The following is a 58,724-nucleotide window of genomic DNA, read 5'->3' as shown; positions in this document are numbered from 1 at the left end:
GTGAAAAACAGCTTAACTTGTCTTTTCAGAAATTAAACAATATCATGATTAATAAATGGAATACCAAATATAGTCTGATGCTGTGTTGGAATGTAAACAGTGTGTACTCAAAAATATGGACTGAAATATTGTTAATAATGCTATTACTAGTATGACCACATATACTATGAAAATACCTACAAAGGAATAAGTTTGACACTTCTGTTTCACAGAACAAATGACACAAACTACATAGTGTACTACTTTAAAAGGTAGGTTTAAAGTTTTCAAAGGCAGACAAACTATAGAGACCTCCAAGTGGACGGCAATACTGCTGTGTCAAATGTGTCAAGTGTCTTGATGTTGTTCAGTATTGATGTTGTTCAGTTGCTCACAATTTAGACCTAGCTTCTCGATTTCAAACTAAACATATATTGTCTTAGCCAGAGGCCTTGAAAATACCATCAACTTCCTGATCTGACATTTTAAAATAACACATACTGGTGGTTTCAGCATAGAGGAAATGATAACACTTTACCTTATAGTTAATGTATTAACTACCATGAACTAACAATGAGCAATACATTTGTTACAGTATTTATAAATCTTCGTTAATGCTAGTTTATGTTAGTTGTTTCTAATCACGTCTACCATTCAAACCTTCACAAAATAACTCCTAAAAACAATGAGAACACAGTTTTTTATAGCACACAAGAATATGTCAGTGCTAAGAAATCCCAACATCTGACAACGGCTTGTGCCCCCAAGAACACACAAAAAGAAGCCAGAAGCTGCAGAAAGAATTCAGAAAAACAACCATGTGTTTAGCACTTTATGAAGTCTGCCTTTTTTCATTGTACCCACGTGGCCACAGTCGAGACAAATCCCTTCCGCCCTGCCATCACATCTCAGACAGACATTCACCCTGAATCAGAGCAGCCACACATGAAGTGGTTATGAGACACTTCGAACTGTTATGTAAAACTCTGAGCTCTGTGTCAATGCAGGAGTTCTCAGAATGTGTCCACGTGTCTTCCCACATTATTACACAAGTACAAGCCTCCTAACGCCTTTTTGCCAGCATGTAAACAGTAGGTAAACATCCCTCCTGACCTTTTCTTATACTTTAATGGTTGCTGAAGCAAACAAGTCCATTCTTTCCATTTGAGCTCAAAACACTTCAAACTAGAAAGTTTCTTTGACCTCATTTTTTTCTCACATTTCTATACAGACCACTTCTTATGAAGTTTTCCTTGCTTAAGAAAAAAAATGTACAGGGGCAAAAAAAACTACAACTAAGAAAAAGTGCACGCACCCATCTCATAAGGCTTCCTGTCAATGCTGTCCATCTTTTCCAGTGTAATCCACGTTCAACCGTAGAGCCATAGGTGCAGAGGGAGCCACGGAGGGTGGGAGCCAAACAGACACAGAAGAGTATAACACAAGAGTCAGCGCCGTAACTTGCCCTCCCTCCAGTTCAAATTTAGGGGCTGGATTTTGTGGGAGCCGTGCGTGCCTCAGTGAGCATGCTCTGAAAGGAAAGGCACACTTTTATAGGCACATGACAAGTGATTTCCAGTCCCTCCTCCCCTCGACATCCTCCCTCCCTTCTGCCTCCGAGCTGAACAGAACCCAGGAATGCGGCTCAGACCAAAGTCCAGCCTCCATCAGGAGTGGAGGAGCAAGAGAGCCTGCCCCCACTGGATCAATAACACGTCCAGCTGCCTGAGGCAAACGCTGAATTTTACCGGCCGCTTGCTTTTCTTTATTGGAGGCAGGTGGCTAAATGGCAAGAGGTCTGTACCACAAATAGGAGGGTCCCAGTTCCCAGTGAAACCACTGATGGGAGAAAGGCACCTAACTAACCCCCTGACCCTTCACCTGCCCCAGGGGCATCCCAAAATGACTGGATTTCCCAACAAAGTGCGGTTTCTACTAAGAATAGGAATGTGTGAGGTAAAAAGATACCTGAGCAAAAGCGTTCAACTGGTTAAGTAAGTTGCGAAATACCCTCTTATTTTAATGCTCTCAAGTTCTCAAAAATCACAGCTGACACGCCTCCCTCAGTCAACCCCCTAACCTCTACTGAAACTTAAACAGGTCTTAAATTATTTCTTTATTCAATACCATTCAAAAGTTTGGGACCAGTAAGATTTTTCATTAGTTTTTTTATATTTCTGGCGGAAGTCTCTTATGTTTAAAGGCTGCATTTATTTGATCAAAAATGGAGGTTTTCAATTAAATGGTCATTAAATAGTAATATTAAAACTTAAAATAACTGTTTTCTATTTAAATATATTTTAAACTAATGTATTCCTGTGTCACATGATCCTTCAGAAATCATCCTGATTTACTGCTCAAGAAAAATGTCTTATTATCAAAGTTTACTGTCACTTTTAATCAATTTAATATGAATAAAATGCTGAATAAAATGATCAATTTCTTTAAAAAAAAAACCTTACTAACCACAAACGTATGAATGGTAGTGTATATTTATACTTTAATCATACTTATTTAACTATTATACTACTTAATACAATAATAACATCATATTATACACTATAATCTTGAATACTTAATTCTGATTAGTCAAAAAGCTTTCTGCATTTTTTTTAATGGCCACTAACCTGTACATTTGACTGTGGGCAACCAGTCTCCTACACTGTGCTAGTTTCATATTTCTTGTAACACACTGCAACTTTTTTTTTTTTTTAACACATGCTGATTAAAGTAACTGCCATCAATATTTTAGGTCTCTGTATTTATTTATTTGCCAAGTAGCCATGTAATAAATTGTATAATATCATTAACTAAAAAATAACTTAAAATATAGGATGATACAAGATTTGTTCAACCTAACAGAGATTATATTTTGTGTCAATTACCGGCTTCTTGTACATAACCACACAGCTGAAAAGGACTGAATTATAAGTTGTGTGTAATTATGCTATGTTAAGTTACGCACACTATGTTAAGTTACAATAAAAACACTAAAACGCCACAAAATAAATAACAAGAACACAAAATATGAACTCATGAAACAGAATTAAAAGTCAACAAATGTATTATAGATAACTGTTCCCCATGTCATCCACCAGCACTGTTATCATTTACAGTATGCCGTTTCATATGCATATCCACCCAAGGGAAGAATGAGACACGCCTCCAATGGTGTTTTTCAATGTGTGCACGTCTGTTTTCACGCTTCTATCTGTGTGCCGCTGTCTGGATAGCTCTGATAAGCGCCTTTGTGCCTATTTGCCATTTCACTGATCAGCCGGATGAAACTTTTGTTCACCAAGTGTAGCAAAACAAACCACTGCTGTTTTCACACATACATGCATACTTATCACATACCGCTCTATCTATCGCAGACAAAAACACACACGACCCATGGAATCACTGCTCGTATTCTCCAGCTCTCACAAACACACGCTGAGCTGATAAGACTGAAGAGCAAACAGACTCATTCTAGAAAACGTGATTCTGCTGGAACAAGCTTCTATTCAGAGAACATTACAAAACAAATCAAAGGTGTTTCTCATTTTTAATTCATCAAAACAAACAAATAAAAGGCTGACTGAAACATTCATCTGCTAAAATTACTGCTAAAATCTAAATGTAGTCTAATACACATTAAGTAATGAATTGTTTTTTGACACCAGATATATTATATCAGAAAAGTGTGAGTCTCTCTGTGCAGGGTGTTTCTGCTGCGCTCCGGCGATTCTCTCTCCTGCCCTAATTTCTCAGAGAATCTGTCTGCATTCAAACCAGGTTGTACAATGAGGACATTAGTCCTTTGAGACATTCTCTCAGCCTCCCTCTAGCTCTCTCCACTTTCACACACTCTCACTTTCTGTCTTTCCCTGATTGCCACCCTACAATGAGAACCCTACCCCGTTCTCTGTATTTCCCTCCCCTCTTAATACCTGTCCATCATACCATGTCCCTGTAGGCACCAAACAAATGCCAAGTTAACGTCTTACCTCAAATGGTTTCTATTCATTTTATCTAGAAAAGGGGTTTTCAAAATGGTTGCAACAAGACGGTCTGGGGCAAAGTGTAAATTTTGCAATGTAAAACGTGCTATACAAGTAATTCTGAATTGAATTAAAAATATTTGTTTCCTTCAATACAAATAATATCTTGCAGATAATATTTTATTTCTTTAGCTTTAGTATACTGTAAACACTAACGCTCAAAATATTTAATTGGTTTGAGTAGGACAAACTTAAATTAAACAAATTAGTTCAGTTAAATTAACTGTTATGAGTATTTAGAACTTTCTTTTTCTTTCAAGTTCACAGAATTTACATAATTCAAGTAAACTGAGCTGTTTCATTGTTTTGAGTTGTATGAACTCATTTCTTTTAATTTAGACTAACTTAAAGGATTAGTTCACTTTCAAATAACATTTTCCTGATAATTTACTCACCCCCATGTCATCCAAGATGTTCATGTCTTTCTTTCGTCAGTCGAAAAGAAATTATTGTTTTTGATGAAAACATTCCAGGATTGTTCTCCTTATAGTGGACTTCAATGGCCTCCAAACGGTTGAAGGTCAAAATTATAGTTTCAGTGCAGCTTCAAAGGGCTTTAAACGATACCAGACGAGGAATAAGGGTCTTATCTAGCGAAACGATTGGTCATTTTTGAAAAAAAAAAAGTAAATGTATATGCTTTATATAAACAAATGATCGCCTTCCAAGTGCTTCCGCCAAAACCGCACTTTCGTATTCTTCAAAAAGATTACGCTGTATGTCCTACACCTTCCCTATTCTACTTACGGAAGGAACGCAGCACCAGTTCTGTTTTTTTCCATAAGTAGAATAGGGAAGGCGTAGGACATACAGCGTAAGCTTTTTGAAGAATACAAAAGTGCGGTTTTGGCAGAAGCACGTGCAAGGCGATCATTTGTTTATATAAAGCATATACATTTACATTTTTTTTTAGAAAATGACCAATCGTTTCTCTAGATAAGACCCTTATTCCTCGTCTGGTATCATTTAAAGCCCTTTGAAGCTGCACTGAAACTGTAATTTTGACCTTCAACCGTTTGGGCTCCATTGAAGTCCACTATAAGGAGAATAATCCTGGAATATTTTTCATCAAAATTTCTTTTCGACTGAATAAAGAAAGACATGAACATCTTGGATGACATGGGGGTGAGTAAATTATCAGGAAAATTTTATTTGAAAGTGAACTAATCCTTTAAGTTAACTGAAACTGGACTAGGATTTCTATTTCCCAGCATGCTTTGCCCATGGCACTCGAAAGGGAGAGTAAATGCTAAAATTAAGTGTTATATAATGTTTTTTTCTGCAAGATTAATGGTAAGGGAGAATGTTTTGTTATGCAAATAGAAGAGTTTCTGTTAATGTGGGTTTTTGGAGAATTACCATAATAGTGACAAGTGGGGTTTACATTTGGTTATTAGGGTTTACAGTGAACTAAATAATTCATTTGATTTGCAAGAACTCAACATAAAAAAAAAGCTAATCAACATTTTTTTTTAATGTTAATTGCTGTTAAAATGTATGAGTTAGCTAACTCAGTACTTCAAGTTAGGAGCAATTAACATGCATGAGTACTACAAACTCAAAACTTGGCAGTTCTGCTTGCTTGGGGTTTACAGTACACAATAAAGACATAAATAGCAATTATTTAATTTTTAAACAAAAAATATAAATATTCGCTCACACTGTATAAATTGATCTTTTAATACATGACAATCTTCATAATTTAAGAAGGTCCATTGCTTCTTGGCTCTAAAAAAAGAAAAAGTTTGAAAACCCCTGATGCAGAGCTTTACCCTTCTGTGTTCATTAACTTTCTCACAACATCATAACGTACCTCGCAAATTTAGAGCATTCCTGAAAAAAAGTATCCTAAATGGTTTATTCTGTTTAAGACAAGTTCATTTAAATATTAAATTAATTAGCTAATATTATTTAAACAGTTTACACAAAGCGTCAATGTTTGGTGTAAACAAATCGCCCGATTAGTTTTGGCAGGTGTCAGAGTGACTACTAGAAAGAGAATTAAACAGGGGATGACTGCTCTAGATGATTGCAGATCAGTCCATAAGGTCAAAGGTTATGGGAAAAAAGGAGGTAAAAAGAGCACTCGTGCTGAGGTGAAGGTGGTTGTCTGACTGGGCAAGAACAAAACAGTGAGGTGCAGAAGTGGGGGAGGAAGATTGTCATTACGGTGGCCACAATAAAAGGTTTAAGCCTGTGACCCTTCAAAGCCAAAATAATGCCAATTAAGCTTTAAGAGACCCTAGCGTGGGTTCAGCCAGTGGCTCTTAGTCCCTAGTCCTATTTGTCAGCTTTAATGACCACTTCAGCCAGACAAACAGCTCACATTGTCTGTACATAAGAACTACATCAAGAACAAAGGCGGTACATTTACTGCCTTTCTCGGGTCACGCCTTACCATAACACAGCAGCAATGACCGGCAAGCCACTACACTGACCCTATGACTTTACGAAGTGAAAACAAATAAGAATCTGGTTTAAATCTGAGTTTCAAAGCCAGCTGCTGCCTGCTGAATAGCATGTGGTTATCTGTGTTTCCTCTTCAAAATAATAATTTAAAAAAAGAGGACGCATTTAAAACAACAAATAATGTGTGGACTATTTTCATTTATTATGGTAAGTAAATCAGACCATAATCTCTCCCAGTTGTGTGCATTATTAAAGCTACTAACCTCAAGCGTGCAAACAGCAGCAGCTACGGTGCAGGTCATTTGTTCTACAAGCAAACAAACGATATGTATATCACACTTTACATATTTGCCTATTCTTTCTGCCACAAATATATAATGAAACCAGGCTGCTCATTTAAAACAAAACAGAGACAGCAGATGGCAGTATTTGACACCTTTGCTATTGAAAACTTGGAACATTTGTAGTGATTTTTTAAATATTTATAACATTTTTATTTTTTTATTTTTTATTATAATAGGTTATCAGTGTAAACTATAAAACAGCAAATTCACTGCAACATTTCTTTACCGTTTTCTTCTTAACAGACTAGAAACACCTGCACATCCTCACAATGGACCTTTTGTGTGCATGCCTTTGTGCAGGCCTTGAAATAAAAGGGCTTAACAACAAGAAAAAGTAGAAAACTCACGGGTCTTACACTGTTGCTGCTTGAAGCAATGGACCGGCAGCTTGCGTCGAACCATATGAAGCTCTATTGCCTCCTTTTGGAAATAAATGGAAGTTCCTGAGGACTTAATTTCAGTCAGACAGCTTGAGTCGTGTTGTAGTAGGCTGCATTTTGCAGTTTGTTTCATTCCCTAAGGCATATATTTTTAATGTTTTTTTAATATCTAAATTTTAAACACAAAGACCCAAGGCCCATATATTAGGATGTGTGAATGCAACAAAAATACATTTTTCTTTTGTCTTTTAGATGAAAGTTTTTCCTTTATTTGCTCAATAATACCCTGTTTCCTTAACAAAAAAGTCTATAGTATAGCCTAAATACAAACATAAAAAAATGATATCTTACCTGAAATGTTCTGGTTGGGATAAAAATTAATCATCTGTCCAAAATTTGTAGAAACAGAAGTTTCTCTTGAAAGATTCAGACCTCTTCATTTCCACATTCTGTGACAACACAAACAACAAGCTACAAAACTCACTTATTCTGTCTCTGAATGCAAAGTGAACAAGCAAAAACTATAATATCAACACAGAAAAGCAAACGTTATTCCGGTGAGACGTCTGCGGAAGAGCCAGGGCTCAGTGTCTTTACACCCTCTTGTGTGTGCGCGCGTCTATGTGTGTGTGCTCCTTTCACTCGACATATACGTGCCTTTGCCATCGGCATTACACTAATATATGTCTTGTCTTTAAGGCGGCACTTCCCTTTTTTCTCTCTTTTTGACTGGAACTGAAATCAATGGTCACGCAATTACAGAATGTGGATTTGTCAACCGACTTCTGGCTGCTAAAGAGCGTGTGGGGAGCACTATACAAATACCCAATAAGGAGTTCAATAAGATCAGCAGCACTGCTGATTGCCGACTACGGTCCCATCAAAACCAGACGGCCAGTTCCAGGTGTTTTATTCTGTCGAGAGGCAATATTGCATATTGGCAAAGAACATCAATGTTCACTCAAACGTCTCAAGGCGGTCTATTGACTCTCCACCAGGGAGCAGAGTCAACCATTTGGAAGTTATAGCTCCTTTCAAACTGTTTTAAGATAGGAACAAATGTTCTGAGCTGGAAAGTGCTGTCTCGAGAGGCTCCGTCACCGATAATTAGTGATCAATCACGAATTAGTTTAAAAGCTTGAAAAGAACACTGAGAGCATTATTAGATTGCAGAGATTCACTGCTCTCCAATAATGACTTGGATTTTTAAAGGAATGAAACCCTCCAATCGTTTGTCAGTCTCCTCTATTGCCAATCAGGCCCATTAATCAGGGGAAGGTCCGACCGGTCCACATCTGAAAGATCGCAGGTGCCAAACAGAAAGGAAGAAGGTAAAAAGGCGGCTTTACAGCTTGTGTAATTAGAGGATGTTAACACAGATGGAGACAACTACTTCAGGTTCATCACTATGTGGGGTAAGTATGCTTTAAGCATTTAATAAGTTTAATAACTAGGTCTTAAAATGCTAATCAGAGAGTCATTTTTGTTAATTCTGCCACCAAGATCTAAACTGAATACCTAAACTGAAAGGTATTTGCCGAAATTGTTTTCATATCACATTTTAATTGTACAGAATATATGTAGAGGTTTAAAATTGCACTCATCTAACGTAACCGATCTAAGATACTTCTAAGTCTGGAGTTTGCTATAGAAACCATTCTCTCCCATAAGGATCTCTAACAGTAGCTGACCTGACCGGCTCTCTGTAATTGAACAAATGCATCAATGCTGCATTTGTTCAATCTAATTTCAGGATGCTGCTGCTAGAGGGCATGTCTATCGAAGAAAACAAATATGTCTAATAGATCAGATTAGCCCACAAATCACAGGTCAAAGGAAGAAGCCATAATGACAAGATACCTGGGGTTAAACCAGGACATTAAAGATTTAACATTGTTGTCCTTAAAGGATTAGTTCACTTTCAAATGAAAATTTCCTGATAATTTACTCACCCCCATGTCATCCAAGATGTTCATGTCTTTCTTTCTTCAGGTGAAAAGAAATTAAGGTTTTTGATGAAAACATTCCAGGATTTTTCTCCATATAGTGGACTTCAATGGTCTCCAAACGGTTGAAGGTCAAAATTAGTTTCAGTGCAGCTTCAAAGTGTTCTACACGATCCCAGATGAGGAATAAGGGTCTTATCTAGAGAAACCATTTTCTAAAAAGAATTTAAACATTTTAACCATAAATTCTCATCTTGAACTAGCTCTCTTCTTCTTCTCTATTAGAATTCCGGCAGTGTAGACACTGCTAAGTGTATTACTGCCCTCCACAGGTCAAAGTTTGAACTAAATTGTCATAGACAATATGCTAGTGCAAGTATATAACAATTAGTTCAAACTTTAACCTGTGGAGGGCAGTAATACACTTAGCAGTGTCTACACTGCCGGAATTCTAATAGAGAAGAAGAAGAGCATTTATGGTTAAAATGTATAAAATTTTAAATTCTTTTTAGAAAATGGTCGATGGTTTCTCTAGATAAGACTCTTATTCCTCGTCTGGGATTGCGTAGAACGCTTTGAAGCTGCACTGAAACTGTAATTTTGACCTTCAACCGTTTGGGCTCCATTGAAGTCCACTATAAGGAGAAAAATCCTGGAATGTTTTCATCAAAAACCTTAATTTCTTTTCGACTGAAGAAAGAAAAACATGAACATATTGGATGACATGGGGGTGAGTAAATTATCAGGAAATTTTAATTTGAAATTTAATTTTAAAAGGCATAAGGGCCTTACTGATTGAGTAATAAGCTAAAACTTATAAAAGCTAGAAAAAAAGTTATAGTTTATATCTCAGTTTCAGTTATTATGGCTTAAACTATCAACATTAAATCACAAGAAAAGTTATTTATATTTTTAGATATCTGATAATTTGCTATTAATACTCACATTTTTAATAACTATCCTCTACTGTTGACTTGCAAGGTCTGCACAACAAAACCTGGCCAATTCTGATAAAGGCGCGAAGCAACTAATTGACTGAAATGATATTTTCAATCGACTTGTTTCGCGCCATAACATGTACGTCACCTGCAAAGGCGTGAAACCGGCTGACTGCAAATGAGATATCATACCTTAGGTGTGAGACGCTTGACTGTCTTCTCAAAACTTTCATCTCCAGATTAACGAGATAATGGGAGCTCTCAAATAAAGAGCCGATTTCTAAATGGATCCTTCTGGCCGAAATTCTGGACGCTGTTATGGCGCTATTTTTTAATAATGATATCTGCAGTGGGGATGGGGGGGTTGAGGCGCTGTCAGCCGCTGAGGAAAGGCCATAAGGTTGAACTATGACTCGTTCGAATAATTTCCGCGAATCGGTTCTTTCAAACATTGCTCTAAACATCAAGAATTTACTCCTACTGTAAAACTATTTCTAAGAACATATCGCTGTTTATTGTGTGTTTATTAATTAGGTTATGAGATTGTAATTTCATGTATCACAAAAGATTCATGTGCGTTAAATTCAAACGATTCGACTCAAAAGAACAATTCGTTCACGGATCTCATTCTTGAAAGGGACTTATACAGAACCCACAAGTTCGAAGAAACGAGTCACTAATAAAAATGGCACCAAATTTGAAGCATCTCATTTTTCCACGCTATATATTATTAGTCTAAGAATTTTACAGAAATATGGAGCTGTCGCTTTAAATATGGGATATTTGACAGTAAGACAAATGATATGACAAATGTATTCGTCTATGATTATCGATATACTGCTAAATAAGCTAGTCAAAATACAGTATGTTGTTAATTCAATCAATAATTATAATAAATATGGGCATCCTAGCTACACAAGGTAAACAAAATAGTAATTAATTTTCATTTGATGAAGGTTAAGTAGGGAAAAAGAAGCCAACTGTTTCAGAATTTAATTTTATGTGATTAGCTTGTGCTCACCGGTAGCACCTGAAGTCACATGGTACATTAAACATGTTCTAATTGACTGTTATTGTGCTGCATTTTCACATTTTATTGCCAGTGCTGGCAGATAAATAGCTTATTATCACTGGAAACTTACCGTGATTCCGATTCGAGTGTTTGAAACGTGGTTTTAAAACTGAAGTGTGTAAGCACCACTAGCCTAGCCTCACTAAAGATATTCGCAACAATAATTATTTTCAAACAAGTTTCCAGAACACTCCCCCTTGTCTGTTATTGGTCGAAAAAACTGACAGCCCCGCCCATATGCTGCAGTGTCCAGCTCATCAAACAAATAGAGCAGCGAAAGCAACACAGAGCTTTCATACTTTTTGGGAAAATCGACCTGCAAATGACATACTTATATTTGTCTGTTCAAATTATTCTGGGATGGGACAGGAAACCTTTTTAAGATTAATTACAATATTATTTATTTAAAAAATTACACACTTCAGCTTTAATGTAAAGATATTACAAATGCACCTAATATCCATTCAGCTACGCTAAAACAAATACACTTTTTCTGCATTCAAGTTACATTTGCAAGAGAAATAATTGAGACATGACTGCCTTTAAGCTCTTTAACATCTCATTGCAGAATTATACATATTTGCATGGCAGGACATGATCTTTAATCTTTATAATAAGTGCTGCATTATGCCACTGTGCATTTTGACATGTTAAAGTGATAGCCAATGCCCTGAGAAAGCCTCTTTGAAGGCTCAGTAAACACTACCACAAATGTTAATTTTTCAGTGCAGTCTCCTCTGTCCACCGGCAAACAAAACCTCTGCAACATCCTGTATCAAAATCTTATTTGCATAACTTAAACATGTGATTAGATCTGTTTAAAATATTCTCAGTTGTGTGCTTCCTGTGCAGGTAACATTTCAGTCTCTTGTGGAACGACCCTGCAGATAAGGTCATTCTTGCTGTAGGGTCTCTCTCCAGCTGAAGCTATGGTTGGGCCCATGAGTTAAAGGAAGAATTGGTGGATCCACTAGCTGCCAGACTCCTGAGTCGCCCTGCTCCTCACAGGCACAGAGACCCAGGTATGGAATCTGAACGGAAGGATCGGCTCCCATAAAGCATCACTTTTAAAGTGTAAAATTCAAATGTTTCAAGTAAAAGGATGAAACTAACCTTTCGGACTACTTGCACAAAATCTTTAGGATTCTGGGGAGAAAGACCCTGGATCTGGCGAGTGCAGGCCTCCAAAGAGGAAGCATGTCCCACAAACAGAATATTTTTTCCTGATGTAAAAAAAGACAAGGGGGTTATTAATAAAGATCAAGTGTGCCGCACATGTCCTTACAAGTGAAGACAACGCATTTCGATCGCCTCCTGGTGGCTGGATGCAGTATTTTTTATAGTCTATGGTAAAGATTGAGGGAGAATCATACATAGTCAAGTAAAGCAGCATCACTCACCCTTATTTTTGCAGTATGCCAAAATGTCTTTGGTCACCTGGTGGCTGCGATTAATATACGTATCATACGCCTCCGAGACTGTTAGCTTGCTAATGGGGATGTGGGGTCTGTGGAAAGGCAGCTGTTGATTAAGACTGAATTTGAAATGTAAATAGTTCACAGTATATGATCACTCCAGTTTTTACCTGTACGTTGTGTCTACATTAAGGTTGGCTGCAGCAAGTTCTGTGGGGGTTATCCAAGCAGGCAAAGATGTTCCTGACACCCATTTAGTCCACTCAAAAAGCCCAGGCTCCACTCGAATGCTTATTCTGCCATCTTGCTGCATTCCTAAAACAGTACATGACATGTCACAGAACATTTAAATATAGCATTTTTAATTAAAAGTAGACTAATAAAGTGAATGTCAATAAAGATTTTAACACAACAGAGTGTCATTCTTTATTATGAAGCAGCACAGAACTTTATATGCAAGCAATAAGGTACGAGAGGCTGTGCTGTATAATAAATAAGTCACGGCTGAAGGGTGTTGTTAGGCATGACGCAAAACGGATATATTAAAATATTAAAGCCAAAAAATATGTATCAATGCAACTTTCATGAAGTAAAATCACTAAAAGCCTTCCTTCCGCCGGAAAAAATAGTCCCTGACCGTGAACAGCAACAGAAGTTACATTATTACACCATTAGATGGCGGCAAAGACTGTCTTCATGAGTGTGTTACTCATTAGCGAAAACTTTTACATTGAAAAGACTAAATTGTTGTGAACATGGAACAAGACGCAACTGACAAATGCTTTGACTAGCGCTGTCAGTCATGGGAAAACCCCTTAACTGTTAAAAGGACAAGATAATACATCAGACTTTTAAACAGATTTTTTTATTATGAACATAGCACTGACCTGAAGGAAAATGCTAAATCTGAATGCAGGTAATACTTTCTCACAATACTCTTCTACATAACACAGTAAGCTTCAATGAACAATATAAATTGAGAACATACAGTTTACGTTGCTAAGAGTGGTTGCTAAGGGTGTTGTGTAGTGATACACAGAACCGTTGGGTGAAGCGGTCATAGCTGTGTTTTATCGTGAATAAAACACAGCTATTGACCAATCAGAATTTGTTCTGAATAAGCTACTGTTAAATTCAAAGAATATGTAGTGGATTGAGTGTAGTGGAACATGTTTATAATGTTTGAAAAAATGTAGTTTGTACCAGTATTTTACACTATTTTTGAATATCATGGCCTAATAAAATGGCTAATTTTTCTCTCAACAATGGTGCAACATACTCAGCTTCTAGAAAATAAGGTCAATTATAAAATCGTGCTGTATTATTAAAAAGTGGTTTTACAGGGGACCATTTGCAGCAATAAAGCAAGCATATTGTGTTCATTATTCCCACACATATTAACTGGATTTAATCAGTGTTGTAATTATGAGGGGGTCCCTGGAAAGTTTTCTACCCTTTAAGGGGTCCCTGGCCCCAAAAAGTTTGAGAATCCCTGCTTTATTTCAGCATTCTTATCCATTACACCTCTGCTGCCTAAAGATTCCCGACTATGTTACGTACCTCTGAGGATTTCATGAGCTGTCTGGACACATCGGAGACTGGGTGAGCAGTACACAAAATCAATACTGGTATTACTTTCAAGCAGAGCCTCACCTGGAAATCAGACAGATGACATAAAAAGAGCCTGATGGACAATTCAATTGGGGAATACATGTGAACATTAAAAGACTGTGCAGACATACCCACTATCTTAGCCTGTATAGATCCAACCACTGTGATAGGAGCATCCATTTCATAGTCCCTGTGTGCTCCACCCCAAGCAGGCAGTGCAGCAGGCATATTCAGGTTACTCCTCACGTACCTGCCTACAGGGAGACAAACTGAGCTGGCAAACTAACAGCAACATGTGAGCGAGGCGCCACGACCCATCTGTTCAGATTACCTTTGGAGTCAGAACACTGTGAGAGCCAGTGTTTCCCAAACACAACATCCATTCTCTCTCCATGCCGACAGACAAACAGGGTCCTTTTAGGGGGCCGAGACTGGATGTTGGAGCGAAGCACCTACCATCAACAGCACAAAATGTGTTAATAAATGACTCAATTCATTAGTAACTGCACAAACCCAAAGTTTATTTTTAACTCAAAAGTGTTTCTTTGTCATAAATAATTAGGCACCTGCATAGGTTGGCAAATAACACTCAAGATGGCAGACTCTCCCAGCTTTGAGTTTTCAAAGCATCGAATGTTGAGCAGCGCATCCAATGCTTTGCTCTCTTTGCAACTCTTTTCTGAAGGAGAAGTACAAAAGAAGGAGTGTGACCTGTTTAAGGAGAATGAGAAGAGTTAAACGCACTGCAAAACATTGTCGTTGCTAACATGACACCTTTAACACTCATTTTGACTGTGAAAATGAGATTACAACGATAAAAGAAAGAACATTTTTACATTTTTTGACAATGTTGAGTGGTGTTACAGTTAACCAGCCACAATGCTAGGATGTTATGTGTCAGAACTAGGTTTTCTACATGACAACAATATGCTAAAAATGGAAACGTTTTTTTCAATGTCAATGTTTTTTCAATGTTTTTACAATGTCGTCAAAAATCCCGATCTGCGAAAACAACAAAAAAATGCTGTATTATGCTGCCAGGCCAATAGTTGGCGATGTCACTATCTAAAGAAACACTACGTGCTGATTGACTGAACACATAATATGCATGCGCATTAAGTCACCGTTTTCACAGAGACGATAACTTTCAATGTTTTCAAGTTATTAAAATATGCCAGTTGTGTAAATGAATGGCCAAAACACATAAAACGTTTTCCGTTTTTAGTTGAAAACAGTGTTGTGTAAACGGCCCCTAAGTTTACTAAATAGTTTTCAACATGTTTCTATGTGTTTGCTATTAATTTCGGGTTTTGTTCAAATGCTTAAAGGGATAGTTCACTCATGAATGAAAATCATTTACTCACTCTCGTAATTCCAAACCTTTATTTTCTTTCCTCTGTGGAGCACACACAAAAAATTTACATTTGTATCCAAACGACATTGGACCCCAATGACTTCCATTATATGGATAAAAAAATGCTGAGACATTTCTCAAAGTATCTTTTTTTTTGTGTTCCACAGAAGAAAGAAAGTCATAAAGTGTAGGAACGACATAAGGATGGCTGCATCCGAAATTGCATACTTCCCTATTATATAATAGGTGAAAAACAGTATGTGAATAGAGCAGTATGTCCGAATTCACAGTATTTATAAAACAGTAGGCGAAAAGCACCCAGATGACCTACTAATTCCATCAAGATTCTGAAGTGGGCATCCAATGGACACTTTACTATCCCTTGAGGCCACGGGAGTGGATTTGTGAATGGCAGTGAACTGGCACTGGTAGGTCTCAATGACAACATCCCGAATGTAGTACGTCTGGTACAACACACATTCACTCTATATAGAATTTTTTTTTTTTTTTTTTTAATGGATGCGAAGTAATTTCTTATTCAAAAGAAGTACCTACTCAGGAAGTATACGATTTCGGATGCAGACGATTATGTTTTAGGTGAACTTTCCCTTAAACCCCAAGCGATGTGAATGAGTCTTGCTGAGAACTGATCACAGCATTTGGAGAACTTACCCATGGAAAACCCACGTGTCAGACTCATCAGCAGGGCTCACATAATTCTCAGGCAGCAGTCCAGAGATGCCTGTTCCCAGAGATGTGCCATACACCCAGCCCTCACTGGTACTCATTTGCTCCACTGTAGATGAGAAGATAAAGTCTCCTGGCACTAGCTCCAGCTCATCATCATTCTGAGGAGTGTAGGGGTACAGCACTCGCAAAGTCTGACAGTGAAACAGAGGTTAGTGTGCATAAAAGTGCATTTGCATGAACTAGCAAAACATTAAAACCGCATGAATGAGATTAATAGTAGGACATACGGCTCAATCAGGCCTCACCTCATGATTCGCAAATCGCATGTCCCGTGAAAACAGGGCAGCTAGCCAGTCACAACCCAGCTTCACCTCAATCCCTCTTGCCAACTTTTCCAAGGAAGAATAATGATTGGTTGGAAAGTGATAGGCTAGAGTCAAATGAAGCTGCTTTTTATGTGGTTCCACATGAACATCTATGAAATAAATAAATAAATAGTGTCATGAGCATTTTTATGAATTTAAATGGTTTGTTTAAAACATAAATCATTCAGAATGTTTAACTGTTTAGCTTTTTATCTTGGACAATTATAGATTTAAAGGGATAATTCATCAAAAATGAAAACTCTGTCATCATTTACTCACTCTCATGTCTTTCTTTTTTTTCTTTTTTCCAGAAAAGCAAAAAAGGTGATTTTTTTGTTGCTGCTCTTTTCTATATATTGAAAGCATAGTGTCCATGGGTTGTCAAGCTCCAAAAAGGAAAAATAAGCACCATAAAAGCATAAAAAAGTAGCCCATACAACTTTATTTCAACTAACAAAAAAAAAAGAAGACTTTTATTAGTTTTAGTGCTAACACTTTACAATAATGTCCAATTAGTTAACATTAATAAATGCATTAACAAACATCAACTAACAATGAGCAAAACATTTGTTGCAGTTTTTATTAATCTTTGTTAATGTTAGTTAATAAAAATACAACCTGTTCTTTGTTCATGTTAGCTCAGGTACATTAAATAATATTAAGATACAACTTTTGATTTTAATAATGTATTAGTAAATGTTGAAATGAACATCAGCTAAGATTAATGCATACTTTTACTGTATTTTTCATTGTTAGTTGATGTTAAAGGGTTAGCTCACCCAAAAATGAAAATAATGTCATTTATTACTCACCCTCATGTCGTTCTACACCCGTAAGACCTTTGTTCATCTTCAGAACACAAATTAAGATATTTTTGATTAAATCCGATGGTTCAGTGAGGCCTCCATAGACAGCAATGGTTCTTCCTCTCTCAAGATCCATAAAGGTACTAAAAACATATTTAAATCAGTTCATGTGAGTACAGTGGTTCAATATTAATATTATAAAGCGACGAGAATATTTTTGTGCGCCAAAAAAACCCAAAAATGACTTTTTAACAATATCCAGTGATGGCCGATTTCAAAACACTGCTTCAGAGCATTATGAATCTTTTGAGTCGAATCAGTGATTCGGATCGCGAATCAAACTGCTGAAATCACGTGACTTTGGCGTTCCGATCCACTGATTTGATTCATAAAGCTCCGAAGCTTCAAGAAGCAGTGTTTTGAAATTGGTCATCACTAGATATTGTTACAAAGTCATTATTTTATTGTTTTTGGCGCACAAAAAATATTCTCATTGCTTTATAATATTAAGGTAGAACCACTGTAATCACATGAACTGATTTAAATATGTTTTTAGTACCTTTATGGATCTTGAGAGAGGAAGTACCATTGATGCAGGCCTCACTGAGCCATTGGATTTAATCCAAAAATATCTTATATATCTTATCTTAAATATCTTTGTGTTCTGAAGATGAACGAAGGTCTTACGGATGTGGAACGACATGAGGGTGAGTAATAAATGACATTATTTTCATTTTTGCGTGAACCCTTTAAATAATAGGCTATGGTTAACTAATGTTAAGAAATGGAACCTTATTGTAAAGTGTTACCATTTTAGTTAACAGTATTAACACTGAAACAAAAATTCATGTCATTATTCGGTGATAATTAAAGGGATAGTTCACCCAAAAATGAAAATTTGATGTTTATCTGCTTACCCCCAGCGCATCCAAGATGTAGGTGACTTTGTTTCTTCAGTAGAACACAAATGATGATTTTTAACTCCAACCATTGCCATCTGTCAGTCAAATAATGGGAGTGAATGGGAACTCGAACAATAAGAGTCGAAAAAACATGCATAGACAAATCCAAATTAAACCCTGTGGCTTGTGACGACACATTGATGTCCTAAGACACGAAACGATCAGTTTGTGCGAGAAAACAAACAGTATTAAGATAATTTTTACCTCTAATACACCATTATGTCCAACTGCGTTCAGCACTCGCTTAGTGAGGTCTGATCGCGCTCTGACAACGACAGTGATGTCTCGCGCATATACTTCAATGAGTGCTAGACATCACTTCCGTTGTCAGAGCGTGATCAGACCTCACTAAGCGAGTGCTGAACGCAGTTGGACATTGTGGTGTATTAGAGGTAAAAAATGATATAAATACTGTTCGGTTTCTCACACAAACCGATAGTTTCGTGTCTTAGGACATCAATGTGTCGTCACAAGCCGCAGGGTATAATTTGGATTTGTCTATGCACGTTTTTTCGACTCTTATTGTTCGAGTTCCCATTCCCTGGAGTTAAAAATCATCATTTGTGTTCTACTGAAGAAACAAAGTCATCTACATCTTGGATGCCCTGGGGGTATTCAGATAAACATAAAATTTTCATTTTTGGGTGAACTATCCCTTTAAATCTTTAAAAATGCCATGCTCATCGGAGCCGATAGCCTCGTTGTCAGCACTCTGACATACAGCACAACTATGCCTCTGACGACCTGAGTTCGATTCCCAGCTCAAGGTCCTTCGCCAATCCTGTTCCCCTCGCTCTGCCCCATGCATACCTGTCTGATCTATAACTGTCCTATTCAATAAAGGTATAAAAAGCCCAAAAAATCTTTTTCTTTCTTTCTCTTTCTTTCTTTCTTTCTCTCTTTCTTTCTCTCTTTTTTTTTTTTTTTTTTTCAAAAAATGCCCTGCTTTTTTGAAAAAGGCAGTTTGGACATTCTGCTAAATTTCTACATTTATGTTCCAAGGAAGAAATAAACTAATACGGGTTTGGAACGACATGAGGATGAGTAATGAGCTGATTAGAAAAAACGTGATCACTATGAAGGCACCATCTGTGACAAATGCTCTGATCACGCCTCCCCACCAGCTTTAGTGGCAGCCTCCACAGCGAAGTCAGCCGCAAACTTCTTCAGTGTCTCAGCCACCTGCTCCTCCACAAAGAGGCCTATGAAGTTGGTGGAGGTGTAGAGCTCCAGGGGCAAAGGGCTGGGGAACCGTCCTCTCCACTGATTCACTGTAGACTGCAGCGCTTCACACAGAGCCACTAGTTTATTGTCTGGACACTGTAAATACATAAAATGAAAAAATGTAAAAAAAAAAAAAAAAAAAGAAATTCCACAACATAATTATAATATGTCAAGATTAAAATAGAATCTGTGACTCACCATAAAGAACTGGCAGAGTGTGATGTGTGGAAATATGTTGTGAGCTTTGTTCTTTCCACAAGTCAAGCGAGACTGCTGCCAGAAATGGGAAAGCTGGTTTTGTAAAGGCCCACTGGGGCGCAGGTAGAGCACGTACTCTCTGGGTAAAGGGTCATCCAGGAAAGGGTCATCCAAATGTGAGAAAAGCCTAAGGAGACACATGCACATGATCATAAACGCTAAAGCATAGCTAATCCAGCATATAAAGTCTGTGTAATTGTAACTGTCAACAAATTATTCTACTTGTGTTATGTTAAGAACAGCTGGATTGATGCAAATGAACCACTAGAGGGCAGTACAATTCCTTAAGACAGAGGTCTTCAACCCTGCTCCTGGGGACCCACTGTCCTGCAGAGTTTAGCCAGAGATGGTCTTATAACAGTGATTGACTGCCGCACAACTCTGAAGGAAATTCAGTGACGTCAAGGCTGCAGTGTGAATGGTTATCAAGGATCCAAGATAGTCGTTATGCTGTTTCCAATGGTAGAGCCACAGACCCTCGTATCTCCCAATAATAAGACCATCTCTGACCTAGGTCTTAAAGGATTAGTTCACTTTCAAATAAAATTTTCCTGATAATTTACTCACCCCCATGTCATCCAAGATGTTCATGTCTTTCTTTCTTCAGTCGAAAAGAAATTAAGGTTTTTGATGAAAACATTCCAGAATTTTTCTCCTTATAGTGGACTTCAATGGCCTCCAAATGCTTGAAGGTCAAAATTACAGTTTCACTGCAGCTTCAAAGGGCTTTAAACGATACCAGACGAGGAATAACGGTCTTATCTAGCGAAACGATCTGTCATTTTCGAAAAAAATGTAAATGTATATGCTTTATATAAACAAATGATCACCTTCCAAGTATGTCCTACCCCTTCCCTATTCTAGTACTTACGCATATACATTTAAATTTTTTTCGAAAATGACCGATCATTTCGCTAGATAAGACCTTTATTCCTCGTCTGGTATCGTTTAAAGCCCTTTGATGCTGCATTGAAACTGTAGTTTTGACCTTCAACCGTTTGGAGGCCATTGAAGTCCACTATAAGGAGAATAATCCTGGAATGTTTTCATCAAAAACCTTCTTTTCGACTGAAAAAAGAAAGACATGAACATCTTGGATGACATGGGGGTGAGTAAATTATCAGGAAAGTTTATTTGAAAGTGAACTAATCCTTTAAGAAGTGCCAATTCAAGCATGGTAATAGTCTGGAGTGCAGTTAGGAAAGCTCACCAGTCACATGCCAGCTGAACACTTCTGCCTCCAGTTGATGCCAGAGCTTTCAGTCTGTAAAGAGAGAATATTTTAGAATTACCAGCAGCTACAAGTGACAATCATTCATCCTGTATCCAAAATCATCCAAAAAAGAATGATATAGGAATTTAGTTCGAACATGTGGAAAATCTGGACTGTAAATTGCTATGGGCAATATATAGTCCATATATTTAGAATGTAGTGGGCCCTGACAATCATTCCATACCTTTCATGCCAGTGTGCTGAGGCCATGTCAGCCACACATACAAGACCTTTTTTTTGATTGTACAAAATTTACTGTTGAACGCTTTAATCTGATTGGTTGATGAACATTCTAAGGTGTGCAATTATTTTTAGGGAAATGAACAGCTAAAGTAGTTACAGGCAGTTCAAAGGTCCTTACGGCCTACAACAGCAAAAGAACAAAAACCAACAATAAAGACGCCGCTCTCGCGATTTTATTCAACGGAGGCTTTGGATGAGGTGTGTAAGAAACCTGACAAATGTCAAGGTGTGGTAACATATGTGACTAAATAAAACAGTTTAGGGTGTGAGAATGAGTGTGTGCAGTGTAGACTAAAACTTCAAAGTATTATCAAGTTATGTTTACCACAGGCTTTATTTTACTCATAAACTGGAAAACCCTATTATAAAACCCCATAGGAAAATTTTGAGGGAACCAGTGGCGAATTAGTCTTGCGGGTTCTGACGTCATCCCTGCACCACTCTATTGTGACAGAAATGTATTCATTTGTGACAAGAGAATGAGTCAAGAAAAATTCAATGAAATGTGGGTGTCACCTGGTGGCTATTTCTGTGAGAAAAGGCTTTAAATGATCCGCTGCCTGCAGCATCCTCCATGTGCCATAGCCTACTAGCTGGGACTCCTTCTTTATGTAAACAGACGTGACGTAATGACGCAAAGACGAATGGCTACATGCTTGAATTTCCCGCAGAAACCCACCAGTACCATTTGAATTAGAAAACATTATTACAAGCTTACCGTTGTGAATTGGGCTAGGGTAAGGAGGAAGTTTTGAACACTGGCTGGTTATGTACTTGCTCAAAAACTCATTTTGAATAATTTTTAAATAAAAAAAGTTACAGACTGCAGCTTTAAAGGGTTAGTTCACCCAAAAATGAAAATTACAGTATGTCATTAATGACTCACCCTCATGTCGTTCCAAACCCGTAAGACCTCCGTTCATCTTCGGAACACAATTTAAGATATTTTAGATTTAGTCAGAGAGCTTTCTGTTCCTCCATTGAAAATGTATGTACGGTATACTGTCCATGTCCAGAAAGGTAATAAAAACATCATCAAAGTAGTCCATGTGACATCAGTGGGTTAGTTAGAATTTGTTGAAGCATCGAAAATACATTTTGGTCCAAAAATAACAAAAACTATGACTTTATTCAGCATTGTACTGTGTTTCGAAGATGAACGGAGGTCTTATGGGTTTGGAACGACATGAGGGTGAGTCATTAATGACATAATTTTCATTTTTGGGTGAACTATCCCTTTAAGTACACTATGTGGCCTTTTATTTTTTTATTATTATATCATTTGCAAGTACAGTTAAAAATATACTAAGATTTGAAGTACACTACAAGTGCACATTCAATACAATAAAGCACACTTTTTCACAAGAGTGTGCATATGTTGAGAACAGGTAAATTTAAAAAAATATGCATGGTTAATATAAATGGTTTAGTATGCTAATATGCACTGTTGCTAGCTACAGCAACTAGTAATTTACTACAAGGGATTCAGTTCAGCTAGGTTTACTCTACTCCAGGTAGTTCAGTAGTTTAAAGGTGCCCAAGAATGCTTTTCACAAGATGTAATATAAGTCTAAGGTGTCTCCTGAATGTGTCTGTGAAGTTTCAGCTCAAAATACCCCATAGATTTTTTTAAATTAATTTTTTTAACTGCCTATTTTGGGGCATTATTAACTACACTGATTTTGGCAGCGCGCCGCCCCTTTAATTCACCTGCTCCCTGCCACACGAACTCTCGATTATATTACAGCGAATTTACAAAGTTCACACAGCTAATATAACCCTCAAATGGATCTTTACAAGATGTTCGTCATGCATGCTGCATGCATGTGTCAGATTATGTGAGTATTGTATACTGTTATATTGTTTACGTTTGATTCTGAATGAATTTGAGGCTGTGCTCTGTGGCTAACGGCTAATGCTACACTGTTGGAGAGATTTACAAAGAATGAAGTTGTGTTTATGAATTATACAGACTGCAAGTGTTTAAAAATGAAAATAGCGATGGCTCTTGTCTCCGTACAGTAAGAAACGATGGTAACTTTAACCACATTTAACAGCACATTAGCAACATGCTAACGAAACATTTAGAAAGACAATTTACAAATATCACTAAAAATATCATGCTATCATGGATCATGTCAGTTATTATTGCTCCATCTGCCATTTTTCGCTGTTGTTCTTGCTTGCTTACCTTGTCTGTGCACAGATCCAGACGTTAATACTGCCTTACCTTGTCTAATGCCTTGAACATGGGCTGGCATATATGCAAATATTGGGGTCATACATATTAATGATCCCGACTGTTACATAACAGTCGGTGTTATGTTGAGATCCGCGTGTTTTCTGGAAGTCTTTTAAACAAATGAGATTTACATAAGAAGGAGGAAGCAATGGGGTTTGAAACTCAATGTATGTCTTTTCCATGTACTGAACTCTTGTTATTTAACTCTGCCGAGGTAAATTCAAATTTTGATTCTAGGGCACCTTTAAATTATTTAATTTAATGTTAAGAAAAAAAATTTTTCACTGTGTGGAACCGCTGCATGTAATTTAAGTGCATTAAGCATCTTGTGTTGTGCAGGCCTGAGTGAGTATACAGTATGAGGAGAATATGTTTATGAGCTTTTGTACAAGAGCCAAGATGCACTTGTCATTTTCCGGTGGACCATGTGTCATATTGAATCTGATAGACTATGTGCTCACACTATGACTCCATGTTTTAAAGGCCTGTTGCAGTGGAGAACATGTGTAAAAAGAGATGAGATGATATTTTTATGATTTCTAACATGTGAGCCAGTGAAAGAGCTGATATGCTGCGTGGGAGAGGTTATCACACTTCTCTCGCACCTCAGTGTCTCATTCACACTGTGATTGCTTCTTGAAGTGAGAATACTGCTTTAAAAAGTACTTTTTATGATGCAACGGAAAGTATTTCAGTATTAAATGCAGTTTGGGTCATATTTTCTTTGATCTTGATAGTTTTCTTCATGGTTTTCAAAGATCTTTTTTGAAACATCTTTATTTGACATCTTCCATGTGATTACTATTAATTTTTCTGCAATTTAATTATAGTTACTTCTCTTGTAATTGCATTATATATAGAACAATTATATATAAAACAATAGTGTTTTTAATGTAACCTTCTCCCTTTAAATTATTTGGTCAGTTCAAGAATTATTTATGCAATTTTATATTATATATTTAAAAGAATTAAAAGAGCAGTTTCATGTCTAACTGGTTGAGTTTGATATGGGATTTAGAAAGTAATTATTTATAAATAATGCAATACTTTTTAGAGAGTAATTAGCACAGTAATCTAATTACACTGTTGAAGATGAAATTAGTAACTATTAATTAATACGTTTTTTTTTTAAATAACTTACCCAACACTGCCCACACATGACATGCGGGGGAAAAAAATATGTACATTGTGGCCAAGAATGAACAGTTCTTTCCCATGACTTACTAACAAGTTTTACTCATCCATTCCCTCGTTTTAAGTAAATTGTGCGCACAATATAATAATTCGCTCTCTTGTTTTACTAAACCGTGGCCACATTGTAATAATTTATTCCCTTGTTTTAGTCAAATCAAAGCGAGGGAATGAATTAGTTCAGTGTGGGAATGAATTCTTAAATTGTGGCCACAAAATATATTTTTTATTATCTTTTAGCCTTGTTTTTGTCAGTAACAATTCTGTGACCCATGATGACCACGGCAGTTGGGCTACATAGTGTCATCAGAAGAATTAACTCTTTCCCCACCATTGATGGAATTTTCTGTCAACAAAAACCACACCCCTATTTTCTACAAACCACACCCCTATTACGTCCCCTACAATAAAACAGCCATTCTGGATGTCATCAGAGCCCCTCCCTCTGAAATTACTGATGTTGTCAGAACTTGTCACTAGTACTGCTCTTCACTTCTCCTCACTTTTTAAGCTTCACTAATCACCGCCTAGTGATAAGGCATACAGATCATATGACATAGATCACCAGATGCCATAGTCATCCTGTTTGTTTTCATCAGTTTTTAAAGTATAAAACTCTACAGTAAATTTTATATTTTTGGAAGGGGTAGGTTTAGGGTAAGGTTTAGGTGTGGGGGGGGTAGGTTTTTGCTATAATTACCATAAGTCTGTATTAGAATTTATTTTATGTTTTACAACTAGCTGTAATTTAAAACTTAAGATTGAAAAGCAATATAAGCTTGTTTTACAAACATTTCATACATAAAACATAATTTAAAAGCTTTTAAACCTTAAAACCTTTAAAAGATACACGTGAGGCGTAACTTCTTGTAGTAGGCGTAATTTGCACGGGTGTGGTTTGTAGTTCTGAAGGAAACAGACACACCTTCTCGATTTTTCCGGCTTTTTGTGTTTTCACTTTTATATGGTAGGGGGCGCTATTACACAACTTCTGAAAGAGTAGAGCAGCTCTGGATCAAAACCAGCAAAAAAGGAGCAGAAACAAGCAATAAAAGCATTGCTTATGCATGTTGTAGTCTGTTTTAAAAAGAAGAAAAAAAGAGATTTTCTCAGCTTTTTTTTTCAAAATGTTGCTTCTTTTTATGAAACAAGTGGGTAAGTAACAAAAGAATGAATGAAGCTAGAATAAAAACATTTTGTTGTTGCTGTTTGGTTAAAAGCAGGCTCTGTTTTTTCTTTTTGATATATTGCATGTTCAGATATTCAGACAACAAAATATTCTGGGAGCCATGAAAATTTTGTGAAAATTATGAAAAATGCTGGCAGTGACAGGCAACTTAAAAAAAAAAAATGCTGGCGGGGAATTAAAAATTGGCAACGGACCTAATGAACCAGGATGTTTCATGTGGCAGACATTTAAATGTACTTTTTGGCATTGCAATATTCATTTAAAAAGGGCTATATTAAGTGTTTTGTTCTTGTCTAAAATGTACGTTCCTCATTTTTTAACAGCCTCATGCTGCCGAGTAACGAGATAAAGGCCTGGTTTCGCAGATAGGGCTTCGATTAAGTCAGGAATCAGGATTAGGTCTTAGTTTAATTAGGACAATTAAGTAGCTTTTATAAATGTGCACTAGGAAAAAAAAATATTACTGGTGTGCATCTTGAGACAAAACAATGGAACTGACATTTTAAGATATGTCAGTGCAAGTTGCTTTCAGTTAAAGCAGCTCAAACATGCATTTTAGTCTGGGACTCAGCTTGAGCCTTGTCTGTGAAACCAGGGGAATGTGTGTAACCTTTAAGATGTTCATGAAAAAAATGTCAGGGTAAGAAAAACTACACCCAAATTTGCCATTTCCAGAAAACTTGGAACATGCTGTCATTATTAGAAGAGGTACATTTAACAGCATATGCGTGACCAAATAAGCCTCTCATTGAACAAAAAAGACACTGTGAGACTGTGACTGTGGTTACATGGGATTGTAGAGTGTATTAGTGTTTCAGCCTGTGTGAACAGGTCATTTTAAGGCCTCACATAGCCTTATTTCAACTATTACCACTGAAGCGAAACCTCAGGGTACCAGGACTTCCCCTAAGCTCTTCTGCAACGACCTCGAACAGGAAAGAGATTACCAAAGCCACGGACAGTCTGCATATTTGTTTGCTGTGAACCTGATCTCTCAGTATAAAAAAATATAGTTAACAACATCGTAGAAAGCAGGAGCAATGATATGGTTCATCAGATATTATAGCAAGTTAGATAATCGAGTTAAAAACTGACCTTTCAGTTATTACGTCCCTGTGATGGTTTAAAACAGTTTAAACAAAGCCCAGCAAACAAATTTTGTTTTAAATATTGTTTCAAAGTACATTAGGTCTCTCACAATTATAATAATAAAAAAAAATTGGTATAAAATGTATACATTTTAAACTTAACAGCAGTCAACATGTGTTGTTTTTATATATATATATATATATATATATATATATATATATATATATATATATATATATATATATATATATATATATATATATATATATATATATATATATATATACACACACACACACACACACACATATACATATATATACACACACACACATACATATATATATATATATATATATATATATATATATATATATATATATATATATATATATATATATATATATATATATATATATATATATATATACACACACACACATTATATATATATACACACATTATATATATATATATATATATATATATATATATATATATATATATATGTTAAGGCTGATATGATACGGTTAGTTGCATTTTAGTATTTGCATTAAACATTTTTTTTCCGTTTCCCCATTTTCTAAGAACAGACCTGGACTTTTTCATTAAAAAGCAGTCCAAATCAAGTCATCTCCCCCCAGTGTAGTAGACTTAATCACAGCGATAACAGGCCCTAAATACTTCATCATGCACAAAATATGCACTGCGAAAAACAGAAAAAGAGACCAAAGAGGTTTAAAAGTTATCAAGGTGATGACAAAACAAATCCATTTTAATGGCAATCTCATTTCATGCAAAAAGCGCTTGACAACATGAAATATTAACATGCATACCAAGCATGATATCGGAAACATCCACTGATTAAAATTTAAAGTAGGTCATAACGCTTGAAGTAACATTTTCCCATCAAATAACCAAATATGCTTCTTAAACCAAGATAAAAAACTGAATAACCGCCCACACACGCCTCACGCGCAACCCGTCATGTCCTAAGATGCCTTTTTATGTCTTACACGCTATTTCCAATTTACCCTGTATTACTCATATACAATTTGCTGAAGTGGTGCAGTGGGGGTGAATCTTTACAAATTCCAGTGACACATATGATAATGAATTAATTTTGATGACTGTTCATACAAAAAGCTTTTTTGTCCATTTTTTACTCATTGAATTTGTACATCTATATGCTTGTTCATTGAACAAAAATATAAATGTAAAATGGAGAGGGGAAAAGATTTGTTTTTAAAAGCATATTCAAAAATCAATAATTTGACCATTTAGTAGCCTACTACTGCTTTTTTGCCACACCTCGCTCACAAGAGCAAAACCTTTGCATTGTATTTGTGGTATCTGATATATAAATAATCTAAAAGGAGATTATATTTTGTGGATATTTATATTATGACTTCGCATTAGCAACCAGCAGCCTGTAAACAAGATTAACTTGACAGGTTAAGGTTTACTGTCTTAACACAGTTCAGATCAGTGTATTTTTTGTTCTTGTTTAATGATGCATCTAACATCTTTCTACTAAATCACTTCTGATAATCTCCACAAAGCGTCTTTTCATAATCATCCAGCTGACCAAACAGGCATGAACACACCTTTCACTCGGCTCATTGGGGAAATCCCACAGCTCAGACCTCTGCATCCCTAAGTTTCCTGTTTACAGATCTTCCGTTTAGCCTGATTCTTTGCCAAGAGGCTCAAGAGAGTCACTGCAAACCAGAATAACACTTTCAACAACTAGTTTTGCAGACAGATAACTAATGTGTTTAGAATATGCACTACTGCAGTACTGAAATGTTTAGAAATACACGTACACAATATCTTTTATAATACTAAGGATGCATTAAAATCGATCAAGCGTGACAGTAAAGACATTTATAATGTTACAAAAGATTTCCATTTCAAATAAATGCTTCAAAAAAGCTCGAAAAACATATCACGGTTTCCACAAAAATATTAAGAAGTACTGTTTCAACACTGATGATAATAATAAGAAATGTTTCTTGAACAGCAAATCAGCATATCAGAATGATTTCTGAAGGATCATGTGACACTGAAGACTAAAGTAATGATGCTGAAAATTCAGCTTTAGCCTCGCACACATAAAACACACTTTAAAATGTATTAAAATAGAAAACAGTTATTTTGAATAGTAACAGTATTTCACATTATGTGTGTCTTCCAGAGATTCATTCTAAGCAGGAAGGTGGAAGGACACCCGCATTTGGACACACGGCTCTCATTCTGGCAATCGTACAACCGCCACAGATGGTGGACTCACAAATGAGAGAACACACACTGATACAGGCCCCTTATAAACAGTGGAGGAGTGGAAGAGTAGGCTGACTTTATAACAACTGCCTCTGTGGATCCCACTCTTGCGCCTGTGCCTGTTTTTTCAGCGGTGAAGGAGAGGTTCGCTCCCTATTGATGCTAGTGTGCTGGTCTACATCTGTTTCCTTTATCCCAGCAGCCACCGAGGGAGCTGAGCCAAAGAGGAAGAAGAAAAAGATACGATTGATCTCACTGACGCCCGGCAAGAGCAACAGACACTATCCCACAAGCCCCAAGGCCCGCAAGTACCAGCTGCCATCCCCTGCCACACAGAGCGCACAGCTGTCCATCCCAAAATATGGCCAGCCAACACCTGCAGGCCTGTCGGCAAATGTGGCCAGACCAGGGCAGGCAACAGTAAGGGACAACTGACGGCCCACTTGTATCCGCAGAACATCACATCAGAAACATGAAATGCATCCTTACGGGCCTCGCATAATGTGGCCTTTCAGTACGGAAGATGATCAGGACCTCAGTATTTATACACCGGGAGGTCATGGACACTATCTCATCTCCTGTTCTGTAATATTTCAGGAAGGAAGTTGATGACATTTACACAGTGTGACCCTGAGACAAAACCACAGTGATACAGCATTATTATTATATGTGCAGACTGACTACTGGTAAATGCTACCTTATTACAAAGCAGTAATGGTGACATACGTATGAGCAAGAGAATAACGAGAAGGACTGGTTAGTGTAGTCAGACTTAAAGGGATAGTTCACCCAAAATGAAAATTATCCCGTGATGTACTCACCCTCAAGCCATCCTAGGTGTATATGACCATTTTCTTTCAGACAAACACAATCAGAGTTATATTAAATAATATTCTCGCTCTTCCCAGCTTTATAATGGTAGTGAAGGGGATTTTGAAGCCCAAAAAAGCACATCCATTCATCATTAAAGTAATCCAGGGGGTTAATAAAGGCCTTCTGAAGAAAAGCGATGGGTTTTTCTAAGAAAAATATCTATATTTAAAACTTTATAAACTCTAGCAGACAACCGTATGATTTACTGCGTAAGAATAACCCCTGACACGATGTATTGACGACCGTGGAAGCACAGAGGAGAGAGCAAAACAAAACACCGGTCACGTGTTAGAAGTCTAAAATGATCATTTTTAAAGAGAAATGTCGGAGGATTTTGATATAAGAAATGAGGAGCTTGAGTTTGTTGTCCAGGCTTATTTGTTTGAACCGCAAGACACGTTTCCTACATCACCTCAGGAGTTACTCTTTCGCCATAATTCGAGCTAGTTATTATAGTTTATAAAGTTTTAAATATGGATATTTTACTTACAAAGACATCACTTTGCTTCAGAAAGCCTTTATTAACCCCTTAGAGCCATTTCCCTTTGTGTTCACTGTATGAACACAAACGGACCAATTTCATTTGGACCAATTTTATGATACTTTTACTTTTAACTTTTTTTTTCTCTCTTTTTTAATTTTTGGGCTTGACAGAATCCAGTTCTCATTAACTTTCATTATATTAAAAAAAGTGTGGGAAATATATTCTTCAAAAAATGTCCCTTTGTGTTCACAGATGAGAAAGTCATACAGGTTTGGAACAACAGTAGGGTGATTAAACGATGACAGAATTTTCATTCTTGGGTGAACTGATAAATTCTGTCATCGTTTAATCACCCTGCTGTTGTTCCAAACCTGTATAACTTTTTCATCTGTGAACACAAAGGGAAGCTTTTGAAGACTATATTTCCCACACTTTTTTAATATAATGAAAGTTAATGAGAACTGGATTCTGTCAAGCCCAAAAATTATAAAAAAAAAAAAAAAAAAAAGCACATTAAAAGTATCATAAAATTGGTCCAAATGACTCATGAACTATCAGTTTAGGTTGTTACTCAGTGAAAATCTTGACATCTGCCTAAACTTGAAATGCCACAAACTTGGTGAGTTTATGGGAGAAGTTGTGATGTCTAATTAGTGAACGAATTATTCTTGTGAAACAAACCTTCTCAAATAATCCACTAGTCTGAATGATTGTATTGATCAGAATGATTCTACTGATTGGAATGATACAGATCAGAATGATGGGGAACAAAAGAAGACAGAATTTTAATTTTCCATAAATAAATAAATAAAAATAACAATGCAAAGCAGTTGTAAGCAGTTCCACTTGCAACAGGACCAAACAAGTAAACACCAGGACCACAAAGAAAGAAAAAAAAGCCTTCCCACACCAGACTGAGCGCACATCGGCTACATGTGCTTTATTTAATTTTGAACAGCTGCATAGTCTTGGGTTGTCTCGCTTATGTGCCAAAATAAGAATGAAAATAAAAACCTTGTGACCTACAAATCATTCATGCTGTAATGAGCACAGATGTTGCTTCTCACATGTTACAACTTTACCATCTTTTTACATTGACTGGGTCTGTATGATGGTGGTCCTATCTCAGTTGGTTCACAGCAGGGCAACTGACAAGCAGAGGTGTAAAATATTTGAGTAAATGTAATTAGTTACTGTACTTGAGTATCATTTTGGCTACTCTGTAGTTTTACTGAGTATTAGCAACTTTTACTCTTTACTTGACTACATTTTTGAATAAGTATATGTACTCTTTACTCCACTACATTTGTAATGAGCAATGCGATTGCTCATTACATTTTGCATGGCATTTAACTTTTTCTGCAGCAGTTTATTTCTGCTTCAAAAGAAGCAACATGGCCATTTACAGGGCATTGCAAGTACTAGATCTTTTGTGTTTTGCCCTTAAAGGTGCCCTAGAACGTCTTTTTAAAAGATGTAATATAAGTCTAAGATGTCCCCTGAATGTGTCTGTGAAGTTTCAGTTCAAAAATAGATTTTTTTTTTAATTCATTTTTTTAACTGCCTATTTTGGGGCATCATTAACTATGCACCGATATATAGGTTGCGGCCCCTTTAATTCTCGTGCTCCCCCGCCCCCGGAGCTCGCGATTGCCTTGAACAGCATAAACACAGTTCACACAGCTAATATAACCCTCAAAATGGATCTTTACAAAGTGTTCGTCATGCAGCATGTCTAATCGCGTAAGTATTGTATTTATTTGGATGTTTACATTTGATTCTGAATGAGTTTGAGGCTGTGCTCCGTGGCTAAAGCTAACATTACACACTGTTGGAGAGATTTATAAAGAATGAAGTTGTGTTTATGAATTATACAGACTGCAAGTGTTTAATAATGAAAATAGCGACGACTCTTGTCTTCGTGAATACAGTAATAAACGATGGTAACTTTAACCACATTTAACAGTACATTAGCAACATGCTAACGAAACATTTAGAAAGACAATTCACAAATATCACTAAAAATATCATGATATCATGGATCATGTCAGTTATTATTGCTCCATCTGCCATTTTTCGCTATTGTTCTTGCTTGCTTACCTAGTCTGATGATTCAGCTGTGCACAGATCCAGACGTTCTGCCCTTGTCTAATGCCTTGAACATGAGCTGGCATATGCAAATATTGGGGGCGTACACCCCGACTGTTACATAACAGTCGGTGTTATGTTGAGATTCGCCTGTTCTTCGGAGGTCTTTTAAACAAATGAGATTTATATAAGAAGGAGGAAACAATGGAGTTTGAAACTCAGTATATGTCTTTTCCATGTACTGAACTCTTGTTATTCAACCATGCTGAGATAAATTCAATATTTAATTCTAGGGCACCTTTAACTTGTCAACATGGTTACTTTACATGAATGCGAGTGCATTAGCAAGTAGTTGTGAATCGCTAGTGTTTTATATATGAGATGAGGACATAACTGCAGCCGCCGATGAGACTGAAACTGGCATGTCCAGTGCAAGTAGGCTTTAACTTTTTAATTTTACTTAACATTATATTATTTATCGGTTATACTGAAGAGAGCTTTTAGAAGGGTATTGATTTACTTATGCTCTTTTAAAGCAATTGAGCTTAACTGAGACTTGATTGTCTATAGATGTTTAAGAGGCTGTTCTGTTGACCTTGATTTATTGCAATTTTGAGTTGTTCGGTTTTATTTTGATTATAGAAAATAAATATGATTGCTCTTCTCACAAATCAACTGTTTCTTGTGTTTCACTGTTTTGGTGTTGAGGACAAGTGCACCTTTGAGCCTATATTTAGTATAAGTACTGTTAAAATCAGATACTCTAACCCCCGGTTTCACAGATAAGGCTTAAGCTACTCCTAGACTAAAATGCATGTTTGAGCTGTTTTAACTGAAAGCAACTTGTACTGACATATCTTAAAATATGTCAAGATGCACATCAGTAATGTTTTTTTCAAGTGTATGTTTTTAAAAGTTACATAAATATCCTAATTAAACTAAGGCTTAATCCTGGCTTAGGCTAAACTCTTGTCTGTGAAACCGGGCCTAAGACTTTTACTCAAGTTGTTTTGGAATTGGTGACTTGTAATGGAGTCAAAGGTATCTGAACTTTTACTTAAGTATGGTTTTCAGGTGCTCTTTACACCTCTGCTGACAAGTGTGAAAGCTCTTAACTTTAAAAGAGTCCTTTACAGGAAATCATGGCAGTTCACTGTTGTTATGTGGGTCAATACATCCATAAAAGAGACAGACGAAAAGCATATTAATAACTCCTATGACTACGCTTGACACACAAACACATGCTAGTTAATACAAATGCATGAGTGACTTCAAATAGGACATTTAAAAAAAAAGAAAATGTATATGTAGCCTATATATGTATGTGTGTGTGTGTGTGTATATATATATATATATATATATATATATATATATATATATATATATATATATATATATATATATATTTGTTTTGTTTTGTTTTTGACTAAGCAAGTCAATGACGTTCTCAAATGGCATGACATCTTAACACTGGCATAATTCACTAGTTTAATTCGTGCTCTCTGTGGTTTTTTGGCACAATTACCAAAAATAGGCTAGGTAGCAGACTTTTCTCGTGTGATGCTCATTGTGTCTGCAAAAACACAACAGTGACCTGAATGACAAACAATTTAAAGCCTTTCTTGTAAACGATATAATTACAATCCATTTTAATTGCAGGATAACCATTTTTTTCATGTGTGAATGTACACTATCCCAAAGGTTATTCAGTTAGTTTCGTGATTTTATACTGACTTGAAGTCAAAGTAATCCACCTCAGTAATTTAATTAGGTTCAATAGCGTCTTCAGACAGCCTACAGACGAACTTTGAAGGACAAAATCATCTTTATTATTTATACAATGGTTTTAAGAAGAACGCCATTATAACCTCTATTATAGATATAGGACTTACGCTCTCTGCTGAGGAAATCCCATCGATAGCAGCACGTCCAGATTTGATCCATGTTTGACAGAGACGCAATTGTTCTGTCTCAGTCTGCGTGGAATAATCTTTGAGTAAAGATCCTCCTTTGCTGCCATCCTTCAGTCCCATCAAATGATACTGACGACGATAGTCGGATACGACACATCCACATCTGCTTATTTAGCGATTCACACTATGACTGCAAGCATAATCAGTCCCTCCTACTGACAGCGGCAGCCTATGTTTGTATACAGTAGTAGTAGGTACAGTAGATTAACGAGCTACAGATATTGTCTGTGTCGCAAAACCTAGTCAGCTGCCTACATACTAAACATTTTGACCATCATAGGCGGGTTCCTAGTAAGAACACGGCAGCATATTTGAGCAACGCGCCTGTATGCCCCCCAAAAAATGCTATCTATGTAGGCAGGTCACGAGGTTTTGAGACACAGCTCCTCAAGTGTTATGCATGTCAAACTAGCACTCGTCATGCTTGAAGCTAACCTTCTTTAATTAGTCTAATTTACCTAAAAGCCCGAGATTACTGTTACACGCATGACCAGAAATAACAAGTAAACTCCACAAAATATTTACACATTCATTCACATATTTACTTCCATGTGATTTCAATAGGCTACAAACGTAAAGTGAGTCAAAATGATTTATTTGATTAACATATCGACAAAATATGTGACAAAATGGGAGAAATGTTTGGTAGTAATTTGGTAGTGTCCACTATAATAATGCATAGATATAATTAAGTAACACTTTCGCAATAACGTCTTACTGAAATAAAGTAAACATTTTTGTCTCTGCCCAAAAACGTCTTTACAAGAACAGGATGGGTGTGAAAGGCTACCATTGGAAAGTCAATTGTTTCTCATTTCTATCTGAAACGTACAACAATTGGAGCCCCACCTACTGCTAAACAATTTCCTGTAAATGATATATAAGTCTGAAATAGGAAAACACTGACAAGTTAAGTTTTGAACTTGAGTTTAAATTAAGTTAAAACAAATATAAAGGGATATTTCACCCAAAATTTAACATTCTGTCATCATTTACTCACCCTCATGTCGTTCCAAACCTAAATGACTTACTTTCTTCTGTGAAGGACAAAAGATATTTTGAAGAATGTTAGTAACCAAACAGTTTTGGCTACTATTTACTTCCGCTTTATGGACAAATAATAATAATAATAATAATAATAATAATAATAATAATAATCTAAAAATATCTTCTTTTATGTTCCGCAGAACAAAGAAAGTCATACAGGTTTGTATTGTATATAGTAAAAAAATAAAATTTGGGGGGGTGAACTATCCCTTTAAGCTATGTACCATTAGCAGAGCTTTTACTGTATATCACAGCTTCTTGGCCAACAATTAATAAAACTTGTTCTTTAAGTGATCAGTTCTGACCCTGCACAGAAGGGTCATAAGGCACAATGACACAAAAAACACATCCCGCCTCTTGGAAAGCCCTCTTCATCTCCACCTAGTGGTAAAACATGATAAAGATATTTTTACACTGGGGCACATAAATATTATGTATACGTTTCTTTTTTCTTTTTTGGTCATAACTTGTTACATTTCAGCAGTTACTTGTTAAAATATCACAAATATATATATAACTTCAAGTTAGTTTTAAAGGTGCCCTAGAACTTCTTTTCAAAAGATGTAATATAAGTCTAAGGTGTCCCCTGAATGTGTCTGTGAAGTTTCAGCTCAAAATACCCCATATATTTTTTTTATTCATTTTTTAACTGCCTATTTTGGGGCATAATTAACTATGCACCGTTATATAGGTTGCGGCCCCTTTAATTCTCGTGCTCCCCCTCCCCCGGAGCTCGCGCTTGCCTTGAACAGCATAAACACAGTTCACACAGCTAATATAACCCACAAAATGGATCTTTACAAGATGTTCGTCATGCATGCAGCTTGCATACATCGGATCATGTAAGTATAGTATTTATTTGGATGTTTACATTTGATTCTGAATGAGTTTGAGGCTATGCTGCGTGGCTAAAGCTAACATTACACACTGTTGGAGATATTTATAAAGAATGAAGTTGTGTTTATGCATTATACAGACTGCAAGTGTTTAATAATGAAAATAGCGACGGCTCTCGTCTCCGTGAATACAGTAATAAATGATGGTAACTTTAACCACATTTAACAGTACATTAGCAACATGCTAACGAAACATTTAGAAAGACAATTCACAAATATCACTAAAAATATCATGATATCATGGATCATGTCAGTTATTATTGCTCCATCTGCCATTTTTCGCTATTGTTCTTGCTTGCTTACCTAGTCTGATGATTCAGCTGTCCACATCCAGACGTTCTGCCCTTGTCTAATGGCTTGATCATGGGCTGGCATATACAAATATTGGGGGCGTACATATTAATGATCCCGACTGTTACGTAACAGTCGGTGTTATGTTGAGATTCGCCTGTTCTTCGGAGGTCTTTTAAACAAATGACATTTATATAAGAAGGAGGAAACAATGGAGTTTGAGACTCACTGTATGTCTTTCCATGTACTGAACTCTTGTTATTCAACTATGCCGAGATAAATTCAATATTTAATTCTAGGGCACCTTTAATTTCAAATCAGCCAGTTACAAGACCTGTTTATGATAGGTGATGCCGTTTTCATATCATATTAAAATTAGTGTAATAATTACAAGTTCTAGACTAGTAAAAAAAAAATATATATATCAAACGCTTAATTACAAGTTACAAGATTTGTCACAAAATATTAAGCAGCACAACTATACAATGAGAAATGTTTCTAGATAGTAATAATGAAAAATGTTTCACTGAAGACTGGAGTAATGATGCTGAAAATTCAGCTTTGCCATCACAGGAATGAATTACATTTTAAAATATATTAAAATAGAAAACAGTTATTTTAAATAATTAAAAATATTAAAAGATCTTCCATACCAGTCGCTCTTGGTCCATACACAAGCCCACCACAGCACCACCACTGCCAGGCAATTTGACTGCAGATTCAAACTACACAGACAACAAAGAATCATTCAGATGTGCTGCTTTTCTCTCAAGGTCAGACTACTTTTATTGTCATTAGTAGTATATATGGAATAACTCAATGTGCCAGTTAATTCACCAGAGATCTTTGAGAAACAATGCACTGACACATTCATTTACCTGTCTCGCAAGCTGTACCATTTTCAGATTTCCAGGGCCCAAGCAGTCTTCAGTATACACCGACCTGATGGACAAAATGCAACTTCAACAGCGGCATCTGATTAGCTATTTATAAATGAACTTATATTAAAATCCTGTTTGATACAGACCACATAATGATTTTGGTTCTTTTAGCTTAAATTTACAACATTAACCCACAGTTTAGTGACATTAGGTTAAACCTCTATTCTACTTTGTTTGAGAGTTTGATGGATGGACTAAAACATCGTACCGCCGTAGCTCAAAGTTTTCATCCATGAGCTGAGCGAGTCTGGGCCAGTCCTTACACTGGAAGGCGGTCCTGTATACGGTGACAAAAGCATCTTTAAAGCACTTTTCATTGACTTATTCCGAATTCCAAATAAAGAGTGTAATGCATCAATTATTAAAGGACTAATGCTCAAAGATGAACCAACCGGGCTTGGTCTGTGAGTTCAGCAAACGATTTCATAGCTTCAACCACAGCAGAGTCACCTGTCCAGAAAGAACAAGACTTATGAAAAGCTTTACTTATTTACAATCAAGACATAAACCAAGACAAATAGCAGGACTCACCATTCAACCAGCGCTGTCTAACATTACTGTGAATCCGTCCAGAATCACTTGGATCGCCCAAGTATGCCAGCCAGAACAAGGGAAGATCGTTCATGTCCAAGGGAATGTATTCTCCTATAGAAAAGAATAGTTTGATGTACAGTACAGCCACTTAAATTCAGGTTTCTATAGCAAATGCACCACCGTTTAAGTTCAAGGGAAAATAAATGAATCCTTTTATTCAGCAAGGATGCATCAAAAGTGTCAGTAAAAGTGAGTTTTACATCGTTACAACAAAATTTTCTACTTCAAAATATTGTTATTTTGAACTTTCTATTCATCAAAGAATCCTGAAATAAATCTATCACGGTTTACTCAAAAATATTAAGCAGAACAACCGTTTTCAACATTGATAATAAGAAATGTTTATTGAGGACCCAATCAGCATATCTGAAGCATATAATTCTTTCAAAAACATACAAAAACATTTGAACAGTAGTGTACATCCCATACAATAATGAAAAATGCAATTTATATTGCCCAGAATAATATTTGTGTTCAAAGACAGTACCATAACCCCGCTCGTCCATGAGCTGTTTGTTGAAGTCCATGTAAACCAAGCCTTCATAGACCTATTAGAAAGTTAATACAGAGAAAGTCACGTTCTACGCAGCAGAAGTCAAATGGGTCAAATTAATATGAATATACATACCTGCACAACTCGATCCTGTACACCAGCTGTGATGAACAGCTCATCCGTCTCTACGTTGAGGATGAAGTTGGCTCTGACTGGTTTAGGAAGATCCTGACTCAGGATAAAGTTTATGTAAGCTAATAGTTTTTTCCAACATAAAACAGTTCTAAATCTATCCACTGATTAGTGAATGCTGAACATACGTTGTCTGTGATGTTGTAAAACTTCATCAGGCACTTCAGTGTGGCAGACACAATCGCACTACAAAGAAAGCACCCAAATGGTACTGTTAGAATATTCATATTTGACCCTAATAACAGCAGATGAAACAGCGAGTGTGATCACACTTGAATGATGCTTATAATGCTTCTTGTTTAATTAGAAATCAAATAGACATGAATGAGAAACTGACTGTAAGTGTTCATTGAAGTTTGTAGTCAAAGTTCTACTTACCTACTGCCAGCTAAACCCTAGATGTCATCAAAGAAACGTTGTACAGTGTTATTCCACAGATTAACTCTAGATAAATAACTGCAAATATCATTTATAAGAAGTCTTACCACTTGCCGAGGAATGTTTGTGTCATACTTGAGAGTAAAATTTTGCTTGGACAGAGCAATGCTGTCAGCATAAAAGAAAAAAAATACAGTCAGTGTCTTTATCATTCCAATTACACAACAGATCTTCTCTTCCGTATTATTCCATCTATCCATATTGTAATGGATTATCGAAAAAGAAAAAATATAGTGCAGGGACTTGGTTCAATCCAGTGGTTGTGGGTTGAATTTTGAGATTTTATTTCAATAAAATCAGTTTGCAAAAAATCTGTGATCTGCAAAATAATTATAGATCAATAATTGTTATCTTAATTTTTATATTTCCTAATATTAAAAACATATTTGCCAAGCTGTATTGACTAAATGTATTGCTGTTCAATTACAATGAATTACAATTATTTGTCTATTTCAATATAGTACATACAACAATACTTCAATAAAGAGACAGTTAAAGGATCAGTCCACTTTTAAATACACTTTTCCTGATAAATTTACTCACCCCCATGTCATCCAAGATGTTCATGTCTTTCTTTCGTCAGTCGAAAAGAAATGAAGGTTTTTGAAGAAAACATTCCAGGATTTTTCTCCTTACAGTGGATTTAAATGGCTACCAACAGATTGAAGGTCAAAATTAGTTTCAGTGCAGCTTCAAGGGCTTTAAACGATTCCAGATGAGTAGTAAGGGTCTTATCTAGCGAATCGATCGGTCATTTTCGAAAAATATACAACCGTTTATGCTTTATAAACAAAATATCACCTTGAATGTACTTTCTGCTTCCGCATTCTTCATAACGCTTACGCTGAATGTTCTACGCCTTCCCTATTCAAGTTACGGAAAAAAACGAAACTGGCGCCGCGTTCGTTCCGTAAGTAGAATAAGGAAGGCGAAGAACATTCAGCGTAGGCGTTATGAAGAATGCGGAAGTGGAAAGTAAGTTCAATGCGATATTTTGTTTATAAAGCATAAACGGTTGTATATTTTTCGAAAATGACCGATCGATTCGCTAGATAAGACCCTTATTACTCATCTGGTATCGTTTAAAGCCCTTGAAGCTGCACTGAAACTGTAATTTTGACCTTCAATGTGTTGGTAGCCATTGAAATCCACTGTAAGGAGAAAAATCCTGGAATGTTTTCCTCAAAAACCTTCATTTCTTTTCGACTGACGAAAGAAAGACATGAACATCTTGGATGACATGGGGGTGAGTAAATTTATCAGGAAAAGTATATTTAAAAGTGGACTAATCCTTTAAAGACTCGTATTGTATTTGAGACACTGCCATTGTATTACCGTATTGTTTACAAGAGCCGTTGGTGATTGGACCCTGATAATCATGACTTCATTGAATGAACATGAAAAAATTTATTTATTCAATTATGTTGGATTGAATCTCACCCTTGTTCAGAGCAGAACTGGTAAAACTTTTTACAGGTGGCTTGAAGAAGTCTCAGACCGCCCAAATACCTGTAAGGTAAATAAATTAATATTAATACTTATAAAAAACTTGGTTTTGTTGTATCCCAAACATTCTGCAAAATATCTAATTTTCTGTTCTACCGAAGAAAGTCATATGGGTTTGGGCCGACATGAGGGTGAGTAAATGATGACAGAATGTTAATTGTGCATGAATTGTTCATTTAAAGTGCCCAATTTGTTAAAGTCCATGCAAAACAATAATTTAAAAAAACTTGATGTTTGCACAAACCCTTCTTTCCGGCTGATCCGAAAGAGATCCTGCAAGCTTCCGAACTCCGTAGGGTCATTCAGAGGATGAGGTAGAAGGACCTTAATAAAAACAGTGAGATGGATGAAGAACAGTGCTTTTCATATGTCTTATCTCAATCTGTTTTTTTTTTTTTTTTTTTTTTTTTTTTTTTACCAGAGCCTGGCTCTCCATGAGTGTGACCTCAGCCCAGAAGTTAGCAATGGTCATAGCAATGGTTTTCCCATTAAAACCATCAGAGGGGTTCCCCATGAGCCCAACCCTGTGAGTAAACACACAGACCCATGTATAGTGATGAAAAGCAGGTAGGCATTTGAGGATACTAGCTAATGTGTTGTGCCTGACCTGGCATATGAGCGGCATGTGATGGGTTTAGATGGGGACAGCTGCTGTTTTGAAGAATAGTGAGCGAGCCATTTTGTGTAATCAGACAGACCCTGTAATAACAGATGTTAAAATGCTCAACATCTAATAATACAAAATTTACCATTTGGGGTCAGTAAGATTTTTTTTTTATTAAATTCATTCAGCAAGGATCCATTAAATTGATCAAAAGTGACAGTAAAGTGATTTATAAATGTTACAAAAGATGTTAAAGGTGCCCTCGAATGAAAAATAGAATTTATCTTGGCATAGTCAAATAACAAGAGTTCAGTACATGGAAATGACATACAGAGAGTCTCAAACTCCATTGTTTCCTCCTTCTTATATAAATCTCATTTGTTTAAAAGACCTCCGAAGAACAGGCGAAACTCAACATAACACCGACTGTTATGTAACAGTCGGGGTGTACGCCCCAATATTTGCATATGCCAGCCCATGTTCCCAACATTATGAAAGGCATTAGACAAGGGCAGAACGTCTGGATCTGTGCAGAGCTGAATCAACAGACTAGGTAAGCAAGCAAGAACAACAGCGGAAAATGGCAGATGGAGCAATAATAACTGACATGATCCATGATTACATGATATTTTTAGTGATATTTGTAAATTGTCTTTCTAAATGTTTAGTTAGCATGTTGCTAATGTACTGTTAAATGTGGTTAAAGTTACCATTGTTTCTTACTGTATTCACGGAGACAAGAGAGCCGTCGCTATTTTCATTTTTAAACACTTGCAGTCTGTATAATGCATAAACAACTTCATTCTTTATAAATCTCTCCAACAGTGTAGCATTAGCCGTTAGCCACGGAGCACAGCCTCAAACTCATTCAGAATCAAATGTAAACAATATAACAGTATACGATACTCACATAATCCGCCGCATGCATGACGAACACTTTGTAAAGATCTATTTGAGGGTTATATTAGCTGTGTAAACTTTGTTTATGCACTGTTCAAGGCAAGCGCGAGCTCCGTGGGCGTGGAGCACGAGAATTAAAGGGCCAGTAGCCCTGAATCGGCTCATTTATAATGATGCCCCAAAATAGGCAGTTAAAAAAATTAATTAAAAAAAAATCTATGGGGTATTTTGAGCTGAAACTTCACAGACACATTCAGGGGACACCTTAGACTTATATTACATCTTTTTTTTAAAAGTTCTAGGGCACCTTTAAATATTTTTACATTTTAAGTATTTTTTAACATTCTACTCAAAGAATCCTGAAAAAAAACATATTTGCTACTTTTTTTCAGGATTCTTTGAGTAGAATGTTGAAAAATAATTAAGGGCTACTTAGGGGTTTCCACGAAATATTAAGAAGCACAAATGTTTTCAACATTGATAATATAATATGAAATGTTTCTTGAGCACCAAATCAGCATATTAAGGTCCGTTCACACAACGGACGATAACTAAAATGATATAATTATAAAAATCTGTATAAATATAAAAGAATAGCAGAGTCCACACCACAACTATAACAATAACAGCATAGAGGAATGATATCATTGGAATCACTTTCAGAATTTTTTTTTTTTCTAGCTAAAGAACAATAAAAACATTGACAGCCAATCAGAATACATTCTGCTTTAAAGAGCTTGAGCATTTAAAGCGGCAGACGACAAACCCTCAGTGCGTGCTTAGAATAAACAGAACGATATTGTGCATTGGCGTGGACATTAATATAGTTATCCTTCTAGTTATATTTCTTGGTGTGAATGGGCCTTTAGAAGGATTTTTGAAAGATCACGTGACAATGAAAACTAAAGTTATGGCTGCTGAAAATGTCTGTTTTTACTGTAGCATAAGAGACTTCTTTCAAAAACATTCAAAAAAATCTTACTGACCCCAAACTTTTAAAAAAATATCATAAAGTTATATAAATATATCAAATTAACCTAAATAATGTTACAGTTGTACCTACCACTTGTCCAATTAGTTGAAATCCTGTTGGTAACTTCATCCCATAAACAGGAACTTTCTCCTCATTTATAAGCCATTCCTACAATCAGTAAAATCCTATTTAATATTGAAGTTGACATTAATCTAATGACACAGAAACAAAGGCTTGATGCTTTACATTTTAAAATTCAAAGATAATTTAAAACATTTACCCAAAACTTGCCAAAGGTTCTATCATTAACGTCTGGGTGTTGAACGAGGAATTCAGAGATGTACGGTAAGGACTCTTTGCGCAGGCAGTAGAACACCACACTGGCCAGACGAGATGTGCTGATGCCCTCCTGAGGCTTCTCAAGGAAGCGCATGACCCTGGTGGGCACATAGATTCAGAAGCTTGTAGTGAATGCTTAAACTCAAGTGGTGCTCACTGCAGAGCCAAATGACATCCAGGTCCTCATGGGGTTGAGCTTGACCTAGTCCAGCTCCACCTCTGTGGATCTAATGGGTGAAGGGGTAGAGTTATGGATAGAGTTAGGGTGTGGTTGGACCTTCTAGCTCCACCCATTACACCCAAATTACATCTAGAGAGGAGGAGTTGGACTTTATGCGCCACCCATGGCTCTGCAGTGAGCAGCCTCTCCTCAAAACTTTCAAAACACAGACTACATCTTCCATCATGCCATATATTAAAAATGTCTAATTGTCAGTTTGAACTTTAGGACTACATTTATGCTTATAAACATAAGCATACATATAGACATAAGTGAAAAATAGTAAAAAATGTACTGACTTTTGCCATCATAAGGGCACTTTGCTATTTTAAAGTTAATTTTTATTTATGTTCATAGGTATGTTTATTTTCAATGATTATGTCTAATGTTTATTTTCTGTATACAACTGTCTAAATGTCATTTATGATAACATCAAAAACATATTTCCATTCTTTGACAAATTAAAAGGACCACAAAGAAACAAACCCTGCATAAAATTGCCATGCAGCCTAAATAAAAAATAAAATAAGAATTTATTTATCTCTGCTAATTTTATAATATCAGAAAGTATTTCTTTGACCTGGCTAGATATTAATTTTGAATGTATATTTCTATGTTTTTTAAAAACCAGCGTTGGGGGTAACGCATTACAAGTAACGCAAGTTACGTAATCAGATATCCTTTTCTAGTAAAGTAACGTATTACTTTTAAATTTACAACAGTTAAATTTTCAAATAACTAATGCAAGTTACTTTGTTTTCCCATTTATTGACTGACAGCTCTCCTGTCCCCATTTTGAGAGAAATCGGAAGTGCAGAAGCGTTGTGTGTGCTTTGTAAACATGATGCTTATTCTAGACTAGTTCTAGACTAAATGTGAGCATAAATTTATTAATTTTCTTCTCCTGTATTCCAGAATGGCAGCACAGCTGAAAGGCTTGTTTGTTTGAACTGCGCCCTCTACTGTACAGTCGTGAATTTGCATTTCCTTCAGCCTGAGGTCTATTCATTTCACTTTTGGTGTGAAAGGGCCTTTACATTTGCCAAAAATAGAACTTTTTTTGTTGTTCTAAAAACAAACAGCCCAGCCCAGACGAGAAAAAGTAACGCATTACTTTCCATAAAAAGTAACTGAGTACTTTTTTAGGGAGTAACACAATATTGTAATGCATTACTTTTAAAAGTTCCCCAACATTATTAACAGTTGTGACTTTGAATTTTAAAGAGATACTTTGTTTTTTTACTTATGCATGTTATATAATATTTACTTGTCTATTTATGTTTAAAGGGTTAGTTCACCCAAAAATTAAAATAATGTCATTTATTACTCACCCTCATATCGTTCCACACCCGTAAGACCTTCGTTAATCTTCGGAACACAAATCAAGATATTTTTGTTGAAATCCGATGGCTCAGTGAGGCCTGCATAGCCAGCAATGACACTTCCTCTCTCAAGATCCATAAATGTACTACAAACATATTTAAATCAGTTCATGTAAGTACAGTGGTTCAATATTAATATTATAAAGCGACGAGAATATTTTTGTGCACCAAAAAAAATAAATAAATAAATAACGACTTTCAAAACACTGCTTCATGAAGCTTCGGAGCGTTATGAATCTTTTGTGTCGAATCAGCGGTTCGGAGCACCAAATTTACATGATTTCAGCAGTTTGGTGGTTTGACACGTGATCCGAATCATAATTCGACACAAAAGATTCATAACGCTCCGAAGCTTAAAGAAGCAGTGTTTTGAAATCGGCCATCACTATATAAGTCGTTATTTTGTTTTTTTGGTGCACCAAAAATATTCTCATCACTTTATAATATTGATATTGAACCACTGTACTCACATGAACATATTTAAATATGTTTTTAGTACATTAATGGATCTTGAGAGAGGAAATGTCATTGCTGGCTAAGGAGGCCTCACTGAGCCATCGGATTTCAACAAAAATATCTTAATTTGTATTCTGAAGATTAACGAAGGTTTTACGGGTTTGGAACGACATGAGGATGAGTAATAAACATTTTTGGGTGAACTAACCCTTTAATGTATACATTTCTTTAGACTTTTGCCATCATGAGGTCAATTTGCTACTGTCATGTATGATAATGTCAAAGACATATTTCCATTTAATGACAAAATGAATGAACGATAAAGTAATAAACCCTGCTAGTTTAGAGTGCATGACAATGGCCATGGAACCCTAAATTTAAAAAAATATATATAAAGAATCTACTAAGCTTGGCTAATTTTATAATACAGAGGGTACTTCTTCAATGACAACGCAACAAAATTTAAAGCAAAGATGCTGTGTCATGTCTCACCGATGAGTGTTTGGACAAACTTCAACAATTCCTCTGGAGTAGCTCTTCTCTCCTGACTCCAGCTCATAATATATAGCAAGTTCTCCAGGCTGAAGTATCAAGAATTAAAATTGAGTAGAAATTACAGAAATGAATTTTAACAAGTTGAATGAGAGGAAAATAATGAGATAAAGTTATGAAATAATGATAAGTGAGAGTAAATATAGTTGCATGTGTGCAGAACGAGCATTCCGCTATGGTGCAAGCGGGAAAGTACAAATCAGTACAAACCTGGTTGGGTCACTATGTCTCTCTTACCTTAGATCTGAAAAAGCGAATGACTTGTGCAATATCAAAGTTTTGATCGGCACAAAGCATGTCTCCTGCAATCTGCAAATGTGAACAACACACATTTGAAAACAGCCCTTCCAGTTTAAGATTTAAGTCAAATAAAATAGGATTTGGAAAAAGGTGCTACTAAATGGATATTATGCAAGTTTTAATAGCTCAATGCTTCGTCATACCACCATAATGTCATCTTGTAGCTGTCGGCTTCGGATGGCCAATTCAAGATCTGCAACAGCGCCAAGTCTATCATCCAAAGTAGTGCTGCCATCATTCACAACATTCTCCACTGGAAAGTCATTGGCTGTTGCCCACCGTTCATAGTGCTTGTATCTGAATTGAGAGCAGTTTTGAAACAATATACATTTTGAATTAGGTTTAATGGCTGCTATTGTGCATCCTAAACATTATTTTTCACAAAAGAAAATGTAAACATTGCAACAAACCAGGTTGGCATGTCTGTCAAATGACAGAACAAATATGACTTACTTATCAGCATTCGTGACTAGATAGACTTCACTGAAGAGCTGGCGACTGGGAGAGAGGGGATTACTGTGTTGCATTAGTTTGAATGGAAAACCACTTTCACAATGATGCCAACAGTCCAGCACAACAAATATAATGACTCACGTGTTGACGGTTTCCCACCAGAAATCCAATATTTTCTTTCCCCCCACTCCAGGTAACAGAGCTTTTGGCACACCGGTCAGATGAGCATACAGACCTGTAACATCACTCTTGAAATATGGAGACATGTTTATTGAACATTGCATTGCATCTTTTCTTTTTTTTTGTTTTGAATGGAAATTAACAACGTGGCATACGAGCGATAACTGCAAAATGACACCAAGTTTAAATCAGTTGATTTACCTTAATCTGTGTCTCTAAAACCGTGCCGTGCCCTGCAACTAACAATATGCAAATCATTGCTCCGGCTTATTATTTATTATTTATTTGAAATGGCAATGCCCAACGCATAATCCTTCCATCAAGGGGTCCGTAGAAAGTCCATAGTGCAACTAATAACACAGTAACAACCGTGAACTGACTCACGTCACCGGAAACCTACTAGTTCTTAAAGAAACAGGCTCACGATTTCATTTATAATATGGCAAGCCGTTTTAACATTTAGTCATTTAAACGATCTCGTGTTTGTTTGTATACTAGTATTTATTAATTAGTAGTAAATAGTGACGAGTATACCATTATTATATACTGGTACTTATTCAAAAGACACAATAAATGATCCCATTTTTATTAGTAATAGTTCATATTTCACTAGTTTTGATCGCATTTTACTTATAAGTAATGACTAGTCAGAATGGTTACTTTATATGTCAACTAAAACACACACTAGTTTTCCAGTACAGTGCTACATTAGTACTAGGATACCTGGAAGGGTAACCCAAGTATTCCAAAGATACCCAGATGGTCTACTATTTCCGGTTAGAATTCAAAGTGCAGATTCATGCACACTCTAATTACTAATATTGACCCAAACCCATTGTGCGTTGGACGAGGATTCGAATAGAACTACAAACACAAATAAAAAGTGTTAAAAAAAAACTACAAACGCAGCGGATGTGCGAGATTGATGGTTAGGGGGTTTCAGTGATTAGTAATTAGCATTTAACCTAAATAAAATAAAAAATTATTTAATGTTATCCACATTATATTTAATCTGCAACAACCTTGTGAACTTTCAAAGATATGTTTGGTCATTAACTTTTAAATGCATCATTATGCAAACCTATTAGGAGTTCTCCGCATGAAAGACCCGTGACTGGCAGATGAACACGATAATACATTTCTCTCCGATATGGTAGGACATTAAATTAAATTAAATTGAATGTGGAGGATTTTAACTTTGACCAGATTATTGATAAGGCAGTTAAAACAGTGACAAGATGCACATAACTAACTGACAGAATGTTGTGTTTAAGACGAAATTATAACAAGGTAGTATGTCCCAAAGCTTGCCTACTATTCTGCTACACACAAAAATATGCACATTTTGTTCACAAAAACAGTACATACTTTTAGGGCATAGTATAATTGGTCAATTGGGACGCAGCATTTGTTCAGCCATGCAGAGTATAGCTTCAACCCTAATTAAATGCACCTAATCCAGCTAATCAAGTCCTTCTTATTATTTGAAAACTACAGGTATGTGTGTTGGAGCAGGGTTGGGAACTAAATTCTGCAGAACTGTGGCCCTCCAGAAGCTGAGTTTGCAAACCCCTGCTCCAACTCCTCATATAGGACATCAAAAATGTGCAGTGTTGAAGGTACTCCAGGACTAGGATTGGGAACCACTGTACTAGTACATAATTAGTATAAATACACTAGCCACCTCTGGAAATAAATATTGGTACCAAGAGACTATGTAAAAGTATCTAATAGTTACTAGTAAAATAGACAAAGATATTAGTCACTATTGGATTACTTAGCATTAATTTAAAAAAACAGCACTTGAAACACAGATACTTGTTTTTTGTTGTTGTTTTTTTTAAAGAAATAAATGTTAAAATGGCTTGCCATAATGTCCATGGTCAGAGGAAGGTCTAATAACACTAAAAGCAGGTTCCTTAAGGCCTGAAGGTCAGCATGACCCTTGATTTTAAGTCGTTAGCCCTTTTACCAAATATTTGGTATTTAACAAAAATAGACAATAATATCTCCAGAGTCTATTTCTGTTAAATAGTAAATATTTGACAAATGAAAAGGCTTAAGACAACATAGCAACATACACTGAGATGTTGCAACACAAAACATTCTTAAACCAGAATCTACAAGAATGGTGTAGGGGAAATTTGTCCATTTATTTCAGTACTCTGAATAATTTTGGTTATTTAGTACTCTGAATAGTGAAATCTACTATGATACTATACCATGTTGTGAATTGTCAATTAATAGGCAGTTATTTTACATGCTCATTATTTGAACAAATTAACTTGAAAAACCTTCTGAAAAGTATGACATATATGAAAAATGCATTCATAACACAAATATTTGACGTATTATTTCCACTAATTTAGAAGTAAAAGTAAAAAATGAACAAATTCTCCTGACCTGTCCTGGTACATAAAAAATGAATACTAAATTACATTAAAGTATGGGTGGCAGGAGGGCGCAAAAAATAAAAAAAATAAAATATGTACATAAGGCAAGATCCTGATGGGGAATCATCACCAACAGTGGTGAGCACAGACCTTGGCACGCCACTGATCACCAGTATGTTCAATACTGCATCATGTAAGTCCTGCATTATGCATTGTTCAAGGTTGTTAAAAAAAACTGCAGAAATGTACATCTCCAGCACCGAATGTTTTTGTTCTATATTTCCAAAAACTCCAACATCCTTAGAATTCTTCACTGGGAATCTGCACTTGCTGCTGCAACTATGCCGTGCTGTCGGAGTTGGTTCCTCAAAATCTGATTCTTAGATTTCCAATCTTCCACCTTTAAAAAAACAACATGACAAAATACAACTGTCAATGAGAACAATACAAAAGAGAGAAATGAAGAAAGCAATAAAGACAGATAGGAAAACCTTTATTTACTGTATATAACGCTTTATACAATACAGACTGTTTCAAAGCAGCTTTACAGTGATAAACAGGAAAATAATGATTAATGATGCAGAAAGAATTCAATACAGCTGTTAAGCAGCTCTGAAAAAGAAAATACTCTCATTATTCAGCTGATATCAGTTCAGTGTTTATTCAGTTCAGCAACTGTATAAAGTTCAATTCAGCTATAAATCATCTCTGTAAAAATCAGTGATGTCATCATAGAGCTCAGTTCAATTCTCATCCGACATTGTCTAAAATGTTGATGTTGATCTTGCTTTCACCAATTTAAATTAGTTTTTAAACTTTTACCTGTGATTAATTTTGAGATTTAATTTGTTTTGAAATTAATTCAGGTTCACTGTATAATTAAAACAAGGATCAAAATTATGATTAAAGTGCAACTTAATTATTAGATAAACCTGAATTATTATATTAAAGGGTTAGTCCACCCAAAAATGAAAATTCTGTCATTAATTACTCACCCTCATGCCGTTCTACACCCGTAAGATCTTTGTTAATCTTCGGAACACAAATTAAGATATTTTTGTTGAAATCAAATGGCTCAGTGAGGCCTTCATAGCCATCAATGACATTTCCTCTCTCAAGATCCATAAAGGTACTAAAAACATATTTAAATCAGTTCATATGAGTACAGTGGTTCAATATTAATATTATAAAGTGACGAGAATATTTTTGGTGCGCCAAAAAAATAAAATAAAAACGTACTTAGTGATGGCCGATTTCAAAACACTGCTTCAGGAAGCATCGGAGCATTATGAATCAGCGTATCGAATCATGATTCGGATCGTGCGTCAAACCGCCAAACTGCTGAAATCACATGACTTTGGTGCTCCGAACAGCTGATTCGACACAAAAGATTCATAACGCTCCGAAGCTTCCTGAAGCAGTGTTTTGAAATCGGCCATCACTATATAAGTCATTATTTTGTTTTTTTTGGCACACCAAAAATATTCTTGTCACTTTAAAATATTAATATTGAACCACTGTACTCACATGAACCGATTTAAATATGTTTTTAGTACCTTTATGGATCTTGAGAGAGGAAATGTCATTGAAGTCCTCACGGAGCTATCGGATTTAAACAAAAATATTTTAATTTGTGTTCCGATGATTAACGAAGGTCTTACAGGTGTGGAACGGCATGAGGGTAAGTAATAAATTACAGAATTTTCATTTTTGGGTGAACTAACCCTTTAATTTAATCTAGATTAAAAATGAGCTCTTATTGGTGCAACTGCAAACCAGTCAAATACCTCTTGCCGTAACAGCTGGTTATCCATCCTCAGCCTCTCGATGCTGTTCATTTCATCTCCTAACCGGCTATTACTTTGTCGCAGCTCTTGAATATAATCGCAGGCCTTTGATAGAATCCCACCCTTACTCTGTAACGCACAAAACAGCAAAGTCAGATATAATGTGGGTGATGCGCAACAAATTTCCATATTCTGTAGAACAGGTTGCATCGCTTCCAGTTCAGGTCTTTTGTATGGGCTTTGATAAATAAAGAGCTGTTTTACTCAAGATACCTTTACAGGAGCAAGCAACGGTGAGCATGACCGATGGCCATCGCACATGCAGACTGATATTTAAAAGTTTTTTATTTTTCATCTTCTCACAAACATCTAGATATTAAAATCAAATAAAACGGCAACAATAAAAAGAACTGGCTAGGTTAGCTAATTACCTTAAAAGTCCATAGATTTCGACCATCAGTTCATAATTCCAGAAACACCTTCTCCGACAAATGGATGCAATGAGACCGGTTTTCCTATTTGTTCATGTGACGTTCAGCATAAAGCAGATCCTGCTGCTAAAATTATATTCACAAAACTAACACATACCTGTCCAGTTTTAGTGGAATCCATGGTGCAGTCTGGAATTGTTTTTGAGAGCTGAACAATCCAGTTGTTAATTTTGTCTCTACGTCTTCGCTCAACTGTAAAGCGATTTGAAAATAATCACTTGCTAATATCTTACACAACTAACTGCATGTAATTTTTAATCATTTTTCAGTTGAAAACCTTTACCTTCATTGTGCTGAGCTCGCCTTTTCTCATCTCTTGAAGTTCTTGGCCCCTCTGACTTACTGCAAATATTGAAAAAGTGTGTTACAACTGTTTGTTTGTTTTTCTTTGGGACCATATGCTAATCCATGAGTTCAAAATGTAAATGTATAGGGAGAAACACAATGAGTTGTATTAGCAACACTTCAATGTTTGGAAATACAACACATATTCATTACTTTTTAATTTATTTTACAAAAAAAGTTAATATGCATTTACTTGAGATATAAAATGACATAAAATATGAAGTCTAGTTTTCTGTGAAATTGATCGAAATGAAGTGAGTTTATGATCTGCCAATAGGCTCAGAAAAATCAACTTAATTCAAAGGGAAGTTTCTATTACTCACTGACATTTTTTTTTTTTTTTTTTTTGCAATTTTTCAAGACTTCATTTTACATTTGGATCTCAAGTAAATGTATTTTGATTTAAAGATGTTTAGATATTTGTATTGCAAAACAGGACAAAAAATACTGAGGAAGATACTGGGTCTCATTCACTATGCATGTGTACGCAAAAATTTGTGTGTGAAATCTGTGTACTAACCATGCAATTATTAGTGAATGAGACCCATTCATTTTTTACAATGCATGCAACGTTTAATGCCATGACTTTATGAATTTAAGACCTTTTCAAGGCTTTAATTTGTGTAAGGGTGAATTAAGTTTTTATGATTGTTTGTGGTCACTAAAAACATGTAATGCAAAATAAAGATTGCAAAACAGCAATAACGGAAATATAGAAATGTATTAAACGACTGAGTGCTTTTAAGAGGCTGGAAAAGGCAACATTACGCATTGTAAGGTTGTGTACGAGGTGCAATAGACCTCTGGTTGGCTCCAGTAAGGACCTCCTGCGGGGACATCATAACATACAACTGACCTAAAGCAGGAGCAAAAAAAACAAACAAACAAAAACAAATTAATTTAAAAAAAAAAAAATCCAGGCTGCTTTGCAACAGAACTGCACTGTTGTGTATTCATGCAGATAAGACTAATTGGAAGTCATCATTTATGCTGAAAAGGGTTTGATGATACCTGCAGGAGCACTCTGACTAAGCAGAGCATCTGAGGCCTGAACACCGGTCACCATTGTGCCTGCTGCAGCGTCTGAGATAGTAGCAGGGTAATATGTATAATGGGTTTCTGTGCCATCTCCATCTAAGCCTTCTGACTGAGAGAAAACAGCCTGAAAAACATATTTAAATAATACTGAAATTAGTTGTGATCAGATTCATTTCAGTTATCTCTTTCAGGTCAAATAATAAGTTTTTTTCCACCTGTGTAACAGGCTGCGTTGTAGCCGGAAACCCAGTCACTACACTAACAGCTGTTGCACCGTCAGTTTGAGCTTCCAGCTGTCCATCTGCGACCTGGATTACGCGATATGTAACCTGAAGAAAATGAAGATGGTAAATTATGTTATGCAATATAATCTTTCAGAAATACACTTGTCTACTACCTAAAGTGAAAAAAGAGAGATCACTGCTAAATCTTTCTGAATCGTGCATCAGAAAGAACACTCTATGGAACAATTTAGGTCGATTTAAACCTGGTATTAACATCTGTCTGGGATGGACAGCAGCACTAAGTAAATTTGTAAAATTGCTCTCCAAAAGTCATGTTTGGAGTATATTTGCGAGCCACAGTCTTGATGACCACTTGTGATCAGACGGCCGAGATGAACGTCACTACCAGGTGTAAACTATGCCTAAATTCTTACTCAGGTTTGAATATAACCCTTCCTCCCCATCTCCTACCTGCCCTGAGGGAGGGTACAGCTCCCCTACCTGCCCCCCAGCTCCCTCTGTCTTGAAGAGGTATTTAATTGGCTGCTCTGAGGAAAACGTAGAAGCAGACTGAATAGTTGTGATTGCCGATGGGTCCTCTGCAGTAGCAACTGCCCCTGAGAGAAACACACACATCAATTCTCAAAATATATTTTTTAAAAACTAACATTACTGCATCATGCTTAATCTGATAATACCTTCTTCAATGACTGGGACATTGACATCAGGTTCAGAACTTTTCTGTTGTCTGAAAACACAATATTTTAGACCATAGTGTAGTTAAAAGAGTGTCATTATAGTTTATATTTTATAGTGCAAATATTCTGATCATTTAAGATCAGTGACAGTAATACTTGCTACTAACCCTTTCATATCCAGTCAGTATGTAACAGGAAAAATGTGTCTTTACTCCCTGTTGCCTGACCAAATCTGTAATGGATCCAATAGAGAAAACCAACAATGTGAACGTTAACATCAAACTACTTGATATATACACAGATAATAACCGTTATTAACAGAACTGGCCAACAGGAGTCACTCCTTACATTAGTACTCTGGTTGAGTATTACACGGTAAATATTTTATAAAAATAATTATTATATTACAGGCAACAGGCTAACAAAAATCTACATATAAAGGAATTTATAAGTCATATCAATGGGGATGATAGACAGCTAAAAAAGGATAGCTAGCTAGCTCCTTCAAGCGCTATCTGCAAGCTTAGACAAATAACCAAACATGTTTTAAATTAGCCACGTAAGCGAATGAATAATTTGCATCTACATATAGCTATTATAAAATTGGTGTTGAAATAAGAAAAAGAATCATGGGATTTAATTCACATCTCACCGTTTACTGTTCTCGTGTCGTCTTGTTTACAAGAGGAGTAACCGGGCGGTTCGGGTTGTGCGCATGCGCACATAATCGGCTCCAACAGAACTATCTGTCACATTAGCATGGACCGACTGAGTCATTTTCTGTAATCGAATTCAGTAAACCTGGTCTTCTATTGAGCACGTAGACTGTTGTTAACGTGTTTCGGTTTGAAATGTTTAATTGTAAGCGAAATAACAAACGGAGAGAGCCGTTTTGGTTGGTCAAATCTGTAGCTGTGATGTAAACACTAGACGTCGCTCGTGGTTCGAGAGCTAGTTTACGACATATTATGCAGAGAACTAACCCCTGAGCTATGCCAGTACTGAACAGATGTAGAGTTTACCTAACACAATTTACTTGAGTGTTGTCAAGAGTTTGTCTGTAAGAAAATAAAAACGCTGGATGGCGCCCGGGGTTCGATCCCATTGCTGGGAGGCACGACCATTAGAAATGTTCTCAGAAGTAACCACTGAGCTGTGCCAGCGTCTCAAAAGCCTTCTCAAGAAGACATATATTGTTGTTGTTACTGCTTATATTAACCTTCTACAGCACAGCGTTGCCCTCAGGCAACGGAAAGGTTTCTTAAGCCCTATGTTTAGTAATTTTTTCTTTAAATGATTACAACCAATTAGAAAGGCCGAGAAAGTACCAAAGAACAGTTCAGTATGGGAGTCAATATCAAGCACCATTTAAAGGTGGGACATCCTGTTCTGACACATGGTCACAGGAGCACATGGTGTGAGAAGGCAAGATTATTTGCTTTAGTAATCTTATTTAAAACGACATGAACTGTACATAAAAATGTGTGTGTGTGTGTGTGTGTGTGTGTGTGTGTATGTGTGTGTGTGTGTGTGCGTGAAGGTGTAGAGAAGCCTTTTGTCAGGTTTTATTAAGCCATAATGTCAGGCCATAATGTGTTATATATGAAGTACATTATATTGCATAGCACACTACATGATACAGACCTATGCATGTATCTAATTCAATATATCAATGTCTTTCAAGTGTTTTTCCCTTTTTACTTAATGATTTCTTGAATTTAAAAAAAAAAAAAAAAGATTTTGATGATAATTTTCTCTCTGTACCATTGTCGCACAAATTTTTGGGGGTTGGGGGCAATTTTTTTTATCAATAAAATGTTCCCAAATTAACCAAAAAATTATGTGGAATATTTTTTTTTTCATGTGCCATCTACATGTGTGCAGTAGAGGGTTAAGCCGTTTATGATTAGTTTTATTATTTTACTTTCAGTCTTACAGTATGACCACACATACAAATATTGATCATAAAAATTATTAATTATTATATGTTTAAAAGTATGATAACCTAAACAAAGAGTGAAACAAGCAGTCAATTGTAAATATCACTTGTGAGCAGATTATGTTTTATTGTGTGCCATTTTCATTCGATCTGCAATTAATTTCTTTCTTCTGCTAAACACAAGAGAAATTATTTTGAAAAATATGTTGATGGACCCCACTGACTTCCATAGTATAAAAATACTATGGGGGTCAATGGGGTCCCATCAATTGTTTGGACACTGACATTCTTCAAAATAGAGTAGGCTACCTCAGGGATGACGTGTTTTTGTAGGCAAAACCCGGAAGCAAGTTAGTATTTTAGGACTTCCTAAAGTCTATGGGTTTTTTGAATGTGTTTTTGCTAAATAGCCTGAAATAAGGTCTGTGGTTAAAGGTGGTACAGGGGATGTTTTCGTCGACTGAGTTTTTGAAATGAGCGCATGCGGAAGAACAACCCCCCTCCTTCACAGCTCATTTCAAGTGAACGCCTCCCAAAACTCGTGCACGAGTATCGGAATACGAGTGTTTACCACCGGCATTCGCTGTGTTATTAAGCCGGGCACACATTTAACAACTAGCTAAAACATTCTAAGACTGTGCTCAACATACAGCGATTGTTTCCTGCTCCTGAAGCAGATTTATATACTTTCACATGGAATTGGAACACCGACTGTAATCGCAGACTGAACGCAACTGGCTCTGACTGGACGCGTTTGAGCGCGATCAGTCATAAGTATCAATTTACATTCATAATCGGCCTTACAATCATTAAGCCGCGCACACACTTAGTGGATTCATTATGTCGGACTCACCGCAGGTAACTCATAATCTGCAGTTGTTACTCCTGTCTCCTGACAAAAACATTGCATGCAGCGCCTGTAGAGTGTGGAAAGTTACTGGAGCGCGCAGCTGCGCGTCTCTCTCAAGGAACCTCATGGCAGTTATTGACAAGCCAGAGGGCCAATCCACGCACGTCTCTCGCAATGGCAGTGATTGACAAGCCAGAGGGCCAATCATTTACGCGATGATTGGCTGATGTTTTTAAGGCCCTACCTCGTGCACAGATGATGTATATTAATAATATTCCTTTCAGTGCACCTAATAAATAGTCTTTTATCAGTTAGTAAAGACAGTTTCAAGTAATATTGCAAAAATGTATAAAACAAAACATCCTCTTTACCACCTTTAACAAAGCCTCTAAATATTTTCACGTTTTGATCTATGACATAAAACACATTAGTTATAACCCGCTTGTGATTTTTTAAAAATCTTTATTAAAACGGCGGTTGCTAACAAGTTGCTAAAAGGGATAACTTCCTTTGACGGGGACTTTAGACGTCATCGTGACAAACAGGACATTTGGACAGCATTTCTCATGAATACACAGCGCAGATCATAATCAGCCAGCATGTTTTTAAATAAAGTTGTTTTTTTAATAAAGTTTGAGGAAGCTTGGTGGTGGCGACCATGGTGTGCTGTAGTCCGTTTATAGCCTACTGTTAGCTTTTTATATCTGACAACTATATTTAGGCTTCAAAATGTATAAATGTTGTGTTAACTTTTAAAGATTATCTTGATAGACAAAACATGTAAGTGACATAACCCTTTGTTAAACACAGAGCTTATTTTGAAAACAGAGATGTGAAATCGGACACTTTCTGCTTCCTGTAGTGACACTCATGCTGTGTTTGCATACTTTATCACAGCTGAAGGGAAATAAATGCAATACTTGTCAAATACACAGATGTTTAGAGACATTTTCACTCATGATGCCACTACATATACACATATATATATACACACACACACACATATATGTATACTGTAGTAATAAACATAACATGTTACATAACTTATGTTAAACAATATTAATGTTCATTGCATGCATACACTGTTGGACATAGGAAGAGCATGAAAAGTGTTGTTTTTACAAGTTAGTTTCTTGGAAGAAAAGAAATGCTATTGACCACAGCAATCTTGTGACTTGTAGGAGTGATCCACCTGAGGGACAGGCCTTTGGTCGCTCTGGAAGTAAAAAGAAGGCGTAATCTGTTATAAGGTGCAGGATAATGCACTGATTAAAGGTGCCCAAGAATGCTTTTTCACAAGATGTAATATAAGTCTAAGGTGTCTCCTGAATGTGTCTGTGAAGTTTCAGCTCAAAATACCCCATAGATTTTTTTTAATTAATTTTTTTAACTGCCTATTTTGGGGCATCATTAACTATACACTGATTTTGGCAGCGCGCCGCCCCTTTAATTCGCCTGCTCCCTGCCACACGAGCTCT

General features: G+C 36.2%; 3 protein-coding genes across 6 annotated transcripts; all 3 read right to left on the bottom strand.

Annotated features, from left to right (window-relative positions):
• Positions 1 to 11,486: 11,486 nt before the first annotated feature.
• Positions 11,487 to 35,073, bottom strand: ubash3bb (ubiquitin associated and SH3 domain containing Bb). The gene is made up of 14 exons (XM_048161152.1): positions 34,644 to 35,073; positions 21,007 to 21,060; positions 19,737 to 19,923; positions 19,436 to 19,634; positions 16,487 to 16,656; positions 16,164 to 16,372; positions 14,704 to 14,848; positions 14,469 to 14,589; positions 14,269 to 14,391; positions 14,087 to 14,179; positions 12,697 to 12,841; positions 12,512 to 12,618; positions 12,225 to 12,334; positions 11,487 to 12,142 (listed from the first exon to the last, which is right to left on the bottom strand). The coding sequence occupies exons 1-14, from the start codon at positions 34,769 to 34,771 to the stop codon at positions 12,005 to 12,007; spliced, it is 1,929 nt and encodes a 642-aa protein (XP_048017109.1). The 5' UTR covers positions 34,772 to 35,073; the 3' UTR covers positions 11,487 to 12,004.
• A 225-nt stretch (positions 35,074 to 35,298) lies between these two features.
• Positions 35,299 to 47,973, bottom strand: LOC125248984 (glucuronokinase with putative uridyl pyrophosphorylase). Its single transcript, XM_048161153.1, has 23 exons — positions 47,683 to 47,973; positions 47,443 to 47,549; positions 47,302 to 47,346; positions 46,992 to 47,145; positions 46,786 to 46,857; positions 46,489 to 46,577; positions 43,880 to 44,036; positions 43,690 to 43,767; positions 41,730 to 41,821; positions 41,541 to 41,646; positions 41,367 to 41,446; positions 41,057 to 41,125; positions 39,664 to 39,724; positions 39,557 to 39,573; positions 39,307 to 39,364; positions 39,122 to 39,214; positions 38,981 to 39,041; positions 38,431 to 38,544; positions 38,292 to 38,349; positions 38,108 to 38,176; positions 37,837 to 37,900; positions 37,612 to 37,683; positions 35,299 to 36,152 (listed from the first exon to the last, which is right to left on the bottom strand). The coding sequence occupies exons 1-23, from the start codon at positions 47,737 to 47,739 to the stop codon at positions 36,066 to 36,068; spliced, it is 1,860 nt and encodes a 619-aa protein (XP_048017110.1). The 5' UTR covers positions 47,740 to 47,973; the 3' UTR covers positions 35,299 to 36,065.
• Positions 47,974 to 49,615: 1,642 nt separating this feature from the next.
• On the bottom strand, positions 49,616 to 55,371 carry usf1 (upstream transcription factor 1). 4 transcript variants are annotated; one of them, XM_048161154.1, is made up of 11 exons: positions 55,110 to 55,371; positions 54,625 to 54,689; positions 54,458 to 54,507; positions 54,231 to 54,376; positions 53,751 to 53,864; positions 53,509 to 53,659; positions 53,266 to 53,353; positions 52,436 to 52,494; positions 52,250 to 52,344; positions 51,662 to 51,790; positions 49,616 to 50,274 (listed from the first exon to the last, which is right to left on the bottom strand). In XM_048161154.1, the coding sequence occupies exons 2-11, from the start codon at positions 54,630 to 54,632 to the stop codon at positions 50,185 to 50,187; spliced, it is 930 nt and encodes a 309-aa protein (XP_048017111.1). In that variant the 5' UTR covers positions 54,633 to 54,689; positions 55,110 to 55,371; the 3' UTR covers positions 49,616 to 50,184. The 4 variants fall into 4 exon arrangements, with proteins under 4 accessions (XP_048017111.1, XP_048017112.1, XP_048017113.1 ...); XM_048161155.1 differs by having other exon boundaries at positions 54,261 to 54,376; XM_048161156.1 differs by having other exon boundaries at positions 53,299 to 53,353; positions 55,110 to 55,370.
• Positions 55,372 to 58,724: the final 3,353 nt, after the last annotated feature.

The sequence above is a fragment of the Megalobrama amblycephala genome, linkage group LG16 (assembly GCF_018812025.1).
Source record: "Megalobrama amblycephala isolate DHTTF-2021 linkage group LG16, ASM1881202v1, whole genome shotgun sequence".
NCBI classification, from domain to species: domain Eukaryota; kingdom Metazoa; phylum Chordata; class Actinopteri; order Cypriniformes; family Xenocyprididae; genus Megalobrama; species Megalobrama amblycephala.
Note: the sequence above shows the minus strand (reverse complement) of the source record. Positions and strands in the feature narration are given on the sequence as shown.

Coding starts and splice junctions, on each gene's coding strand:
- ubash3bb (XM_048161152.1), bottom strand. CDS start 34,771: ATGGCAGCAAAGGAGGATCTTTACTCAAAGATTATTCCACGCAGACTG. Junction 19,924..21,006: donor GTTCAGCTGGCATGTGACTG/GTGAGCTTTCCT, acceptor GTGTCTCCTTAG/GCTTTTCTCACATTTGGATG. Junction 14,180..14,268: donor TATACAGGCTAAGATAGTGG/GTATGTCTGCAC, acceptor TCTGATTTCCAG/GTGAGGCTCTGCTTGAAAGT.
- LOC125248984 (XM_048161153.1), bottom strand. CDS start 47,739: ATGATTTGCATATTGTTAGTTGCAGGGCACGGCACGGTTTTAGAGACA. Junction 39,215..39,306: donor TTTACAACATCACAGACAAC/GTATGTTCAGCA, acceptor ATCCTGAGTCAG/GATCTTCCTAAACCAGTCAG. Junction 38,177..38,291: donor GAACTCACAGACCAAGCCCG/GTTGGTTCATCT, acceptor CACCGTATACAG/GACCGCCTTCCAGTGTAAGG.
- usf1 (XM_048161154.1), bottom strand. Junction 53,660..53,750: donor CAACGCAGCCTGTTACACAG/GTGGAAAAAAAC, acceptor TATGTTTTTCAG/GCTGTTTTCTCTCAGTCAGA. Junction 51,791..52,249: donor ATTCCACTAAAACTGGACAG/GTATGTGTTAGT, acceptor TGTGCGTTACAG/AGTAAGGGTGGGATTCTATC.